At 35.0% G+C, this 72,089-nt stretch overlaps 1 protein-coding gene and 1 pseudogene across 5 annotated transcripts; one reads left to right on the plus strand and one right to left on the minus strand.

Annotated features, from left to right (window-relative positions):
- Positions 1-28,397: 28,397 nt before the first annotated feature.
- Positions 28,398-55,519, plus strand: NMD3 (NMD3 ribosome export adaptor). Of its 4 annotated transcripts, none has more exons than XM_081301030.1 (16): positions 28,398-28,456; positions 29,074-29,129; positions 30,813-30,947; positions 32,209-32,305; positions 38,034-38,114; positions 38,962-39,090; positions 39,377-39,467; positions 42,624-42,702; positions 43,298-43,394; positions 45,740-45,857; positions 46,857-47,002; positions 50,269-50,381; positions 51,162-51,234; positions 52,656-52,762; positions 53,615-53,685; positions 54,088-55,519. In XM_081301030.1, the coding sequence occupies exons 2-16, from the start codon at positions 29,086-29,088 to the stop codon at positions 54,216-54,218; spliced, it is 1,512 nt and encodes a 503-aa protein (XP_081157156.1). In that variant the 5' UTR covers positions 28,398-28,456; positions 29,074-29,085; the 3' UTR covers positions 54,219-55,519. The 4 variants fall into 4 exon arrangements, with proteins under 4 accessions (XP_081157156.1, XP_081157157.1, XP_081157158.1 ...); XM_081301031.1 differs by lacking the exon at positions 28,398-28,456 and adding an exon at positions 28,486-28,672; XM_081301032.1 differs by lacking the exon at positions 28,398-28,456 and adding an exon at positions 28,836-28,903.
- Positions 55,520-58,207: 2,688 nt separating this feature from the next.
- On the minus strand, positions 58,208-58,599 carry LOC308653291 (small ribosomal subunit protein uS10-like; annotated as a pseudogene). The gene has a single exon. The product of its transcript is annotated as a small ribosomal subunit protein uS10-like (transcript).
- Between the last annotated feature and the right edge of the window lie 13,490 nt (positions 58,600-72,089).

Below are 72,089 nucleotides of genomic sequence, written 5' to 3' on the forward strand. Positions count from 1 at the left end.
CACCTAGGTGTGGTGACCAATATCTAAGCTAGAAGCCCTGCAGCTTGGCATGTACCCCCCCTTGTGACATCCTCACTGTTTAAGCCAATCAATTTTGAACTAACCAATAATCCTTTCCAGATTCTTTCCCGCCACTTGACCCACTAATCATGTTTTAGAGTTGTTGTTTGATTTTCCGGCGGTGTGTGATGATTTGCTAAGAGATGCTATGATGTATGTGGGGGTCCCTGCCTTCCCCAAAGAATGTATAAAACTGCTGCAAACCCTGGGCTCGGGGCCTCTCAGCGTCACCAGATGCTGTGTGTGTGCAGAGGACTGAGCTAGCTCGCGATAAACACCTCTTTGCTGCTTACATCAATCTTGGTCTCTGGTGGTCTTTTGGGGGTCCCGAACTCCATAACAAGTCTTCTTGATTTGTGTAAGTGCATTGTATGATATTGCACAATGACGAAATCACCTAAGGATGAATTTCTCAGAAGGTATCCCCATCATTAAGTGGCACATGACTATAGTTGCCTCTGGAGGAGATAAGTTTTATTTTTCCTTCTGTTTTACTCAATTAATTGTTTGAAAGTTCATTCTGCCTTGGCAGTTACTTACAGCTATCTATGAAATAAAGTTTTCATTATCCTCTTCTACTTTCCTGAATTAATTGTGTAAAATTTTATTCTGGCTTCATAGCTACTCTCAAGCTACCTATGTGCAAGCACTTTGTTGTGCTTACTCCGTAATAAATCTGGTTTTTCCATTCCACATAATATGGATAAATCTCCCTGTTTTGGCAGGATTTTTTTCCCCCAACATGTGCAAATAATTTTTTATTCTATGCTTTAGAAGGGTATCAAGAAAAAGGAGATGTGACCTATATCTGGGACCATGCTCTAAAGAAGACAGTCAGCATTCCTAACAGTACATCCTTACAGAAAAATAATTCATGAAAAGTAGAAGTTTATGGTAAAAAAAAACTTACTTGAGTAGTTGGGGGCCTAGAATTAAACTGAGATGTGTTAATAGGAGAAAAGAAAAGGTTAATTCACAACATGGAAGTACAAATAAGGAGTACCTTGGTGATTAGCTAGAAATAAGGGTTTAGATACCAGCTTAACAGAAGGGAAAGGAAGGGAGGGACATTTAGGGTTTCTGTGGGAAAGCAAGGAAAGTTCTCTTGGGCTTTTTCATCCTGACGCTAATGGGCAATCGCCTTCCCAGTTGGAAACTCTCCTAGTGGTGGGATGTATAGCCATTGAATTTGTACCTCCCTAAAGAGCTGGTCTTCTTCCAAAGAGGAAACTCCTTCAGTGGGAGTTAAATAGAAGTTGTAGTTTGGGGAGACTCCCCTTTAGTTGTAGTTTAAAGGTAGTTCAGCATCTATCATAACTCAAATGTTTTAAGTTTGAAGTAATCTTTATATTGGTGGGTTGTGTAGAGGCAAAGGGAACTTTCCTTCTAGCTCCTGAAGATTCAATGTTTTGAGTGTATAAAACAAACTGCCAAAGACAGATTAACAGGAGAAAAAGCAAACAAATTTATTAATTTGCAAGTGCTGGGAATCACAAAATATGAAACTCAGAGAAGGTCCAGATGGTTGAATACCTTCTTCATAGGGGAGAGGGAAGTGAGGACTGTAGACAATTCTTTTCTTTTTTTGTTTTAAATTTATTTTTTTAGGTGTAGATGGACATGACACAATGCCTTTATTTTTTTTATGTGGTGCTGAGGATTGAACCCAGGTCCCACCCATGCTAGATAGACGCTCTACCGCTGAACCACAATCCCAGCCTAACTGTAGACAATTCTAAAGGAAGAGTAAATGATTTTTAGGTGAGATACATGGGTTTGAAGAACAGACAACAGTCTGGGGAAAAGCGTAGTTTTTCTGTGAGCCAATCTTCTAAAGGATCTAGCCTTTAAGTAGATAAGGGAACTTCAGAGAAATCCCCTTCCTTTGGGGAGGGAAATAGTGAAGAGAGGCAAGGGAAGAAGATAAGAGATAACTTGGTTCTCCTTTACTTCAAAGTCTTTGGAATGCCAAAGGCTTTTAGTTTGTGACATCATTTTTCTCAGTTGTTAGTCCCTTCTGCTCCCTCTGTCTATATAAATCTATAGGGAGAAAAAGAATGTACATCTTTTCCTGTTTTTTTCCCCTAATATTTCAGTCTGTATTTATTAGAGTTATACCTCTTATATAAACAAGTGCAGTTATCAGTTTGGGTAAGACAATATTTGTACAATTCTTTATCCTAATCTACCATCCCTTTCCAATTTTGTCAATTAGCTCAATAATGTATTTTATAGTGATTTATTTTTTTCCTCTCTAGCATATGATCCAGTCCAGGTATTATGCTGTACTTAGTTGTCACGTCTTTTTAGTCTCCTCCAACATGGCTTTTCATTGTCTATTATAACATTAACATTTTTGAAAAGTAAATAGGAAACTTCAAAAACAATAGACAATTTCTTATCTGGATTTTCTCCAGTATTTTTCCATGATTAGTTTCAGATTATGCAACCTGGCCAAAATAATACATAAGTGATGCTGTGCCCTCAGGAGAGTATGCCCAGAGGCACACAATCTGTGTGCCATCTGTCCCCCATTTGTGACATTAATTTTGATCTCCTGATCAAGGTGTTGTCTGAATGGTTCACATTATAGTTAGTAGATTTTTATCTTGTTACTAATAAGCAATCTGTGGGAAGACACCATGACCATATGAATATCTTGCTCTTCATCAAAAATTTTCTTTTAGATTTAGCATCTGTTGATGATTTTTGCCTGAATCAATCAATTTTTACTATATTAGTGATACCGATTACCAGTGACGAGTTCTGCTTCCCCACATGTTGAAGTTTGAACCTCAGAGAAGCACGCCAAGGCAAGCATATAAAGCAGGGTTTATTTAAAAAGAGGTAACATAGACTTCTCCCTCCAGGGAGAAGGGGGCCATAGCTGGTTGTCCTGGTATCCCAAGAAGCAAGGTGTTCTGCCCTTTTTATATGATCTAGGCTTCCTTTGTTCTCCTGCTTTTTTCTCCTTATCTTTCTCCTTCCTGGATGCGTGACTAGGCCCAGGAATGCTGATGGGAAGGCCAAAAGGTGGGAAACAGGTGGGCCAAGAGGGAAGAGCAGCACGGAGTAGCCAAGGACACATTAACTACCTTATAGCTCCCTGTAGAGAGGAGCAATTCCTGGTGGAGGAAAGGCTCTGAAGGATTTAACATTTCAATCCCTCAGGGCACAGTCTCCAACTTCCAAGACTAACTCAAAATTGGCCTCCTTGATCCAACCTGTCTCGATTTACCTATCTATACTGACTGCCTAATTCTGGCTACATTAGTTGACAAAGATTTTCTGATTCAAGCCTGATTTTACATTTATAATAAGTCAGCTCTTGGAATTCCTCTGTAAGCAAGAGCTCTTCTTTATGTATTTATCTGCATACTGTCAGCACAGACTCAGGAAATTCGGTGTTTTCAATGGTTAGTGCTCAAATTGTCTCATACTTGACAATAGGGAGTCCCTTCAAGCTGGCTCTTGTTCCTGTGACATGTCCGTATCATTTTTTTTTTTTTTGAGCAGTTCCTTACTTATTGATAAAACAAGATGCTCCAAGTTTACCTTTTATATCCCTTGGTCCATCCATTTTTTTTCCCAAAGAATCCTGGGTCATTCTAGCAGGAAATGGTATTAGAAATAACATTTGAGATTTATGTCCTGAAAATGTTTTAAGGATAGATTCTACATAAGGAGAGATAGTGCATAACAGGGCACTTCTTTCTCTATGCTCACAATTATTATTTTTAACCTAACTTCATAGGTTAAAAAATGTATTGTAATTTTTGTTTCCTAGGTTATTAATAAGGTTAATTAATCTATTACCTTTTCCCATTAAATTATTATTAAATTTCCCATTAAATGATTAGACCTACTTTTTGGGGAGCTTGGTGTTTTTATATCTGCATGAAGTGTTTTAATATTGATAACGATGATTTTTCTACCTTATTATTCATATTTTAATTTTGCCTTTATTTTACATTCAAATATATGATTTTTTAAATTGAGTCAATGCTATATTTTCCTTTGTTTTTTTCCCAATTACTGTTATGTTTAGAGACTATTTTTTATAGAGTATATTATAAATATTTTAGTTTCAATTATATTCATGCTGTTCAACTTGAAAACTGAAAGGGGCTTTCTTTTGAGTAAAAGAGGGAATAAGAAAGAATGTTGATTACTTCCAGAGAAAAATTTGTAATAGGATGTAATAGGAACAATTATTAACTCTGGAATTGTTAATGAAAAAGTGTGTGTGTGTGTGTGTGTGTGTGTGTGTGTGTGTATTTCTGCTAAGAGCTTTCTTAACATCAGGATGATTCCTTGATTTTCTCTTTAGGGTTAGGTATACTTAAAGGCAAAATTACATTAAGCAAAAGAATTTTTATTTTTACAATGGACCAAACGAGGTAAAGATGCCCTCTAGTGGAATGTTATGTTCTCTCTACAATTATAATGAAAGAACAGAAAATCTACAATTTCATAAAAGCTCCACACAATGGAATTGTGATGTGAGCTTTTTCTTTTGTTCTTAATGTCAGAATCAATAGAAGAATTAATAAATTAATTCCCTCATAACTTAGATGTTCTTCTTGAGAGGATTTTCTTTATTTGGATTGCTTCATAATCCTGAAAATAGGAACAACCAAACTGTCATAGTCACCAAAGTCTATTGTTTTCTCTATTTAAAAAAGAAAGTACCCGTCGCTTAATCAAGTCTTTCTGGTAAACTTATAAAAGCAAATACTGACTTGTCTAATAGATAATCTGAATGTATTATCAGAACCTGCTTTAATTTTATGAAAGAAATCACTTTAATATTAGAAAAGAAAATAGTTTGCAAAATCATCAGGAGATCAGATGAGACATATCTAGAAAAGGAAGACATAATTTTTTATGACTTTTAAAGTCAGCTTTCTTGAAAAAGTGATAAAAGGGTAAAGGAATTGACATTTAGAGTTGAATTTTTTTTTTCATATCCTTAGAAACTGGCTCAAGGTCTTATTTACAGTGGGAATCAATAACACTATAGGACTATAGGTAGGAGGTGAGGCAAATTATTTTCCCTAATCATTGAGTGAGGGATCCATAAGCCATAAACACAGGGAAAGGCAAAGAGCAGCTTTCTGCTGGGTTGGAGTTAATTTAACATTATATTCTCAGGTAAAAATATTTTCCAGAAATTATTAATTATTGTAATTCTATACCTAGATCTTGAAATTAATATGAAATTAGTTTTGAAGGGTTTCTCTTTCCATATATAGCACATCCAAATATTACAAACAAAGTGCATTGGAGGCTGTGCCTACACAATGATTTCCCTTTCTGGAAGCTTTACTGCCATATCACATTTCACATTTCATAAATTTTTATGTCTATTTTGACCTAGACTTTCCTTTTTTGTGAGTTCCTTAGCTAAACTTAGTTTAAGAATATGTGGAAATGTCTCAATGAGTAATCATTTTAGACGGATGTGAGAGAAAGAGAGCCCTCCCTGAAGGTTCCTGTGAGCCTTACATTTTGGTCAAGAATGAGAACCATCACGGGGCATCAATTTGGAAAAAAAAAATCTATCCATCTTCTTTGAAAGGAGTCTTTAATCAGCAATTAGTTATGGAATTTTTATAGACATTTGACTCTGCACATCCACCACTTTGACAAATGCATATAATAGGCTCAGATTGACTGAGCAGCCAAAGAAAGCCTTCACTTGGATAAATCAAACAAGGTTTATATATGTAAGGGTTCAGAGAAGCTAGGGTATGTAGTCCACATCAGCTCTTCTTCCTGTTACAGACAAAGGTGCTCACATTTGAAGGTTCCTCAGATCACCACAATAGCTAGTGCACAGTTGATGATGATAAATTGAAACAAGTAAGCCCTTTCAAAGCTTAACTACCAGATCAGTTTTAATGACATTGTCTTGCAAACATGGTGATTAAGCAGTTGAGGATATGGCCTTGCTTGGATATAGGCTGGAGACAACTGTACCATGCCAGGCATATCTCATTCAGACTATATATGCTACACATTATGTTTGCAGGAGCAGAGAACATGGTACTCATATGTGTAAATGAACTTCTTGTTTGTTACTCGAAGCTCTCCAAGCTAAAATAGCTTGGGTCAGATATAATCCTGAATTCTAGGTTGTGAAGCTAGAGCAAGAATCTGTTACTCAGATGGCCCTGGGGGACATAGTAATGTACACGTGGACCAGCTCTAAAGCCTGATCTGCAGGCTAAGACTCACATATTGTTACAGGATAACTCAGTCCCAGGATATAAGAACTGGTTGCAAGGTGCATGAAACTATAGAAAGAGGCAGAAAGATTCAAGACTACAGAATACAATTTATTGAGGGAGATTTATACACAGAGGTGCGCATTGGGTAGCAGTAAGACAGATGGATCCCCACAATTTAAATAATAATGAGGGGCTTCTATAGTAGTTTTATTTCATCCACACCAGTTTACCTGGTTTATCTCAAGCTAATATGAAGAATGTCAGGTGCAATCCTTATTCTGATGGTACCAGGACTTGGGTCATCATTTGGGAGCAACCTTTTATTAGGTGAAATTCCTATTTGCTTTGGATATACCCTTCCTTTCAATCAGGGTTGAATGATAGGTTGCCAAATTGCAATGGCTCAGTGAAATCTAAGCACTTTTGACCTATTATTGGCTTAATTCATAGGATTTGACACTGCATAATAATGCTAGAAGTTAACACATTTCTGCCCAAAGCTTAGTCTGCCTACCTACTGTTTCATGTTAAAACTCTTACTGATCCTGAATTATTCTGCTGAAGCAAGAGCTGGTTTGAATCAGAAGCTGGGCTCCAACTCTGGCTTAACACCTTCTAGTTTTGTGATGTCTGGCATGGCCTATTGATCTTGAGTTTTACTTTCCTTCTTAGTAAAATGGGATTAAATCTAGCTGATGGGTTTGTAGTGACATTAAGGAAAGTGTCTGTAACACCATAAATACAGTTAAGATAATATTTGTAACAACTAACACATTTGTAAACTTGCCTAGAACAGGGCTTGTTTCATAGCCTATGTATTTAAATTGAGTTTAAATCTGACACATTTAGTCTTTTGGAATGTAACAAGTGCAAAAATTTTCTGTTGTCTGTAACTTTTACTGCCATTGATGGTTTTTTACTTTTAAAAACCCCTGCATTTCAGAGATAAATTAATTGCTAGAATTTTAAAGGATGGATTTATTATGTCTTGAATACACATAAAAAACTGCAGTTAAAAGCATTTCCCTATAAGTGAGTTAAGGCTTGTGACTACATGCCAAGCATGAATTCTGGATTGCCTCTTACCCTCTTGGAAGGTTTCTGAGGAAATTAATGAGTTTATCCAAGAATTGGTTGAACTCAAGTACATTTTCACTGAGTTGTTTGATTGCTCACTCTGTTAGGGTGGATTATAGGTTATTGGAGAAGGCCCAGAGTTGGCACTGCAGCTGATGGACCAAGAAACAGTGAGCCTGAAAAATAACACAGGGAAAGAAAATCATTCTACATAGGGATTAAGATTTTAATTGGTTTCTCAAGGCACTTGCAGACACTATTCAGGAACTAATTCTAAATTTTAAAGAAATCCTGGATGAGTGCAGTCATGACCACTAGGGTGTTCTATTTTACATTCATAAATATTAATTGGAGCATTACCTCTGTCTAAAAATGGTCTAATAAATATTTACCAAGAACAGCTAGCTATTAGACTTCTTAACATAGTGCTTCCAACTGTGTTAATTTTGGCAATGAATATGCAGATTACTAGGGCTTCTAAACTTGGAAGAGGCAAAAGTGGAGGTAAAAGGAGGAAGTTATTTGAAAATTAGCAAGAAAGGGACTGGCCAGTGGGAAGTGGTGGCTCAACTCTCCCTCCATCTCTAGTTATTGTACAGTCTCATCAGCTCACAGGATGCAGGGCCTGCTGAGGAGATGAACCTGCCCTGAACTTCTGAGATAATGATGCAGAGAAGCAGGGCTTGTGGGAGAACCATTTGATGGTTGCACAGTCCATCAGGGGCTGCAATGCAAGCAGCAGTAGCTGCGGTCTGCAGTGCAGTAGGTAATGTGTATCCCTCAAGGGTGAGGTCTGTGGTCTTGACTGGATGAGTTGGCTCTGCTTTGTGATTCTGGGAGGTGTTCCTGGCTGCAGGACCCTCAGTCTGGTCCTCTACCTCTTCTTTGGATTCTGGGAGCTATCAAAAGCATAGTCAAAAGTTCTTTTTGGTGAAATAAGCCAGATAATTTCTCTTGCTTGTACTTAAGATCATTATGTGACAGAGCAATTCACTCAGGTTTTAAAAAGCCAATATTAGCCTTAACAATAGTTTCCATGGCATGGAACTGGTTTGTGGTGCACCAACTTGAGATCTCCCTGAGAGATTAAGAGCCCCTTAATAAGTGAAGTGGAAGAAGACAAAATATGAGCAGTTCATTAGGTTTAGCTCTCTTTCTTTTTTTCCTCTCAGTTAACAAGGTAATATGTCATCTTGTCTTTTTGTAATGTCAGTTTAAATGAAGGAATAATGTCAAGTAATTATTTAACAAAGTGTTATGGTTTCAGGGAAAAGGCGCAGGTCGAGGGTAGAATGACTAGTCCAGAGTACAGATCTAGTTTGAGCTCTTGAAAAAACACACACTGGTGCCTGTGATCAGCTGGGTGGAAAATTCGTATTCCATAATACTTAGAATAATAGTGTATCCCAAGGAAAAAGAGGAATGTCTGAAGGAAGAAAAAAGAACCTTTTCTGTTTCCTCCTTTTAACACTCATGCTAATCAGTGAATGTTTCCTTTGAGCAAAACATTGTGCTAACAATCTGGAGAAACTCCAGAGTGTGAGTCAGCTGACTACCCTTAAAGGAAACTCATTCATTTGTTCATTTATTAATTAAAAAAAAAATTTTGTACTGGGGATTGAACCCAGGGGCACTAGATCACTGAGTCACATCCCCAACCCTATTTTGTATTTTATTTAGAAACAGGGTCTCACTGAGTTGCTAAGCACCTCACTATTGCTGAGGCTGGCTTTCAACTCTCAATCCTCCTCTCTCAACCTTGAAAGCTGCTGGGATTACAGGAGAGTGCCAACCCATCCGGCCTCATTTTTCATTTTTTTTTTTACTAGAACTCTTTGATTCAAAGAAGTACTATAAGGTATTGTTCTTATCTTCTGGGACTTATAGTAAACAAGTAAATCATTCCCAATGCATTTGACCAAATACCACTGTGGACTAATGCCACATGGAATACATATTTATTTTTTATTAGGTTATTTATTACTAATTACCATAACCTACGATTTGATCTTGTTTTTTTAATTGGCCTTCACTTTATCTTGAGTCCTCAAATATAAGCAGTATATAACCAGGAAGTTATGAGCTTGATTGTAAACATGTGTTCCTGAAGGTGACATATAAAGGTACATTAAAAATATGCACCTAAAATTGTGTCCAAGCTTTTTAAAATAACGAATGTAAAATTATACCTTTTAAAGTAAAGAGATTATTTATATACTTCAAAAATAAAATGTGATATATCAGAGATGAATGGCCACTATAGGATTATACTTGTTGAAGAGAATGGAAGTTCTAAAAGAAAACCCTGTAATTTAAAATACATTAATTATAGGAATGCAAAAACAGTCTAGCAAGAATTTACAGAAAAATTATGATGTCTAAAGTCAACTACCTTAATATTTTTCTTATTATTTGAAAAATAAGACAAACTACATTTTAATCACCAATCTGGTAATAAGCAAATTCCGCAAAACTGTAATGCAACTGAAAGCATTCAAGCTCCAAATTAAAAACCTATTAGGCTCAGATTAAAATTTGGAAAGCTTCAGATAAAAATAATAAAGATGTAATTGATTTACTGAATGGAGTCAAAAGTCATTTGACATTTCTTGGATGCTTGAAAATTGTGAATTTTGTTTTTCTGAACACTTATTATTTCTTATGGTACAAATTATCTCAAATAACTTATAAAGTTATTGTCTACAAAGCATTTATTTTACTATTTGGATAGAATGAAAACTCTCCTATGTTAATGATGTATGTATTTTTCCTAACATTTAACAAGACAGATATCTTAATTGTTTTTCCACTAAAACAAATCAATGCAATTTTTATTTTCTGAAAGTACTGCATTTTAAAAATATAACAGGGTTGAGGTGCAACTCAGTAGTAGAGTGCTTGCCTAGCATGTCCAGCACTCCCCCTCACATACACACACATACACACACACACACACACACACACACACACACACACAAAGAACGATGGCCTTATTTTACTATTGGATGTATTTTAAATCTCTCATGAGAAAGAGAAAACCTAGGGAAAAAAAAATCCAAAATTTCTTTAACTTTAAAAGTGCAAGAACGCCCTAAACCAAAATCCTTATGATTTAGCTGTGTGCCAGGCCAGACCTCAATATCTAAGACCTGAGTCAGAATCCGTACTTCCCTACTTCTTGTATCTTACCTTTGCTTACCTCAGCTTCTCTGAGCTTCAGGTCTTTCACCTGTCAAGTAGAGATTAATTCCTACTTCTGAGATTGTTATGAAAAATGAAATTAAATCGTATGTGTAAGGTACCTAGCGTGTAGTAGGCAACTCAACAAATGTTTATTCTTTATCTTTTTTTCCACTAGGAGCTTACGATCCAGTTGGGAAGATAAGCTGTACCTAGGAAGAGGTAGAGAAATCCAAGAGTTAAGCCACAATTCGCATGCACTGAGGTACTTGGGAGAAGATGATCTCTAAAGTTCCTTCCAGCTCTAAACATTGATTATTCCATGACAGCTGTATAAGAAGTGTCATGGGCCAGTGCATGATGAATTGGCAATTGGGAGGTGCAGACAGTAAGTGCCAGAGGTCGAAGAGGGAAGCGGCTGCCTTGGGTTGGAATGGTTTATGAAGACCATTAAAAAATTCTGAACTGTTTGAGCTGCAACAAAAGCCCAATTCAATTAGGAGAGTGACTGGCAAGAGTCTGATTATAATACAAATTCAGACCAACCTGAGGAGAATAAGAAATACAAAATGCTGGTGAGAAAGACTAAAGAAAAGGCAGTATCAGCAATTTGGTTTCTGAAACACACAAGGAATATTAAGCAGCTCTCATGCTTTTCATCCTCATGACAGTCTTGTAATGTAGGCAAAGTATATTAGCCCGGCTGAGAATTTCCTGAATGTCAGTCTGTTAGACATGTGTTTGGCAACAAATAATAGAAAATCTGGCCAACAATAGCCTAAAACAAATAAAGGCTCCCCCCCACCCCCTTACATAGAAGGAATCTAAATCTGGATAGTTCAGGACTGGTGCCTCTGCATAATGACCTCTTCAAGATGCAGGCTCTTTCTAGCTTTCTCTCTGTCTGCCTTAGGATGGTGGCATCTGCCCTCATTACTTGTTGCCTTATGGCCTTTTGATGGCTTTGCACCTCTGGGTATCACATTTGTATTCCAGACTCAAAAGAGACGGAAAGGCAAAAGAGCAGAGTGAGGGCAAAATGACATCCTCACAGAATCTGAGCCTTTTTATTGAGAGATCTAAGGCTTTTCTGGAAGTTTGCACAAGACTTTCTCTTGTTCTCTTCTGGTCAAAATTTTGTCTCATTGGCTGTTCCTTGTTGGAGAAGGAGGAGGTGGATGGGATTAGCCTGCCAGTCAAAAGTGAAGACAAAAGTGTCAAAGCCTTGTCAGAATCCCTTGTGTGATCCTGTGTGAGCACATTCGTGCACATGTTAACTATAATACATTTATTAAAAAGACAAAAATAGAAGGGAGATCAGTAGAGTAAGTGGATTGGGGGAGAAAGAGGGTAGGTACTGGGAAAGGGAAGGTACTGGGAATAAGATTGATCAAATTGTGCTATATGCAACTTTGAAAATGGCATAATGAATTCTGCTGTTCTGTTAAATTCTAATGCACCAAGAAAAAAAAAACTCAAAAAGCTAATTACTACAAATGATAAAACCAGGGATTTGTTTTCCTTAATCACAGATTTTCACTTTTAAAATTTTAAGATAATTGTAGAAACTGGGGGGAACTGGCTAAAATGCAGTTGTGGAAATGATACAAAGAGATCTCCTCTACATTTTAGCCAGTTTCCCTCAGTTGGTAACATCTTGTAAAACTATGGTATGTTAGAGTCTGTAAACAAGTCAGGATGGCACCTGGCAATTTGCCAGAGAAATGTTAGACTCTGTAAACAAGTCTGAATGGTGCCTGGCAAAATGCCAGAGGGAGTGGTTTGTGAAGTAAGGCCAGCGGCCATTAAATGTGGAGATTCCTTATTGGTTGACTGATGTATTTAGTTTATGTTAATTAAGATAAGCTGTGTGGAAAGTATAAATACCGTTCCTGTCCTACAATAAAGGGCTTCCACCACCACCACACCCCCCCCCCTCGTTTATTTTGCTGCAGCCAGACTGCGGCAGAGGTGGATAGTAATGCCTCTCCTGTCAATCAATACTGTTGGCAAAATGCCAGGGGCCATACAGACTCGGCCATGGCTCTCAGCAATGGTACAAGTTCACAACCAAATATTGACACTGGTACAGCTAAAATACAGAATATTTCCATCACAATAAGGATTGCTTAATTTGCCCACTTGTAAGTTATAGCTTGTCACTCTCCACTTCTTCTTAATTTCTGTGAACCAATAATCCATTTTCCCTCTTTTATAATTTTGTCATTTCAAAAATGTTTATATAAATGCATTCATATATAACCTTTTGACATTTTGAAAAAACTCATAATTTTCTGGAGTTTCATCTAGTTTTTTGCTTGTATCAACAATTTGTTCATTTTGATTGTTGAATAGTATTCCATGGCAGGGATGTACCACAGTATAACCATTTGCCCACTGAAAGATACCTCAGTTGTTTCCAGGTTTTGACTATTATTAACAAAACTACTTGTAGACATTCATGCACAGATTTTTATGTGTAAGTTTTCATTTTGTTGATCTAGATGCCTAGGGTATAATTGTAGGTCATATGGTAGTTATGTGTTTTGTTTAAGACAATGTCAGATTATTTTCCAGAATGGCTATTGCCTTCTTAAATTTCTTTCACTTCTTTGCATCATTGCCAGCATTTGGCGTTATCATGAGTTTTTATTTTAGATATTCTAATAAATGTGTAGTGACATTTCAATGTGTTTTGTGTGTTTGTGTGTGTGTGTGGGGGGGTGCTGGGGATTAAGCCCAGGGCCTTATGCATGCAAGGCAAGCACTCTACCAACTTGAGTTATACCCCCAGCCCCTCAGTGTGCTTTTAATTTACATATCTCTAATGACTAATGCTGTTAATCATGCTTATTTGACATCTGTATGTATTCTTCAGTGGAATGTCTCTTCATCTATTCTGCTCATTTTCTAAGCAGATTGTTTGATTTCTTACTATTAAGTTTTGAAAGTTCTTAATATATTCTGGATATGAGTCCTATGTTAGATATGGCTTGCATGTATTTTCTCCTGCTCCATAGCTTTTACTTTTTAAATTTATTTTTTATATTTTTAGTACCTGGAATGGAACCCCCGGGGGCACTTAGACTGAGCCATATCTCTAGCTCTTTTATTTTGAGACACAGGATCTTGCTAAGTTACTTAGGGTCTCACTAAGTTGCTGAGGCTGGCTACAAACTTGGGATCCTTCTGTCTCAGCCTCCCAAGCTGCTAGGATTAAGGCATGTGCCACCAGCCTCAGGTTCTGTAGATTTTTAAAAATCTTTTTAACAGCACATATATCAGAGTAAAAAAAAATATTTAATTTATATAGTTCAGTATATCAATTTTCTTTTCATGGTTCATGTTTTTAGAGTCAACTATAAAAATTTCTTGTCTAGTTCTAGATGACAAAGATTTTCTCCTGTTTTATTTGAAAAATTTTAGTTTTCCATTTTACTTTAATCTAGGATACATTGGAGTTTATTATTCTGTGAGGTGTGAGACAATTCTCATTTTGTCTATGAATATCCATTTGTTTCAGTACCAGTTATAGAAAGGACTATCTTTCCTCCATTGAATTGTTTTCACATTTCTGTTTAAAAAATGGAGAAAAAAGACATTTGGACATATTTATACAGGGTCTATTTCTAATTTCTTTATTATCTCCCATTAATCTGCATGCTTAATCTTTTTTTTCCTCAAACATCTCAATATATTAACAAATCTTTTTTTTTGTTCTAAATTATTTTTAATAATCACTGACAACACAAAAGTAAATACAATCTTATTATACAATGAAACAAAAATTACACTTAAGCACAAACATAAAAACAAACAACAAGCTCATTTCTCATCCTCAAACTGCTTCTTAAAGATTGCAGAATCACGTTGGTTACACATCCACAATTTTACATAATGCCCTATTAGAAACTGTTGTATTCTGCTACCTTTCCTATCCTCTACTATCCCCCCTCCCCTCCCCTCCCCTCCCATCTTCTTTCTCTACCCCATCTACTGTAATTCATTTCTCTCCTTGTTTTTTTTTCCCATTCTCCTCACAACCTCTTATATGTAATTTTATATAACATTGAGGGTCTCCTTCCATTTCCATGCAATTTCCCTTTTCTCTCCCTTTCCCTCCCACCTCATGTCTCTGTTTAATGTGAATCTTTTCTTCCTGCTCTTCCTCCCTGCTCTGTTCTTAGTTGTTCTCATTATATCAAATAAGACATTTGGCATTTGTTTTTTAGGGATTGGCTAGCTTCGCTTAGCATAATCTGCTCTAATGCCATCCATTTCCCTGCAAATTCCATGATTTGTCATTTTTTAGTGCTGTGTAGTACTCCATTGTGTATAAATGCCACATTTTTTTATCCATTCATCTATTGAAGGGCATCTGGGTTGGTTCCACAGTCTAGCTATTGTGAATTGTGCTGCTATGAACATTGATGTGGCAGTATCCCTGTAGCATGCTCTTTTAAGGTCTTCAGGGAATAGTCCGAGAAGGGCAATAGCAGGTTCAAATGGTGGTTCCATTCCCATCTTTCCCAGGAATCTCCAAACTGCTTTCCAAATTGGCCGCACCAATTTGCAGTCCCACCAGCAATGTACAAGTGTACCCTTTTCTCCACATCCTCGCCAGCACTTGTTGTTGTTTGACTTCATAGTGGCTGCCAATCTTACTGGAGTGAGATGGTATCTAAGGGTGGTTTTGATTTGCATTTCTCTGACTGCTAGAGATGGTGAGCATTTTTTCATGTACTTGTTGATTGATTGTATATCCTCCTCTGAGAAGTGTCTGTTCAGGTCCTTGGCCCATTTGTTGATTGGGTTATTTGTTATCTTATTGTCTAATTTTTTGAGTTCTTTGTATACTCTGGATATTAGGGCTCTATCTGAAGTGTGAGGAGTAAAAATTTGTTCCCAGGATGTAGGCTCCCTATTTACCTCTCTTATTGTTTCTCTTGCTGAGAAAAAACTTTTTAGTTTAAGTAAGTCCCATTTGTTGATCCTTGTTATTAACTCTTATGCTATGGGTGTCCTATTAAGAAATTTGGAGCCCAACCCCACAACATGTAGATCAGAGCCAACCTTTTCTTCTATCAGACGCATAGTCTCTGATTTGATATCAAGCTCCTTGATCCATTTTGAGTTAACTTTTGTGCATGGCGACAGAAAGGGATTCAGTTTCATTTTGTTGCATATGGATTTCCAGTTTTCCCAACACCATTTGTTGAAGATGCTATCCTTCCTCCATTGCATGCTTTTAGCCCCTTTATCGAATATAAGATAGTTGCAATTTTGTGAATTGGTTTCTGTGTCCTCTATTCTATACCATTGGTCCACCCGCCTGTTTTGGTACCAGTACCATACTGTTTTTGTTACTATTGCTCTGTAGTACAGTTTGAAATCTGGTATTGCTACACCTCCTGATTCACACTTCCTGCTGAATTGCTTTTGCTATTCTGGGTCTTTTATTTTTCCATATGAATTTCATGATTGCTTTATCTATTTCTATAAGAAATGCTGTTGGGATTTTGATTGGCATTGCATTGAACCTATAGAGAACTTTTGGTAATATCGCCATTTTAATGATGTTAGTTCTGCCTATCCATGAACAGGGTATATTTTTCCATCTTCTAAGATCTTCTTCTATTTCTCTCTTTAGGGTTCTGTAGTTTTCATTGTATTAATCTTTCACCTCTTTTGTTAGGTTAATTCCCAAGTATTTTATTTTATTTTTTGAGGATATTGTGAATGGGGTGGTTTTCCTCATTTCCTTGCTGATATACAGGAATGCCTTTGATTTATGCATGTTGATTTTATATCCTGCCACTTTGCTGAATTCATTTATTAGCTCTAGAAGTTTCTTTGTAGACCCTTTTGTGTCTTCTAGGTATAGGATCATATCATCTGCAAATAGTGATAATTTAAGTTCTTCTTTTCCTATCTTAATGCCTTTAATTTCTTTTGTCTGTCTAATTGCTCTGGCCAGTATTTCGAGAACTATATTGAATAGAAGTGGTGAGAGAGGGCATCCCTGTCTTGTTCCAGATTTTAGAGGGAATGCCTTCAGTTTTTCTCCATTTAGAATGATGCTAGCCTGAGGCTTAGCATATATAGCTTTTATAATGTTGAGGTAAGTTCCTGTTATCCCTAGTTTTTCTAATGTTTTGAACATAAAGGGATGCTGTACTTTGTCGAATGCTTTTTCTGCATCTATCGAGATGATCATATGGTTCTTATCTTTAAGTCTATTGATGTGGTGAATAATGATTATTGATTTCCGTATATTGAACCAGCCTTGCATCCCAGGGATGAATCCTACTTGATCATGGTGCATGATCTTTTTGATATGTTTTTGTATACAATTTGCCAGAATTTTATTGAGGATTTTTGCATCTAAATTCATTAGGGATATTGGTCTGTAGTTTCTTTCTTTGAGGTGTTTTTATCTGGTTTGGGGATCAGGGTGATATTGGCCTCATAGAATGAATTTGGAAGTTCTCCCTCTTTTTCTATCTCCTGAAATAGATTGTGGAGTATTGGTATTAGTTCTTCTTTAAAGTTCTTGTAAAACTCTGCTGTATATCCATCCGGTCCTGGGCTTTTCTTGGTTGGTAGTCTTTTGATGGCTTCTTCTATTTCCTCACATGATATTGGTCTGTTTAGGTTGTTTATATCTTCCTGACTCAATCTGGGTAGTTCATATGTCTTAAGGAATTTATCGATGCCTTCACTATCTTCTATTTTATTAGAGTATAGGGTTTCAAAATAATTTCTAATTATCTTCTGTATTTCTGAATTGTCTGTTGTGATGTTGCCTTTTTCATCCCGTAAGCTAGTAATTTGGGTTCTCTCTCTTCTTCTCTTTGTTAGCGTGGCTGGTGGTCTATGAATCTATTTTTTCAAAGAATCAACTTTTAGTTTTGTCAATTTTTTCGATTGTTTCTTTTGTTTAGATTTCATTGATTTCAGCTCTAATTTTAATTATTTCTTGCCTTCTACTGTATTTGCTGCTGATTTGTTCTTCTTTTTCTAAGGCTTCGAGGTGTAGTGTGAGGTCATTTATTTGTTGGCTTTTTCTTCTTTTAAGGAATGAACTCCATGAAATGAATTTTCCTCTTAGTACTGCTTTCATAGTGTCCCAGAGATTTCGATATGTTGTGTCTGAGTTTTCGTTTACCTCTAAGAATTTTTTAATTTCCTCTTTGATGTCTTCTGTAACCCTTCGTTCATTCAGTAGCATATTGTTTAATCTCCATGTGATGTAGGATTTTTCCTTTCTCATTTTATTATTGATTTCCAATTTCATTCCATTATGATCAGATAAAATTCATGGTAGTATCTCAACTCCTTTGTAATTGCTAAGATTTGCCCTGTGACATAATATATGGTCTATTTTTGAGGAGGATCCATGTGCTTCTGAGAAGAAAGTGTATCTGCTTGATGTTGGGTGGTATACTCTGTATATATTAATTAAGTCTAAATTATTAATTGTATTATTGAGCTCTATGGTTTCTTTATTCAACTTTTGTTTGGAAGATCTGTCCAGTGGTGAGAGAGGTGTGTTAAAATCTCCCATGATTATTGTGTTGTGGTCTATTAGACTCTTGAACTTGAGAAGAGTTTGTTTGATGAACGTAGCTGCACCATTGTTTGGGGCGTATATATTAATGATCGTCAAGTCTTGTTGGTGTATGGTTCCCTTGAGCAGTATGTAGTGTCCTTGTTTATCCCTTTTGATTAACTTTGGCTTGAAGTCTATTTTATTTGATACAAGTATGGACACCCCTGCTTGTTTCCGGGGTCTGTATGAGTGATATGATTTTCCCAACCTTTCACCTTCAGCCTGTGTATGTCTTTTCCTATCAGATGAGTCTCCTGTAGGCAGCATATTGTTGGATCTTTTTTTTAATCCATTCTACTAGCCTATGTATTTTGATTGGTGCATTTAAGCCATTAACATTTAGGGTTACTATTGAGATATGTTTTGTATTTCCAGCCATATTTGGTTATGTTTGTTACTTAACATGATTTGTTTTTCCTCTATGCTTAGCTTTTCCTTTACTGTACTACCTCCTGCTGTTGGTTTTCATTGTTATTTTTCATTTCCTCTTCCTCTAATGTTTTGCCAAGGATGTTTTGAAGAGCTGGCTTTCTAGCTGCAAATTCTTTTAACTTTTGTTTGTTGTGGAAGATTTTTATTTCATCTTCAATCCTGAAGCTTAATTTCACTGGATACATGATTCTTGGTTGGAACCCTTTTTCTTTCAGCGTTTGAAATATGTTGTTCCAGGATCTTCTAGCTTTCAGAGTCTGTGTTGAAAGATCAGCAGTTGTCCTGATTGGTTTACCCCTAAATGTAATCTGCTTCCTCTCTCTTGTGGCTTTTAAGATTCTCTCCTTATTCTGTATGTTGGGCATCGTCATTATTATGTGTCTTGGTGTGGATCTCTTATGATTTTGTACATTCGGTGTCCTGTAGGCTTCTAGTATTTGGATTTCTTTTACATTCTTTAAGTCTGGGAAGTTTTCTAGTATTATTTCATTGAATAGATTGCTCATTCCCTTGGTTTGGACCTCTATACCCTCTTGTATCCCAATAACTCTTAGGTTTGGTTTTTTGATGTTATCTCATAATTATTGAATGTTCTGCTCATGATTTCTTAATATTCTCGCTGAGTTGTCTATGTTCTTTTCAAGTTGAAAAACTTTGTCTTCGTTGTCTGAAGTTCTATCTTTTAAGTGTTCTATTCTGCTGGTAATACTCTCATTTGAGTTTTTAATTTGGTTTATTGTTTCCTTCATTTCCAGGATTTCTGTTTGTTTGTTTTTTTATATCCTCTATCTCCCTATAGAGTTGATCTTTTGCTTCTTGGATTTGTTTATGTAATTCATTGTCAAAGTGATTTTTCATTGTCTGAATTTGCTGTATAATGTCTTCCTTGAGACTCCAGATCATCTGAAGCATGTATATCCTGAACTCTTTGTCTGACATTCAATCAGCTGCAGATATTACCTCATCTAATGTTGAATTGACCTGTATTGTTTTTGGACCTTTCTTTCCTTGTCTTTTCATACTGCTCATGATTCTTTCTAGCTTTGTGAAACTGTTGTGCTAATGTTTTTCCCCTTATATATTTGCATTGTTCTTGTATAGCTCCAAAATCCCTCTTTTACAGAGAAAGACAATGTTAACAGTTCCCAATATCAACAGTACATTATCTAAGCACAAGTTTTCATTATTAATACATTTATAGTTAGATTCTAAGACTATAGATATTGGTTTTAATTATTACTTAAGAATATATTCATTAGTTTCATAAAAGGCGTACCATATCTGGTGGCATATAGAAAACTTAATTTCAGATGAAGGATGTTATACTTAGAGGGAAAGGAGTGAGGGTATGAGGTTAAACTAACTTACACCTTTGGAGAACTCTAACCAATAGACTGGTAATTTATGGAAGAATGTATAGACTCAATCTCCTATCTGTATTTAGATAGTTATCCTATGTATAGATAGCAAAGGTTAGGAGATTGAAAGTGGGATAGAGAGAATACGAATAAAAAAAAAGAAAAAAATAACAAGGAAGAAAAGAGAAATAAGAGAAGGAAAAGGAAAGTAAGATAGAAATAAGGAAAAAAATAGGGGGGAAGGTGGGGTATATGCAATTCCTCTATATTATATTACTTTGGTAATTCAGTTGTTCATGCACAGTTCTTGGTTTCACATATGCTGAAGTTGTGGAAGAGAGAGAAGAAAAGAGAGAAAGAAAGAGAAAAAAAAGTCTCTCAGAACACTGTTTTCCTTGCTTCCAGTAGTTGGCGTTGTCTATTCCTAGCTTGAGCCTCTGTATTCAGGGTGGTGGGTATAGCCAGTGTGAAAGAAAATGAGCTTCCACCTGTATCTTCCCTGCTCTAGTCTCTGAGGTAGAAACCAGGTGTCTGTACAGTTGTTGTTTTGCGTTGATAGCTACAACCCACAAAAGCTTGTGGGAAATATTTTGAGTTATCGCAGCTTAGGGTGGGGGAGTTGGAAACCGGGTACCTGGATCAGCCGAAGAACCGTGCTAGTAACCACACCCCTTTTGATGGGTTTTAAGGTTTGCTGGGCTTCCTCTGGACTAGCACTCGGGGTGGGGCCGGTCTTCCTCCTCCAGTCTGGCTTGGCGCGCGCCCTTAACAAATCTTAAGCTTGGAGTTTTGAAGTCCAGGCTGAAGACACTGATTCATGTTGTGTCCTGACCGGCAGGACACATCAACGACGGCGGCGAACCTAGGTGGGGAGGAATGAAGGGACAAGAGACACGAGGGATGACAGCAAGACAGGAGTTCTGATCAAGCTGCCTTAATCTTTTTTTTATTGTTCTAACTAGTTATACATGGCAGAAGAACACATTTTAACACATCATATATAAATGGAGTATAACTTCTCATTCTTCTAGTTGTACACACAGGGTTACACAGGTCATGTAATCATATATGCACATAGAGTAATAATGTCCAATTCATTCTACTAACATTTCTACCCCCATATCCCCTCCCCTTCCTTCTCTCTCCTCTGTCTAATCTGTATGCTTAATCTTGAACCAATGACACAATCTTGATTACTTTTGCTCCATAATAAGTCTTAAAATCAGGTGGACTAATTTTTTTTCCTACTTTATTTTTTGTTTTTCCAAAATTATTTTAGCTATTCTGGTTCCTTTGTTTATACTAATTATACTAATTTAGTTTATACTAAAATATACTAATTTTAGAATAACCTTGTCTGTACTTACAAAAGAAAATCTTTCAGGAATGTTGATAGGAATTGTATTAAATCTCTTTCAACTTTAGAAGAATTAACATGCATACTGTTGTGCCATTCAATCCATGAACAGGGCATGTCTCTCCATTTGCTATGTCTCCTTTAATTTCTTTCATCAGCATTTTGTAATTTTTAGTATAGAAGTCCTATGCATGTTTTGCTAGATTTATCTGAGTGTATCTTTTCTTGAGCAATTGTAAATTGTATTTTAAATTCCAGTGTCTACATGTTTATTACTAGTGTATATAATAGTGTATATAATTGATTTTTGTATGTTTTTCTTTATCTTGTATACTCATTGAGCTCACTTTTTAGTTTTATTTTGTTTTCTTTCTTTTTTCTTTTTTCTGTGTATGTGTGTAGATTGCTTGGGATTTTCCATGTAAACAATAATGTTATCTGCATTATTTAAGGGCAGTTTTGTTTCTTCCTTTCTTATATAGATGCTTTTTATTTCTTCTTCTTGCCTTATACTGGTTAGAACTTCTAGTACTATGTTGGATAAGAGTGGGGAGACCAAACATTTTTGCCTTATTCCCATTCTTACAGGGAAAGTATTCATTCTTTTATCATGAAGTATAATGTTAGGTAAAGTTTTTTTGTAGATATCCTTTATGAATTTGGGAAAGTTTCTATTTTTCTGAGAATTTTTGTTATAAATGAGTTTTAAATTTTGTCATGTTTCTTCTGCATCAATTGGTATGATTACATGAAACTCTAGGCTGTTAAAATAGTTTAATGGAGTTAATACATTGATTCTGTAATACTGATCCAGCCTTGCATATCTGGAATAAATCCCAGTTGGTCATGGTTTGTAATTCTTGATGTTGCTGAACTCTGCCGACTAATATCAAACCTATAGCCTCCTGCATGCTAAGCATGCACTTTACCACTGCATTGTTAAGGATTTTTACATCTAATTTATGAGAGATATTGGCTTATAGTCTTTTTTAAAATATTTTTATCTTTTAGAAGGAGTTGGACACAATACTTTTAGTTTATTTATTTTTATGTGGTGCTGAGGATCAAACCCAGGGCCTCACACTTGCTAGGCGAGTGCTCTACTGCTGAGCCACAACCCCAGCCCCCTCTTTTTTTTTTTAATACTGACTTTGTCTGGTTTTAGTATTAGGATTATAGTAGCTTCCTTGACTGAATTGAGAAATGCTCTTTTTCCCTTCTATTTTCTGGAAGAAATCATATAGAATTAATACTAACTTCTATTTAAATATCTGGTTAAGTTCTCAGTGAAATGATCAGGACCTGGAGGGTTTTGGGGGCGGGGAATGAGAGAATTTTTAAGTTATAAATTTAATATTCTTAACAATTACGGAGCTATTAAAGCTATTTAATATTAAATGAATTTGTAGGTTTTGAAGAATTGGTCTGTTTCATCTAAATTTATATGTGCAGATTTGTTTATGGAATTCCCTGATGAAGTATGAAATTCTGTAAATTGTCTAAATCTCCCTTTTAATATATTCAGAAACATTACAGGTGGTATAAATTTTTATTTCCTTTGTGAGGTCTCTCTTAGGGCCATCTAATTGTTCCAACTGGACTGGAGTCCCCTGAGTGTAGTATATAGCTGTCACCTTGGGATCTTGCTTATTTTCTCTCCTATTTCCTGGAAATTGTTTGTCTTCCTTTACCTTGACTTCTATTCTTCAGTAACTTCCTCAGAACTTCTAGGTTCTTCCTTTTTTCATCAGTTTCTGAAATCTCCACAATAGCAATCACTGGTATTTTCATCCATTTGTTGATAATATGGTGAATCTTTTTGGTCATAAATTCATATCCTTCTATTCCACATATTTCTTGGATTATTTAATATTTTTATAATTTTTTTCTGCCTTTTACATTAAAAACGTGTAGTATTCATAACATAAAAGGAAACTTTTAGATTTTTTTTGCATAATAATTGTTTACTAAATAGTGATTTGATACTCTTAAGCTATCCTTGATATTTATATTGAACATCTTAAGGCCACTCAAAAGTTACCCAGTTTTTCAAAACTTAGCCTAGATTAACATAAAATTTCATGCTACTTTGAAAGATTGTTTTAAATTCTCAGCCTTCAGATAGTTGGCAGTATTGTTTTTATATAATTGCAGGTGACCTTGTCAGTCCTTGAATGGATTCAATGATGATGGGTGTGGCATGCTCTTTATTTGGTTGGGAGATTAACTGGTTCAACGGAAAAGCATCCTAAAATAAATCAGTTACACACCCCGTCATTTTGGAAAGTCAGTCCAGGTTTCCTGCAGAAACGAAGGGCTTATTTCTATACTTCAGGGAGTGCTGCTGGCTGAAAGCCATGTCCATTTCTGAGATTGCCTTGGCTGAAAAGAGAAATGTCACCAAGGTCATGTCCCTTTCCGGGGGCAGTCACATCTAATGACTCATTCATGAACAAAGGCCAGATTCTCCTGAAAACTCTTAATGGTCAAGCAGCTTGAGAGATCTCCATGGGGTTGGCTGAGGCCTCCACCAGACTTCAGGGCAGCAGAACTCCTGACTCTGTCCTATTGTGCTTCTGTTCCTTTCCCTCCACAGATGTTGATTCTTGGGGCATACCACAATTGACCTCCCTTCACTAATCTCCCATGTCAAAATGATATCCTCAAATGTGCTATAATATTTGATGGTGTGAAAAAAAATTACACTATGCATTTAAAAGTTCTGCACAGAATCTCACTTGATTAACTGATATTAATCCCATATATACTACTTGGTAGGTGTTGAGGATACTTAAAATTAATAGAACTCTGCTTTTGGAAAAGGTCATTCAATGTATGTCTAAGAAAGTTATGCTGTAATATAAAACAGGTTTATATTGACCTCAATTAGTTGAGAAAGAGATCATATGGATCCTGTTCTAAAATATCTGTGATGAATTAATGGGTAATGAATATGGAAAATGAACGTAAAACTTGCTAGGAGGACATATTATCTAGTCCTTTGGGGAATTCCATTTTTACACCAAGGTCAAGAACACAGAATCTAAGTTTGTAAAAATATATTAAAGCATAGATTTGAATAAGGTCAGATATCCTGAGTGCAAAGGCTATGGGTCAGGCAACACATTTTTTTTTTTCAGGTGAGTTTTGAAAATTAAACAAAAAAGACAAAGTGAGGTTTTAAGGGGAGATAATTTGCTAACATTATCCCCATTCTGAGACCAATCATAGCAAGTTCAACCTATGCCTATGGCAGAGATAATTAAAATCCAGCACTTAATTCTGACACATGGAGATCTTAGTAGTAGGGATTGGGAGATGGAGAAAAAATATACATGTTTTCTGTTGCATGACATTTTAAAATATATATTTTACAATATTTAACTTACACATAATATTTGTACACATTTGTGGAACTGCATGAATATTTCATTTACCCAAATTCCATGGATAGGAATAGATGTCCTGAGCCTTAAAAGACAGCCTGGAGTGGAGGGGGGGTACGGACATGGAGAACTGCAGGTCAGGTGCCAGTTCTCTCATTTGTTTGCTATAGATCTTTGAGCAATTTATCTACTCTTCTGGAATATTAGCCTCATCTTAAAACATGAGCACAGTGAGGAAGACATCAAATTTGTGTTGTTTACTGTTGTATGCCCACAGCTTAACAAGCCTGGCAATGTGGTACCAAGAGCCAAATCAAATAAACATTGAAGGAATGTGTTAGGAACAGAAGAGCAGCCCTTGACATTCAGAAGCTGGCCTGGCGATCAGAGCTAGGCCACATTTTTCTACTAGATATAAACAATTTTACACAAGATTATTCTGAAACCATGTTGAGACAAAGCAAAACCATTTCATATCTCATTTAAGCACAGATTATAAACAAGTCTGCTATGCTACTCACAAAATACCAAACATTTGCTTTCTTTGTCACAGTGAGTGACTGCTACTTCTTTGCTAATTACAACTTTATCTTTCTGCCTCACTTCCAATAAATAAGATTTATTGAGACACATGGTCAGAAAATTGCCCCTATTTCCTGACAGCATCTAATCTAGAGCAAACCTCTGCTTCCTTAGACCTTCCCCAAATCCCTCAACCGAAGCCCATATCCTAAAATGGGCTTGTTCATATGCCCTGGATTAATCTGTTTTCTGTTGCTACAACATAATTCCTGAGATCAGATAATTTATTAAAAATAATGGTTTATTGTGAGTCATGGTTCTAGAGGCTGGAAGAGTGGTTAGATGTGATAAGGGTTTCATGCTGTGTCATAATGTGGTGTAAAAGCAGAAGTGCAAGCGGATACATGCAAAAGAGACAAAACATAGGGGGTGGCACCATTTTAAAACAACCTGTTCTGCAGTCCAGGAAGAGGACAGAGGCCCATAGAGTTGACTGCACAAAATCTAGCTAAAATGGCATGAGTGAAGAGCCACGGAGAAAGAAGTGGACAGTGAAATGTTCCTAATGGCAGAATTGTGAGGAACAGTGGGAAATTTGATAACTATATTAAATGAAAGTCACCAGCCCCTGGAGGCTATGCTGTATTTCCTTTATACTCTCCTCAACCGCAGTGGACAGACTGTAAGGTGTGCCCCAAATGGTCCTTGCCTCTTGATGTTCATTCCCATAGGTCATGCACTTCCCTGGAGTGACCTATGACTTCCTTCTGGTTAATAGAATATTGCAAAAATCACAGGATGTATCCGATTATGTGTCCATGATTATGAGCCTAAGATTATAGTACCTGCTTTTTCTGGAGTTTTTTTTTTTCTCTCTCTCTAATGGCTTTGAAGAAGGAAGCCCATGTACCAAAGAATTTTGAACAACATCTAGAAACTTATAGTGGCCTCTCGCCAAAAGCCAACAAGAAGCTGATATCTTAAGCCCTACAACTGCAAGGAACTGAATTATTCCAACAACATGAGTGAGACTAGAAGCAAAACTTTTTCATTGGGCCCCAAATAAAACCACATTTGCACCACCAAAAACAAACAAACAAACAAACAAACAAAAACCCAACCTGTTCTGGCAGTAAATAAGTAAGTTCTAAGGACAGTGAGAATTCACTTTATTAAGAATTAACCTAGAAAGCAGCATTAATACCTTTGTGAGGACAGAACCCTCATGATCCAAACTCCTTCCAAAATTCCTACCACCTCTCAACACTCTTACACTGGGAAAAAATTTTCAACATGAGTTTTGGAGGGGACAAACTATATCCAAACCATATCATATTGTCTTGTGGAGACATAATGATTTCTCAAGATATGTGTTTGTATTCACTTCAATAAGGAGGAAACACAACCTATCTAGCTATATTTCTAGTGATGTTTGGTTGAAGGTACAGTCAGTGTGAATAGGAAAACTGGGGAGAATAACAGTCCCTTCAGAGTTGCTATGAGTTTCAAACAGATAACTTAATTTGCCAACAAATATCAATGGTTTGTTTTGTTCCATGAATTCTGCTAGACACAGGGCACATTTAGAAGAACAAGTCACAAAAATTTGCAAAGTAACTTGAAATTGCAGAACATGCAGAGCAGAAAATTTATTATACAATTCAAAGCACTAGCATGTAGGCATACACCTTGCATAAAATGTGTTACAATAGAACCACATGTAAAGGAGCACATAACTCCTCTGGTTCTTAGGAAAAGAGGGAATCAAGAGCAGGGAATGTGTGGCAAACAGAATAATGGTTCACCAAAGATATCATGTCCTAATTTTGGAAATTTGTGGTTGTATTACCTCACATGGCAAAAAGGTCCTTGCAGATATGATTAAATTACATATCTTAATATGGGGTGATTATTCTGGATTATCTGGTTAGGAGACAGGGGGTCAGAGAAAGAGTTGGAAGAGCAAAATGACAAAGCTGGGGCATGTGGGCAGCTTCTAGAAGCCAGAAAAGGAAAGGGAATGGGTTCTTTCCTAGGTCCTCTGGAAGGAATGCAGCTTTGTCAATCCATTTTAGACTTGTGACAAACAGCACCCTGAGATATTAAATATGTGTTTCTTAAGCCAGCTAAATTTATGGTAATCTCTTGAAACAGTCACAGGAACTAGTAATGTTTTAATGTTTAAGGCAGTGTGTTCCATGCATAAGCAAAGGTAGACTATTTCCCACAAGCACCTGCCAGGAGGCTGTGTACTTGGGTATGTGGCATGATATTTAGAGATCAGTTTGTGAAGGGTCTTCTTCTGTGCAAAGAAACTGGAAGTAATCCTGAAGGTGATCAGAGACCTCTGAAGGGTTAAAAAAGCAGGGGATTGTGGCAAAATTAGAATTGCCTTTTAGAAGGGTGGGTCAGAGTCTTCAAGTACGGATAGCAGGTGGGAAATAAACTTAAATACCCTAGACAAGAAATGGTATGTAGCTCTCATTGCTCACTGTCTATAAAGGGACCTTGCTTATTTCTTGAAATCTGGGGTGAGAAAACTTAGGAAAAAAAATGGTTGTGCTCTTTAAATGTTTGAAGTACTGTCATGAGAAAGAGCAACTAGACATGGCCTATGTTGATTAAAGATCAAGGGATAAAGTCATAAGGAAATATTTATACACTATCAGGAAGCACATTCTAACAATTAGTCTAAAAATAGAGTTCACAGATAATTATGCCTTACATTCCGTTCTTTCAACCATTCAACAAATAATCATTTGAACGGTTAGGATGTGGCAGGTATTAGGCATATGATAGTGAATAAAACAAAGGCACTGCCCTAATGGTGTTTTAACTTCCCTGTGTAATGTTGCACTGCTTAAAAATAACGTTCATATAAATCAAGAAGCAAACTCCCAGTAGAGATATTGGAAAAGAGATTGATACACGGGCGAAGCTGACTTGGAATGAACTCTGACCATGGAAATTCAGGAAGAAAGATATCTCAAAAGCAAGAACTATAGACTAAGGAAAAGAAAGAGAGACCTTTCCAAGCAACCCCGCCCCTCTCCCCGCCCACCTGTGCTCTTTCTCCTCCCCCCGCCCACTTGTGCCCTTTCTCCTCCCCTCCGCCCACTAGTGCCCTTTCTCCTCCCCATTGCTCCTTTAGCACATGTCCCTCAGCTCACGGGATTTCGAGCCTTTCTCGCGAGATTTTCGCCCTAGCCGGTCCGACTGTGGTGGCAACTGACAGTGCGGTAGGCGTTGGTTTTGTTGCTGATTTTTCCATAAATTTAGGCTGGTCCGGGAGACGTTAACTAGGTTCCAGGGGCTGAGACGCGGGGTGCAGGCACCAGCACCCTGCCTGAGGAGGGAGCCGGGCCAGGCGCCGGGTTCCGGCCGGCTGAGGCCGCGTGCGTGCAGCGTGTTCGCCGCCGGCTGGGTTCCAGTCCGGGCTTGGAGTTGGGGTCCAGGTGGGTGATCACAGGCGCCGTGATGACTCCTGGGGACTTTGGTAGCGCGGGTCGGAGGTGGGGGCGCTCTGTGAGTGCTGCGGTCCTGTGGAGTTGGGCAGAGCCCTGGTGTCCGCTGACGTGCAGACCTCGGCGTGGGTCCGCCCAGATTGGCGCCTCCCGGGCTAGGCCTGAGGTCCGCGGCAGCTCGGTTGCGGAGCCTGTCTTGCAGATGGGAGACTCCAGAGATGCGTAGGTCTTAAGTCTAGAAAGTTGCTTCTGAAGTTGCCAAGAAGAGTTGGTTTTCTTTCTGTCCTGCTTTGTACGAAGCTCCGTTGCCTATTCAGAGAGGCAGAAGGAAAAATAAAGGAGGGGGGGGGTAGGTGAATGATTTACAGCCTCCATTTATTTTTTAAATTAAGGTATACACAACAATGGAGTATATGACAGAATCCACCGACCGCAGCCCTGGACACATGTGAGTTGTGACACTTTATCCCTTTTCAATTTTAAGATCTTACAGTGAGTTCATGAAACGTATTATCATAACGGGAAAACTTTTGGTGGTAGTGGTGAGAGAGTTTTTTTAAAATCATAAATGGGAAAAATGAAAGTCTTATTTCTGCAGAAAATCGAATTCATGTTTAGTTCTAATATTTGTTCCAGTAAATACATGCTTAGGGTTAAAATAAGGGCCGGGGATATAGCTCAGTTGGAAGAGTGCTTGCCTCGCATGCACAAAGCCTTGGATTCAATCCTCGGCACCACACACACACACACAAAAAAAAAAAAAAAAGAAGGTAAAATATTCCCTATGCATCTTGTAGATATGTAGCCACTAACCATGTGTGTCTATTTAAATTTAATTTGAATAAAGTTGAATGCTCAATTGCTCTGTCATACTAGCTGCATTTCAGATGGTCAGTAGCCAGCATTGGAAGAGTATCAAATTTTCTTTTGGAGAATATTGATCTGTATCAATGATTCTGAAACTTTCTGCTCCCAGTATACTTAGAATTATGATAATCCCATCACATAATGGATCACTATATTGATAAACTTTGTATCCTATTTTAAAAACAAGTTTTCCTCTGGGTAGGAGTGTGTGTGTGTGTGTGTGTGTGTGTGTGTGTGTGTGTTTTGTGAATTGCTTTTGGAGAATATTGCTGTCTAATGGCATATCCATTGTTGGCATATCCATTGTTCCTCAGAACTTTTTAAGATACACATTTCTTTCTTTGTGTGTGTGTGTGTGTGTGTGTGTGTGTGTGTGAGAGAGAGAGAGAGAGAGAGAGAGAGAGAGATACCTCCCCAAAAGCTATGAGATCCTTTGTAGGTCCTACTATTACATTTGCAATTGTGCAATTTATTGTGTTTTTATTGGTAAAAATTAATGTGCATGTTTGTGTTTGTATAGAAAATGTTTGGAAGGATATATGTAAATGGTAAATTATGGGTGGTCTTGGTTGGGTATGATAAGGAGAACTTTAACTTTTTTTTTTGCATTTTTAATATTTAAGTATTTGAAATTGAGATTAGTGCAAATTTTGTATTTTCTATCAATGTGTCTTTATTCACTTTAATGAGGCATAGTAACATTTATTTTTAGTAGAAAAAGTTTATTCATATCTTTCCTGGCTATTTAAATGTGAATTTAAATCAAAAGAATTTAGTTCCTGGTGACTGCACTAGTCATTGCAAGTGACTCACTTGCCATGTGTGGCTTATGGCTATCTTATTGAACTGAACAGAAATAGAATATTTCTGTCTTTATATGAAGTTCTTTTGGACAGTGTTGACTCTCTAGACCCTTAGGACATCTGCTGTAGTTTAAGAATTATAGACATCCTTGATTTTTTTCTTTTTACTCCTTTGTTTCAGTGGCAGTAGGCCATTTATCTAATGTATCTTTTTCTTTTTTATTTATTTATTTTAATTAGGTATAGCAGAATGCATTTTGATTCATAGTATACAATTGCAGTATAACTTTACATTTCTATGGTTGTACTGTCTACCATATCTTTGAAGATTGCTGTTTCTATGTAATGTTTTCATAAAATGGCATTAATATGGCCTAACTTCAAATCTTTTGTTTGGTAGCTTTTTTATAACTAGTATGTTTAAAAATAAATTTGAAAAATGTATCATTTATTTTTTCAAGCTTGTGCTGTGAGTGTGGTGTCCCGATTAGTCCAAATCCTGCCAATATTTGTGTGGCCTGTTTGCGAAGTAAAGTAGACATCAGTCAAGGTATTCCGAAACAGGTCTCAATTTCTTTCTGCAAACAATGTCAAAGGTACAGTGCATTACTATTTTACCTTACTTAAAGTTGGAATTTATATAGAGACACATTGAGATATGCTGAGATTATACCAAAATACACAGAATAAAGCATACACAATTTAGATTTAATTTTTACTTGGTGTTGCCAAAGACTTTAGAATTTGTGTTTTATGGTGTAATTTTGAGTTTGCTCTACTAATCTGGTAAGGTGTAAAGATATTTGAATCTATTCTTTTTCTGTTCAAGAATTTAATAGATTTGATGCATATAGTTGATAGATAAGAGTTGGTGTCTATAAGGGTGAGAATAGATTATTAAAGATATGTTACCTTTATGTCCTGGAGGTTGTTTCTTTAGGAGCTATGTATGATTAAAAAAAGCACTTCGTGTTTTAACTAATGTAGCAATGTGTTTTAATTAAAATGACTATAGTTGTTGGAAAAGCTCAGTAAATCATCTGAAATGGTCTAAAATAAAAACTGAATTTGAAGGCAGAAGGCTTCTGAAAGTTTATGTTTTATTCCCTCTATTTCCTTTATTGGCTTAAATGACTTATATGCAGTAGGCCATTGAGGAACACAAAACTGGCCAGTGATTTCTCAAGGGATTGGAAAAGAGTCTAGCACTCTACTTCTTTTGTGTGTATGAAGAGGAGGTTCAAGGACTTCTGAGAAAATTCAAAAATTCTTCTCAGAAAAGTAGTTCTGTATACATAGCTATATAGACACATGAAATTGTGTGTGCTATTTTAGGGATTTAACAGTGTGCAAACCTGGCAAGTGTGATAATTTATTACAAATATTTGCTATTCTTAAAAGCATGGTGGAGTTTTAAAAGTAGTGGACTAAGATAAGGAGGCCTAATTTGTCTTGGATTTCTTACAAACTAGTTTCTTGAAACTCTTGTTAACTCATCATCTCTGTTTTCTCACCAGAATGAAGGAATTTTATTAGGTGATTTGGGAAACCCTTTTTACCTCCAAAAGTGTGCTTATAAGCAAAGGGGAATCTGTATAATGTTTTTAATAGAACCTTGGAAAGTGAAAATCTAAATTTTCAACTCTTGAAGTAATAAGACCATATTAATAGGCTATTTCAGATTGGCTTTCTCAGTCAGAATTTTGCTTTTTAAATACTAGAGCTGTTTGGGTTAATGCTTCAGAGAAACCTTGGGTGTTATTAATCCTGATTAATAATTATTATTACATCTGAATATTCAGATGAAAATTTTCGTTTTTCCTTGAGATATTGAATTTCAGTGTTTTATCTTCTTAGATATTTTCAGCCACCAGGAACTTGGGTACAGTGTGCTTTAGAATCCAGGGAACTTCTTGCTTTGTGTTTGAAAAAAATCAAAACTCCTCTGAGTAAGGTAGGTCAAACAACTAAAATCAGTGATTATAGATACCACTTGATTAAAACTCAGAAAATCTAGGTACAGTGGGTTTTTCAAAAGTAACTGCTAAATGCCACTATTGTTACCAGTATTACCCCACTATAAATGCTTTCATTTAAAAGTTTTTTATTCTTATATACTTTCTCTCTCTCTCTCTCTCTGTCTCACACACACACACACACACACTTTTTTAAAATGGAAAATGAAATTATCTTTTTGTTTTGAAAGAATCAATTATTATTTATTTAGAACCTCTTCTGTGTAATATTAATTTTTCTGAAAATCTTTTTATAAAACTGTCACTATACATCCATAATTAAGTAGATTGCAGTATTAGGACTGTGCTATTTGGTTACTCTTTATTTCATTTGTTGGTCTGGAAAGAAAGTTGCCTATTTTCAAGTCAATGCATAAATGTCTCCAAAAAAATACAGTTTGTTTCTAGAGTCCTAACTGTTTCTTGACATACACTTTCAATTTTCTTTGTTAAAATTTTAGACTCACTTCTACCATGTATGTTTTTTTTTTTTTTAAACATTACATAGTTCTTTTTTTTTTTTTTAAAGAGAGAGTGAGAGAGTGAGAGAGAATTTTTAATATTTATTTTTTAGTTCTTGGCGGACACAACATCTTTGTTGATATGTGGTGCTGAGGATCGAACCCGGGCCGCACGCATGCTAGGCGAGCGCGCTACCGCTTGAGCCACATCCCCAGCCCCCTACCATGTATGTTTTTAATTGAAATGAAATCTTTCGGTTTAAAGGCTTTTCTGATTCCTTTAAGCTCTGATATAATTTTATGTGCTAGTTCTTTGAAATTCATCCCTTTATTTCCTCGCCACCCTGTAATTTTTGTTGTCAAATGTTGGCCTTCTTGGCTTAAAACTTTGTTTTTTCCTTCATATTTACTTTTCCCCCTATGTTCTTGACAGTTTCCTTTACTTTTTCTTCCATTATTTCTTTCTGTTATTTTCCCCCAGCAGTATTATTTTTAAGTTCTGGAATGTTTCATGTTCTTGATGCATTTTGTCTTTGAATTTTTCTAGGGAGTTTGAACAGGTTGAGTATTCCATATCTGAAATGCTTGGAACAAGAATTGTTTCAGATTTCTGAGTTTAAGATTTTTTAATATTTGCATGAGTTTACTGTGTTATCTTAGGAAAGAGACCTAAGTCTAAACACAAAATTCATTCATGTTTCATATACACCTTGTCCACATAGCCTGGAGGTAATTTGATATAATATTTTAAGTAATCTTATGTTTTATGGTGTGGAATTTTCCATTTGTGGCATTATGCCAGTGCTATGAATGTTTTGGATTTTGAAGCACTTTGGATTTTAGATTTTCAAACTGGAATGCTCAATCTGTGGTAGGATATTTTTAGATGGACACAATATCTTAATGTTTATTTATTTATTTTTATGTGGTGCTGAGGATCGAACCTAGGGCCTCACACATATGAGGCAAGCGCTTTACCACTGAGCTACAACCCCAGCCCTGTGGTATGATATTTTTAAAACTTAACATCTGTTCCCTGATTTTTCTATTTTTTGTGTTTCTTAGTTTTTCAGTTTATACTTCATCTTTTGCCAAGTGTCTCATGAGTCTTACTAATTTGTTAATTCCTTCAGTGGATATTTAATAAGTAACAGGAATGTGCCAAACTGCTTTTGGTATTGGGGACATGGTAGTGATTAAGAGAGAGAATCCCTGTTTTAGCTTCTGTTTTAGTTTGGGGAAGGGAGTGGTATGTAGAATAAGCAATGATTAAAATAAGTATGTTATATAGCATATTAAAAAGTATGAGTTTTGTGCAAAAAAAAAAAACTAGGAAGGAAATAATTATTAATGGAAGAGTTGCAATTTAAAATAGGGTGTCTGGGGAGACCTCACTGAGAAGGTGACCTTTGAATAAACATTAAAGATGGTAAGAAAGGGAGCTGTATAGAAATCTGATGGAAAAGCATTATGGATAAAGCAAAACAAGACCAGAGGTGAGATTACATCTGTGTGGTTAGAGTGGAGTGGTGAGAGGAAAAGTAGTTGAGATGAAGTCAAATAAATTAGGGAATGTCAGAGTATATCTGGCCTTATCGGCCTTTGTGAGGATTGGTTTTTACATCAAATGTAATAGATGTAAAGGGTAGAATAGTGATATGGTTCAGTTTGTTAGTTCTCTAGCTGTTGGTTTAGAATAAAAGTGGGCTGTGTAGTAAAGGTAGAAGCATTGGCCTTAGGAAGTGATTGTAATAATACTGAGAAATGATGGTTTGGGATCAGAAATGGAGATGGTTGGAAGTGGACAGATTCTGGGTCTAATTTAAAGCTAAGCAGTGCATCTACTTATGTAGCTGGATGGGTGTGTAAGAGGTAGAAGAGTTAAAGATAACTTTAACTCTGTTTTCAATTTGAGCAGCCTGCAGGAGGGAGTTGCCATTAGTGAGGTAAGAAAGGTTTTAAGGGAAATAGGTCAGAGTGGGGGAGATAGGAGCTCATCTGTAACTGATACTTTGATGTTCATTAGACATTTAAGTAGCAATACTGAGTGGTCAGCTAGATAAATAAGCAGGATAGTAGTCTACACTAGAGATAAAGAATTTGAGACATAGGTACTATTTAAAGCCATAAATTGGATAAGATTATCTAGGAAGTTTAGATTGTGAAGGGAAGAAACTGGAGTACTGAATTCTGGAGTCCTTTAATGATAAAATTTGGGGAAGGTAAGGACTCAAAGGAACTGCTAGAGAGGCAGGAAAATTAGATGAGTGTGATATTCTAGAAGGCAAGGGGGAGTGTTTTAAGAAAAGGGAGTTGTTGGCTATGTGTTTTGCAGTGGTGAGTTTTATAGAATGTGGAGGTTATTAGTTAACTCTGGAAACAATTTCTGTTTAGTGGTGATGTTAAAGATGTGCTTTAAGTGGAAGTGAAAGAAAGGGAGAAGGAATTGGAGGCAGTAGATATAGATAGTTCTTTTGAGATTTGCTACAGAAGGACTCAAAGAAATGGAGCAGTGATTGGAGAGGGGGATTGAGGAAGAGGAGGGAATTAGGGAAAATAAAAGATGTAAGATGTGAAACAGTATAATTTTAAGCTCTGGAAATGATAATATACAAAGGGAGATTTTTGTTGAGCTGCAAGGAAACAATAATTGGCTGGAGGTGCCCTTTGAGAGTAGAAAGAGAGAAAATATAACAGATAGTGGAAGAATATATTTGTTTGTTCTTTCATTATCCATTACTTACTCTCTTATGGGTACAGTTTTGGGAGCCTGGAACATCTAATGGAACATTCTAGATGTTGATGTTGTTAGTAACATAGGCAGTTCATCTGTGGTAACAGGAAAGATGTTGGTAAGCAGGAGCTTCTGGAAATTTTCTTCTAAGAAAACAGAAGCATGGGCCGTAGCTATGAGGGAAGAGCTATTAGATGTTTGAAGAGAGGAGAAGATTTAAAATAGTCCTAGGAAAGTAGAAGAGGGAATGTATTAGAACAATGTTGTATGGGTGCTGGGCATTATTGACAGTTACTGTTGATGATGCATAGAGCAGGCAAAGCATTTTTCATAAACTAAATTATGATTTAGCCTAGTCACTATAGTGAAATTAAATAGGGACCAAGGGAATTGAGAATGTATGCATGGGAATAATTTTGATGATTGGTTTGGAAATAGGATGGAAATGAGTAGATGAAGACTATGAGAGGTAGTGAAAGAGTGATAGGATGAATGGATTTTCTGGTGTTGGATTGAAAGATTTTTGGTGCCTAGGAATAGAGGTAATGAGCTAGAGAGAAGTGGTAGTCAGTGAATAGAGTATTTGGAATTAAGATCTTAGAGAAGTTGTAGTTATTGGTGATAAAGGGAAATAATATTAGAGATAGGAAGGAAAAAAAGATCCTGGGGGAATAGAACTTAAAGAATGGAGGAGTTAGGGTGTATGGACATAGAAATTGCTAAATATTAATATTGTTGGAAAGACTAACAGTGATCCAGGAGAAATTTCTCAAATCCTTGAGAAATGAGAGCAAGCAGTATAACGATTAATAGATAACTATACCAAAAAGAGTGTTAAGTGGTAGAGTCTGATGACTTTCGATTTAATCTGTATTGAAGGAGAATGCAGGGAGAATGGTCTGGCATTAGCAACGAAGAGCAAAGAATACATCTATCTTGCTTCTGGTCTAATGATAGGAAGAAAATGGAAAAAAAAATCAGTCAATATTTCACTAGCTATAGGGAGCAATATAATTAGGGGATCTAGAAGTTGAAAGGAATGTTCAGGAAAATGGTTGAGGACTTAGGAGGTTTTGTTATTAGCAAGTATTGGGTTCTACAGAATACAGTGAAAGGGTTACAGGATCTGAGAGGAAATGTTAGATGAGGACAGAATAGGATGTATGTGGAACCATATGAAAATCAGAGTATGGGAAATGAGGGGTGACTGAGGTGTCTGGGACTGTGGTACAGAAGGATGAAAAGGCCCAGTAAGATTGATGAGTTGTGGTTGTTTAAGGACAGTTAGTGTGGTGATGCTGGGTTGCGGAATGCTGAGGTGGATAAGAAGGACCCTATCTTCATTCCATAGAGGTAGACTATAGGAATAGGAATCTGCTTATTACTTAGTACCTGGCAGCTTGTTGACTACTAGGTTTTGCTTTAGAGGAGCCAGTTATATAAGGAAGGTTTTACTATGTAGTGCTGCATTTACACTTGCTAGATTTGTTCTCATCAGACAGTACTTGATAAAATTATAAGTCTGCTTTCTCATACCTTTCAGATCTGTTATATACAGCACAGATTTTTCCATAGATCAATATGTATCATAACATTCACTAAACAAATCCACTTGGATATCTCAGATATGCCATGAATTTAAATGTCTGAAGCTAAGTGCAACATTTCTTCCAATTAAATCTGTTATTTGTGTCAGAAAAGTTGTGCTACCTCGTTGCCCAAGTTGGATACTTGATAATCATTCTAAAGCTTGTTTTCTTCCTCTTTGCCAAATTCACTTACTAAATTCTGTGGATTTTATCCCCTGAGTAGCTCTTGCATTTTCTTCTTATTTCCAATTCTTCTCAAGTTAGAGTTATCTACAACTCTTGCTCAAATTATTGCAACATGCTACATTCTTGTTCTCCCACTCACCTTATTCCCAAACCCCACCACCTCTAGTTATATTCAGTTGCTCAAATATAGTGAATTGTTTTTGGCTCCTGAAAGTACTACAGATTTGGCAGTGAGTTAGATTGGGAAGTGAGTTACAGTGGTGGATTCAGTATTTAATGCATGAAACTTCTTTTAATGAATGTCTGTTTAAAAAAAAAAAAAGCTACAGACTTTATGAGAGAATAATTGAAGTGGAAACTTTTATTCATGGATTTTCTCCTAAGTAATGTGGCCACCAATTCTTTGCTTTCTTTTAAAAAGTGTAATTTCCATTAGATCAGTACACTTAAGAGAAAATGATTTTCCCTATGCAGATAACTTTCTTTCTTTGATTGTATCAGTTGCACTAATACAGTCATTAGTTTGTCCTTTTATTTACTGCTATTGTTACCATACCCCGATGATGAAACTTTTTTTTATAGTGATGCTAATCACAGATTCTTTAAAACTTTTTATGAAGTCTGTTTATTAATGAGTTATTATTTTTTTTTTCCTTCAGGTAGGAACTTATGTTTCTTTTTGTATGTTTTGTTGAAGGTACGCCTTGTAGATGCAGGCTTTGTTTGGACCGAGCCCCATTCTAAAAGACTTAAAGTTAAACTGACTATTCAAAAAGAGGTAAGTTATACATTATTTTTTAAACATGGTTAAAGTGCAGGAAATGACAATGAGGGTGTGGCAAGTTATTTTATATCTTAAACAGCATAAAAGGAAAAGTGTACTTTTAGTCCTTTGTTTTACTTTGATCATCTGTACAAATGATTGGTCACTAATAAGAGCAGTTGTTGCTCATTATTAGTGTTTTAAATAATTTGTCAGAAGAACTAAAGTAAAAACATGGGCTAAGGTAATGATTCTCAAACTTGGCTGATCATCATAATGACTCACAGTATCTAAATCACAATCTCTGGATGTGAGGACCTGGAATCTATATATATCTTTCTTTCCTCTTATTTATTTTTCTTTTCTTTGGTGCTGGGATTGGGCCCAGGATTTTGTGCATGCTATCACTGAGCTATACCCTCAACCCTGTCTGTATAGCTAAAAAGCTCAGGTGAGTTTTGATTTGTTATTCTGGGAAACTATTAATTAAAGAATAATTTCCTTTTATGAATTTTCCTTGTCTTATTTTTTCTTCTGTGAATTCTCTGTTTCCATTCAAAGAAAGTACACACTTACATACACACAAGTGCATGTACACACATGTATACACATTCTTTAGAGAATGTCCTTATAGTCATTTCAACTAAAGGTAGATTTAAAATGTTGATCTAATAAATCTTAGGAATTAAAACCTGCATATCTATCTTGAAGTAACTTTTTGTCTTTAAACTTGACATATGGATATCCCCAAAACATACATAAAAAAAGATTTTAAATTAATTATTAAAACATTTTGTAAAAAAGGTATTTATCATGAAACAGTACTGTAAGAATGAGGGAATGTAACTGTTTTTTCCCCCAGGTGATGAATGGTGCTATACTTCAGCAAGTGTTTGTGGTGGATTATGTTGTTCAGTCCCAAATGTGCGGAGATTGCCACAGAGTAGAAGCTAAGGATTTCTGGAAGGCCGTGATTCAAGTCAGGCAAAAGGTAATGAGAAACAGATGAGTAAATTCTACATTGTATTTAATCTTTGTCAATTATAAACAGCTAGTAAAAAACCTCTTTTCCCTTCTTTCCGCACCAGGAATTCTAGATCCCTGGAGCATTCACCTTTAGAAATAGATTATTCTTTTTACCTTTTAGGTAATCTTTAAAGGTTGTTTTTATTTGAAAAATCAATGTGCTATACCTATAGATGGTATATGTGTACTATATTTATAAGTGGCTTATTTTGGTGTTCAGTTTATTGATTAAATAATGCTTTTATATGTAGACTTCACACAAAAAAACATTCTACTATCTGGAACAGTTGATTCTGAAATATGGAATGCATCAGAATACACTTCGTATCAAAGAGATTCATGGTGAGTTAAAATTTAAAAGAACTCTAATTTATATTAATCTACTTATCTTTACTGATAACATCTGGATTAGTACTATCCAAAAAACCTTTGTTAGGAAGAAAACAATCTTAGTTTTCTATCTGTACTCTCCAATATAGAAGTTACTAGCTACATGAGTATTTGAAAGATGGCTGGTGCAACTAAGGAGCTGAGTTTGGAATTTTCTTCTATTTTAATTTAAAATTACATTAAATTTTTTGTTTTAGGGGATGTAGAAAATCAATTTTATTCCACATTTTTTTAATCAGAGCATTTTAATTATATGTAGTATTTGGGTTCATTTTGACAAAATTGTACATACAGGAAATATGATTTCAATCCCCATTCCCCTTATTTCCTCCTCTTCTCCCTCCCCTTTTTTACCCTCCTTTACTGATCTTCCTTTCATTTGTTTGTTTGTTTGTTTATTTATTTTTGGTACTGGGGATTAAACTCCAGGGTGCTTTCCCACTGACCCACATCCCAAACCCTATTTACTTATTTTTGATTGGTACTTTCTATATATACATAAAGATGAAATTCCCTTGAGTACATTTATATATGTATATAACATGGTTTTGTTAAATTCATTTCCATTTCCTTTCTCCTTCTGTTTCTTCTTCTCTCCCCCACCCCCTTTTTCTCCTACTGATTTTCCCTAAATCCTTATATCGGATTCCCTCCCCTCCGCCTCTTTCCCTTATTTTGCTGTAGCTTCCACATATAAGAGAAAACATTCAACTCTTAATTTTCTGAGTCTGGCTTATTAAATTTACATTTTAATATAAGTTTATATTTAATTTATACATGGCTATTGGCTACTGTGTTGGATATCACATATCTAGAAGCATGATTGTTTTTCCTTGATGTTCTCCTTCTGTCCCAGTTCAAGACATTTATTAAGCATTTGAATTGTGATAGATGCCATTCAGGTTTCTTAGGACATAAAGATGAATTAATATTTATTTCTGCCCTCAGTAGATTGCTCAACTTGGCCACTAGAAGAGTAAACCAGTAATATACTTTAATGTAGTGTAGAGTGCTGTGATAGAAAATTATATTATTAAAATGTAAATTTAATAAGCCAGACTCATAGTCTAAATTGGTGAAATGTGGCTTAGTGAATACTTATTGTGGATAAGGTACCTTATTGGCTAGTCATCAGACAAAAATAATACCTTTTTCTATGTGACTTTTTTCTGGTAATTCTTTGGGGGATAGAGAGACTCAAATAGTCTGATGAAGGATGCAAAACCCTGTTATAGTTTATTGCCATGGTAGACATATCCTCACACAGAATTTTTAGTGGCAAAAGAATTGAATACATTTTCTAATTACTTTCTTTTTTGGTGGGGCGGGTACTGGGGATTGAACTCAGGGATACTTGGGCCACTGAGCCACATCCCCAGCCCTATTTTGTATTTTTATTTAGAGACAGGGTCTCACTGAGTTGCTTACTTGCTTAATACCTTGCTTTTGCTGAGCCTGGCTTAAAGAATTAGAATTATTGGACAATATGCAAATGTTAAAATTTTATATACACTAATAGTTTGTCTTCCAAATTAATACCTTTTTTTTTTTTTTTTTTTGGTACCAGGTACTTTTTTTTGAACCCAGAGGCACTTACACTGAGTCATATCCCTAGCCCTTTTTATTTTGAGACAGGGTCTCACTAAGCTGCCTAGGGCCTTGCTAAGTTGTTGAGGCTGGTTTTGAACTTGTGATCCTCCTGCCTCCTGAGTTGCTGGGAATAGTTGTGTGCTGCACCTGACTCATTTTCTTAATGGTGTCCTTTGAATTGTGGAAGTTTTGAATCTTGATGAAGTCCAGTTTATCAAGTTTTTTTTCTATTATACTTTTGGTGTTGTGCTTAAGAACTGTTTGTTTAATTAAGTTCACAGAAATTTTCTCCTATGTTTTCTTTCATTAATTTTAGCTCTTATGTTTAGGCCTTTCCTCTTTTGAGTTCATTTTTGTGCAGGATGTGAAATAAGTGTGTAAATTCGTCTTTTCATGTAGATGTCTCTGTCCCAATTAAAAGACTATTCTTTCCTTTGTCAGAGATCTATTAACTAAATAGATCTCTGGTTTGTTTCTGGGATATTATTTGCTCCATTGATTTATATATTTGTCCTTATGCCAGTACCACACTGTCTTGATTACTTAGCGTGAGTCCTATGAATTTGTTCATTTTCTTCAATCTTGTTTTAGCAGTTATGGATAATTTTATTTTCCTACTTTGTTATTTACAAGAATGTCTCTTAATATTTCTTATTGGATTTGCTTTTAGCTTTCCCTTTGCTGACAGTTTTTAATGTTATTGCATTATTAACAGATTAATGTTATTTTAGCTGTCTGGGATTTATTGAAGCTTTTTTAAAAAAATATACTTTCTTTTTTGCATCTCAAGTCTCAGGATTCCAGTTATCTTCTTGGTAGATTTTGTTATATAAATGTTTGTTAAATTTGTTACATAAAATAGTTCTCTTTTTTTTGTTGTTGTTGTTCTAGGGATTGAAAACAAGGTCTTACAAAAGTTAGGAAAGCACTATACCACTGAGTTATATCCCCAATATTTTTTCTTTTCTTTTCGGTTACTGGGGTTGAACTCAGAGGTGCTTTACCACTGAGCTACATTCCCAGCTATTTTTATTTTATATTTTGAGACAGGGTCTTGCTAAGTTGCTTTAAGGCTGTACTCAAACTTGCAACCCTCCTGCCTCTGCCCCGCAAATCACTGGGATTTCCCAGTGTGTGCCACTATACTCAGCTTTTTGTTATTTTTTAATTTTTGGATAGGGTCTCATTAAGTTGCTCAGGTTGGCTTCAGACTTGCTGTCCTCCTGCCTTAGCCTCCCAAGTATCTGGGATTAATTGCATGCACTATCACACTGAGCTACTCTTTGTCCCTGCCCCCAAAACCAGCCTTTTTTCCCTCTAGAATTAAAATTATCCATCTTGTTTTCATTTGTCTCTCCTTTTGCCAAATAAATCTTAAGTGACATTCCTAATATTTTAAATATTTTCTAATAATTTGATTTTGTGTATTATGGATTTGTGATACAGTCACATTAACAGGAAAATCTGTTTTGCAGAAATATTTTCATAAAGCTTTTTTTTTTTTTTTTTTTTTTTAAGATGGTCTGGATTTCTATTATTCCTCAAAACAACATGCTCAGAAGATGGTAGAATTTCTTCAGTGTACAGTTCCCTGTAGGTATGTTGTGAACCTAAATGTGACTAAGTTCAAGGACTTGGAAATGATTATAGGTTAAATCTATTCTTCAAGAGATACATTTGCTAATGTGTATGTAAGAATTTCCTTTGGAGGGTTAGACCTAACTCTGTAGTGCTGAACCATTGATCAACTGTATTTAAATGATAAGAGAAAGGAAAGATGGGTTAAGAGGGCTTTTAGTACACAATTCATAGAGGAGGTAGTAATTACTCTCCAAAGATGGGGAAATTTTTCATAGTTGGAATTTATATCAAAAGGTGAGTTTACGATGAACAAAGACATGGTGATGGGCATTAGAATGGATTTTAACAGATCTTATATAGAGTAGATGATCTGAGCCATTGACATATTGTGGAGGTTTTAAGTAGAGATGGTTGAAAGTTGGTTATAAGTAGAGAAGGTTGAAAGTCATCAGTATATAGTCATAGGTTTTGAAATACAAGTAGATGAAATTAGGCTTTACCATAGCAGGCATCAGGAAGCTGTTTAAGAACTTAGTGATAATTGATTCAATGAAATTTGATACTCCTGAGTCTATGTAAGACCTTTGCCTATTAACTTTTTTTCTTAATAGATACAAAGCATCACAAAGACTGATCTCTCAGGATATTCATAGTAACACATATAATTACAAAAGCACTTTTTCTGTGGAAATTGTTCCAATATGCAAGGTACATTTTTTCATTTAATTGATATCTTTAATAGTACAAGTAATTAATTGGTTGATATGTGATTCATAGTTCCTGGTTTCTTTCAGAGATGGTCAAAAATTTAGACTTTCTTAAATGACTTCTGACACATTCAGCCTTGTTAAAAAAGATAAGGGTAAACATGCTTTTAATTCTGAATTGACATGTCTTTCATTTTGGTGTATTAAGATGAAAGATCCGGTTGTGATTTTATAAGTTCCTATTCCTGAAAAATTGTGACCTTAGAGTATATATGGACAGCTCTATGAAACTTTGAATTAAAATAAATGACATTTTTAAACAAACAAGTGAGCCATTTTGTGGGACCTGTGCAAACAATTGGTAAGATTAAATAATATTGTGGAAATGAGGTCATAGAATTATTTTTATTTGAAAAGATAATCTGAATAAAACATTTGGATTGTAGATTGTTATTTCATTTAGTTATAAGAAAATAAAACCTTTAAGAATATCAATGAATTAAAATTCAACAGTTATTGATCATCTTAGGCTATATACTAAGGATAATGTAGCTAGAGGTTTCTACCATGTACGAACTTACATATCAGTATTAAATCATGTGTAATGGTTAACTGCTGTGATTTTTTTGTAACCGTTCTACATAAAGCTATTATTTAGATACTGTGGTATTTTTCATTTTATTCATGTCTCATAATAAATGAAGTAAGCCCTGTCATATTTGAAAATGAGGAAACAAGTGTGGTGAGCTTAGATGACTTTCCCAAAATTTTATAACCACAAAATGATAAAACCAGGATTTATACCCAGGTCTGTGACTTTATAACTTTTACCAGGAATGAAATGATATCCTAATATAGCATTGTCAGACTTTCTGTAAAAACCATTTAGTAAATATTTTCCATTTTTAGGTCATATAATCTCTTGTAACTAGTCAGTTCTGCTATTGTTGCATATCAGTATCCATGAATAACATCAAAGTGAATGGTCAGGGATATGTCCTAGCAAGGCTTTCCAAAAAACAAGCATGGGCCAAATTTATCCTGAGTGCCATTTTTTACTAACCTCTGGTTTAAAACTGAACCCAAAGCCAGGAAAATAGGAATTTAGTTAGGAAAATATATTTACACCTGGGTATTAACTGCTTTGAGTGACTCATACAAGTATCTAGGGGAATGTGCAGTGTGAAGTACTGCTGTATTTTGTATCTATGGGGAATTGGTTCTGAATAAAACATTTGGGCCCCTGTAGTTCCTTATATAAAATGGTATAGTATTTAGAATATAATCTATTCATATCCTCCTTTATACTTAAAACCACTTCTAGATTGCTTATACCTAATATAATGTAAACACTGTGTAAACATTTGTCGTACTGTATTGTTTAGGAAATGATGACAAGAAAAAAAGTACATACACGTTTATTACAAGTGCAGTTTTTTAAAAAAATATTTTTGATTCTGCATTGGGTTGAATCTTCAGATGTGGAACATGTGATATGGAGGGCTAACTGTATCATTTCATTTCATTTTTGGAAAACCAAGGTTTGAGAGGAACTTGTATGTGCCTAGTGTTCCTTCAGAGGAGGAATCTATGGGTGTGAATAAATCCTTTATACACACACACACACTCACTTTTTTGGTACCAGGGATTGGACTCAGGGGCACTCAACCACTGTGCCACATCCTAGCCCTTTTTTATGTATTATTTAGAGACAGGGTCTCACTGAGTTGCTTAATGCCTCACTAAGTTGCTGAAGCTGGGTTTGAACTCATAGTCCTCCAGATCTTCCTGTCTCAGCCTCCTGAGCCACTGGGATAATAGGCATGTGCCCTTGTTAAATGTTAATGTTGTTTAAAAACATAATTATATTACTAGTTACTATAATATATCCCAGTATATATCTGGTTCGGAAGATAGAGCAATTAAATCTTTGATTAACACATTGGTACATGTAACCATTTAAGACAAACATTGTTCCTTAGAAGTTTTTATGGATATTAAAAGAATTCACAAGTCGATTTAGAAAATTGTTCTGCTCCTGATGTTACACTTTACTTAGGAAGTACACTATAACCAACATTTAGAGTGGTAAGCAAACTGCAATAAAATTGAAGTAATCTTAACAGTTTGGAAGTTAGGTCCTAAAAGACTTTTTTTTTTTTTTTAAGTATTTTAATTAAGGCAAACATGCCTGTCTTAAGATATAGCTTATTTTTAATTTAAGGTAAGGTTTGATTCTTTTCTAACATTTTGGTTGGGCAAGTACAGTTGGATTGAGTTTACATTAATGTGTTTTTGGTGACTTATTTGGACTTATATCATTTAAAATGTTATTCTGTTGCCTAGGATAATGTTGTCTGTCTGTCTCCAAAACTGGCACAAAGTCTGGGAAATATGAACCAGATCTGTGTATGTATTCGAGTAACTAGTGCCATCCATCTTATAGATCCAAACACCCTACAAGGTAAGTATAGAAACTAAATTTGCCTTGACAGTTTTGTCCTGCATGGTGGGCAATAATAATTTATATTATTAATTTTGTCCTCAATAATTTTATGTTGAAGAGCCAGTTAAAATTTGTACTGTTTAATATTTATGAAACACTGTGGAATTATAAACTATTTTACTAGTTACCCTTGTATTTTTTATTTAAGGAAACGATTCTAAGAGTTTTAATAGATTTCCTATTGCATGTCATGGATTTTTACTAAAATTGACTTATTTGCCTCTTTTAGTTTTTGTGACTATTACTACTACTACTAATAAATAATAATAAAAAATAATAAATTTATTGCTATATTTCAGTATATGACAAGTATTTTAAATTTTGGAATATGTGACCTTTTGTGACCTGTTGGAACATTTAGTTTGCATGTGGAGTTTTAATAATTTACTAACATTATCATAGATCATTTATTTACTTTCTCTTTGTAAAAAAGAATACATACATTTTTTAAAAAAGACCTCATCAGTAGGTGTCTCAGTATTTGACTATATCTCGTACTTAATTTTTTTTCATAAGTTTCCTGTAATAAAACTTGAGTATATTTTGATATTTACTAAAAGTCATTCATATCCTTATCAATTACAGTTCATCAGTTAAAGATCTGTAGTACTAGAGTAGACATTGTTTATCTGTCAGTAGAACTAGGCCTTAGTTCCCATAAACTAAGCAACTAAAATGTTGATGTGTTTCTAAAATAAAATGCCAGCACATGAAACAAGTATACAACTGGTTGAATCTGATTTTATTTAAAAGCCACTTAGCCCTTTAGCATTCTGATTTATAACTACTTAAGCTGTGTTTGACACCTATTAGTTCTTTTCGAGTTTGAGACTGAGTTGGCATTGTCGTTCCTGTTTATCAGTTAGTATATACTATCTCCTCCCTAGTTAACAAATTTAATGACTTTTTGAAATACGTCAGTTCTTTTGTCTTTTAGTTTTCTGTGTTTATTTTTAGTTGCAGATATTGATGGGAGCACTTTCTGGAGTCATCCTTTCAATAGTTTATGCCATCCCAAACAGCTGGAGGAGTTTATTGTGATGGAATGCAGCATCGTTCGAGATGTAAAACGCAGTGCAGGTGCTGGAATGATATCAAAAAAGGTAAGCTATATCCTACCCCTCCTCCTTTTTGTTTTTCCAGCTTACTTTTGTTTCAGTCCTTCTTTCTTTTATCTTTTTTAACTTATTGATAATTCCAAAATGTGGAGTCCAAATAAAAGTAGCACCACATTAGGTTAAAGTGCATTTTTATAATTTTTCTCTTTTGTGTTGAAAAAAAAGTTTTAAAATATTTATTCCATTTTTATAAGAAAGAATTTTCTTTATTTTTGTAGAGGAAGATCAAATGACTAATCTTTTTGACTTTTTAAAAATCATTACTGAATACCAATAGGTAATAGTTTCTATCTTGAAAATATAGGAATATTTTCTTACACAATCAGTATATCATGATCATACCTATAATTGTTTAGTCTATATGCAGATTTCATTATATTCCCCAAAGTATCTTTTATGGTTTACTTAAACTAGTATCCAATTTGGGACCACATATTAAATTATGTGAATATTATAATAAAATAGTCTTCTTTCCCCCAACCCCCATTTTTTGTTGTGGTTGTTTCTTATGGTCATAATACTAACTTGTTTAGACAATACAGCATTTATTTTGTAGAGTACTCTGTCCTTCTCAGTCTTTCTTTCTTTTTTCTCATGGTGACATTTAACTTGCTCTTAATCTCTTGTATTTCCTCTAACCTGAAAACTGGATATAAAGAATTGGCTGAGGGGCTGAGGTTGTGGCTCAGTGGTAGTGTGCTAGCCTTACATGCGTGGGGTGCTGGGTTCGATCCTCAGCACCACATAAATAAGTAAAATAATAAAGGCATTATGTCCATCTACAACTAAAAAAATAAGTAAATAAAAAAAGAAAATAATTGGCTGAGTTTAGGTTAAATATTTTTGCCAGACTCTTTGAAAGGTGATGCTGTATACTTTTTATGGTATTATATTGAGACAAGTCATGTCTATTTTATTGGCTAAAATGGTGATAGCAGATCCCTTCATTATAGTAGGATGTTTTTCCCCCTTGTAACTAGCAAGTATTCTGTTGAATGATACTGTCACAATATGCACATATCAAGTTCTTATTATTATCTGTGTGTGTTTAGTCTTTAGCATTCTTGCCCAAATTAATTATTTTATTTAGAATACAGTGGTAACATTTCTATTATTTCTTCTACATTTATTAGCCAACATTCTTTATTTATTTATTTATTTATTTTTTTAGAGAGAGAGAATTTTTTTTTAATATTTATTTTTAGTTTTTGGCAGACACAACATCTTTGTTTGTATGTGGTGCTGAGGATCGAACCCGGGCCACACACATGCCAGGCGAGCGCTCTACCGCTTGAGCCACATCCCCAGCCCCAACATTCTTTATTAAGGAAGAGCTCTCCATTATCTCAAGGCTATTTGGTTTCCTGAAATGTTTTTCTTCTGCACTAATTTTTAATTCTTTCTCTTGACATTTTCAGAATAAGGAGATAGTCTGGTTCTCTTTCAGTGGTGAAAATATGTTTAAACTTATTTCTTTATTTGAAAGTGTCTCTTTCTCTGGGCTGGGGATGTGGCTCAAGCGGTAGCACGCTTGCCTGAAAGTGTCTCTTTCTCTATGATTATCATGATCTTATGAAGTTATATGTATTTACTATATTTTTTTCTCCTCCACCCCTCACAGGTCTATTTTTTCTTTTAAAATATTTAGATTGCCCTAAATTTAGGCAGTGAGAGCCCCTTCAGAATGGTTCCTATGTTTTTTTGAGATGGCTTTCTTAGTCTGAATGCATTGCTTTCTGTGAAAGCACAAAACAACATCCAGGTGTTCTAAAATCACATTGTATGATACTTAACCTATATCTGAAATAAGTTTTTCAAGGATAAAAGTCAGATTTCTTTTAGTGTGTATATAGTATTTAGATACCTCTAATCTGTATTCTTTTTTTGCAGGGGTGGGGAGGGGGTACCAGGGATTGAACTCAGGGGCACTCGGCCATTGAGCTACATCCCCAGCCTCTGTTTTATATTTTATTTAGAGACAGGGTCTCACTGCATTGCTTAGTGCCTTGCTTTTGCTGAGGTTGGCTTTGAAGTTGCTCTCCTCCTGCCTCAGCCTCCCTGCCTCAGCCTCCCGAGCTGCTAGAGTGACCGTACATACGCTACCACACCCAGCTTCCAATCTAGTTTCCAAGGATGCTCATTTCCTTTGAGTTAATACTGCTTTTTGAGATAAAAATAATTTCTGATTATTTGGGGAAAAAAATCACTGAAAATAGAAGACAGAATACTTTCTATATATTTATTTAAAAAATAATATAGTTAAGAGCTACCTTTTCATATATAATATAGAAAACCCAGATAGTAGAGCTAACTTTTCATATATAATATAGAAAAACCAGATAGTATGTTTTCTTGGTTTTCAAAAAATGCATTTAAGTAGAACAGTTCTTAAGTCTGTTATAATTAGGAGCAATATAAGAACTAGAAAGTGAATTCTGTTAAATAGAGCTTAGTCTCTCTGGTAATGCCCTTTTTTTGTCAGTTCTTTCCATACCTGAGACCTGTATTTTATTTCAGTTTCTTCCTTCTACAGCATCCTCTTTTCATCTCTTTAAGTTTCTTTAATTTTACTATTGAATTTTAGTTGCCTTTTTTTTTTTTTTTTTTGTTAATGATCCACTTTACTTGGTTTATCTGTGTTAGTAAATGGTTGGCATGGACTATGTTTAATTCAGTCTTGAAGTTTAAAATGTCAGTTAAAAGTGCTTGTAAAGTCTTATGTTGGAAAGTGAAAGTGAATTAACAGTTTTCTACTTTAAACTTTCAAATTTAAGCAGGATGTTGTTTCTGCAACAAATAGTCTTTTAAAAATTATACTGTGAACTAGTGTAATACCCCAAAATTAATGTGAAGGTCTGGATTCTGTAGGGATACAGTACTGGGATTTCATTCAAGATTGTTTTGTTTGAACACTGTTTTTCTTTTTGAAGCTTTGTGTAAAAGAAGTGTTTGCTTAGAATATTTTCTTGTTTTAAGATTCTCCTACCTTTATTTTATTTTCCCAGTCTGTGTGCCCAATCTCCCTGTGAGAAACATTTCTTTCAAAAAGTCTTTGTATTTTTCAGAGAAGATTGTTAATGTTTTATAAGAGCCTTAAACTTGTAACAAAAATCAATTATTTGTTCTTATGATTGCCTTCTGAGTCTTTTTTGATACTCATTATTCAGTAATTTATTAATTATTGACAGTGTTTGAGATACTTCTTGAGTTACGTTCAGATTATTGAAAAATACGTTTTCTTTCCTGTTAAGCATACCCTTGGTGAAGTCTGGGTACAGAAAACATCTGAAATGAATACAGATAAGCAGTATTTTTGTCGTACTCATTTGGGACACCTTCTAAATCCTGGAGACCTGGTTTTGGGGTTTGTATTATTTTATAATATTTTAAACTGCCAATTAGCATTAGAGATTTTCTTTGGTTGCCAGTAGAGCTACCTAAAACACTAAAGTTGCTCATTCCAAAAAGATTTTTTAAGAGGTTTTTTTTGGAGCCTTAATAGCTTTTTTTTTTTTTTTTTTATATTTATCTAAATTAAACTCTGGAATTGGATAGAAGCTTGTAGTTGTTGTATTTGGCTATCATCTAAAAGAGTCATTTGTTCTAAGATTTTGGTAATTGACTCCTGAATGTATATAGTTCAATCCATATTTGCAGCTTTTTGGGGGAGTGGGTAGTTTTTTATTGTGCACATGCTCTCCTCAATATTTTACTTTTAAGAAATGGTAGCCATATCTGCAAGTGTTTATAAAGACATGGAACAATCCTTTCTCAATCAAAGCTAATCAGTGTGCTTTAAACATTGCTTTTACTCTGAGGGTTTCATTTCCTTTCACTGGAGAATGGGGGATATTTTTATTTTGTTTTTTTCATTTCTACCGAATCCTAAAGTTAGATGGATATATGTCTGTGTTTTGTCTTTAACAAAAGCATACAGTAAGGTACACAATAATGGATAATATGTGAAAGTCAGGTATTTCTTTTCTGGAATGTGAAGAAATGTGTTCACTGTTAGTAAGTCGCAAAGCTTTAAAGTGAAAAACATTAAATGTTTGACTTCAGAGAAAGTTTTAAGTGATATCCCCAAAATAAAAAATTTTACATACAAAGGGAAATAGCAAGTTTTTCCTTGTTTGGATTTCAGGTTTGATTTGGCCAACTGTAACTTAAATGATGAGCATGTCAACAAAATGAACTCAGAGAGAGTTCCAGATGTGGTAAGGCTTTAGATATTTTTTCCTTTTTTTCCTGTGTTAAACTCTTGTAATTCTTTTTTTTTTTTTTTTTAAAGAGAGAGTGAGAGAGGAGAGAGAGAGAGAGTTTTTAATATTTATTTATTTATTTATTTATTTAGTTCTCGGCGGACACAACATTTTTGTTGGTATGTGGTGCTGAGGATCGAACCCGGGCCGCACGCATGCCAGGCGAGCGCGCTACCACTTGAGCCACATCCCCAGCCCGACTCTTGTAATTCTTATGAAAGAGCTGCATGAGTTCACACTTTTGAAAATAACAAATCAACTTAGAGATTTCTTTTAAAGTATAGTTAAGGCATAATAGAAATATTCATTTTAAATCATTTTTCTTGGGGTAAATTCAAGATTTGATTTTTTTGTTGTTAACTGTTTAAAATTAAAATAAAATTTTATTCTCTGTCAAAATACTTGGTACTTATCTATACAGCAAAAATAAGTTTGTAGCTAGAAATGATGATCTTTAGAATTTACTCATGTTTTCTCTTACCCAAGTTTAGCATATTTCATGTATATTGTCCAGGTAAGAAGACATTTAGAGTTAGAGTTCAGGTTTGATTTGGCCAACTGTAAAATGTAATTGCAGTTGAAAATAATCATATTATCAAGTCTCAGATAAAAACTATTGTGAAAGTCTGTTAAGTTCAAACATGATTAAGAATAATGAACAATAGTTGATGAAATTGGTGTGAAAGACCCTATCTCCTAGTTGCTTATCTTTTGAAAAATAAACATTGATTTCTTTAGCTATGACCAAAATAAAGTCATAGTAAAAGAAAGATACCCTCCTTCCTGCATCTACCACCATCACCCAGTTGTATTTTAAGTAACTAATGAAATTAGGAAATAGAAGGATGATTTGGATGTAACACAGTAGATATTTCTAACAAGGTCATAAGAGGAAATCATGAAGGTATTAGAAGATTGGTATTTTATAAAATTATTTCACCTATTAATTCCGCAACATTAATGTTTTCTAAGATATCCTTTTGTGTAAGTTCTGTAAGTAGGAATAGAAAAAAGAAAAAGTGCCTATGATATTTCAAGACGATTCATATGAATCGTAGCTGAAAATTGAAGTTCAAGTTAAAAAAAAACTATAGATTTTTGGTGATAAAAATTTTATATTCAGTCTCTAGAAAATTTCACTTAGTAATTTTAAGTTATACAAATAGTACGCAGATGTATTTTCACATAAATACATGGAGAAAAGTTATAAAAGTCCCCCTGACAATGCCTCTTGGTCCCTACCTTTCTCTTAACCACTGTCTAGTTTGAAGGCTTCCCTGGCATTCCTATAAACTTTCATATTTTAACTTTATTGGATTTTTGTTGTCTGACTGTAGTTCTTATGGTTTATAACTTTGCAGATATTTCTGTTATAGGTATTAATCAAGAAAAGCTATGACCGTACCAAACGTCAGCGTCGCAGAAACTGGAAACTGAAAGAACTTGCAAGAGATAGAGAAAACATGGATACAGATGATGAAAGGTCCCACTTTTCTTTTAACCTTAAATGTTGTCTCAGAGAAAATCCTTAGAATAAATTGATTTTATATTGTAAAGAAATAGGCATCACACAGTTAGTTGATCCTTGCACTCAGTATTAAGATTTCTATTGGATTTCTATCAAGGTATTGATGGAATAAATTTAAGAGAATGTAACACAGATTAGTAATTATTTCCTGAGTTATTACCTTGTAATTACAGTGTTGATGTAAATAATTGAGTTCAAAAACCAAAATATAATAAATAACAAGGATATCACAAATAGCAGATGAGTACTTACGATTTGAGATAAAAAGAAAACAGCTTTTTGAGATCAAATGTTATTTCCAAAACAACCAGAAGCAAGATAATGTATTCTAAAAAAGATTTTTGTATGACTCAAAGTGGTCTTAATGATGGTAAAATGAAGAATTTATATAAAACTTTCGAAATGTGAATTAGGAAATAGCAGTATTTCTGAAATATAATCTCACAGTTATAATATGCATAAATGTACAAAATGTCAGTTAGATTTTGTAAGTATGGTTTCACTGCTCCATCTGTAAAGTGAAAGTGTATCTCAACTTGGCCATAAAACTTTTGGGGGGAGGGATATCTTCTTATTGTCTTATATTTAACGTCACCTTTATATTCAGCTGTTTTTTTTTTTTTTTAATCATGTAATTTTGAAAGAAATGTTTTCAGCTATTAGTATTGAATTGGCATCCATATTTGACTTTTTTTTTTTTTAAAGATGGTAATATGTAGAGCACATTACCTTCCAGTGCTGAAAATGAAGAGAACTTCATACTTTTCTTGGTGAAAGTGAAATATTTAATTTTTTTTTATCCTATAGGCAATACCAAGATTTCCTTGAAGATCTTGAAGAAGATGAGGCAATTAGAAAAAATGTCAACATCTATAGAGGTTGGTGTTTTAGGAGTGTTGAAGTCATATATTTTACCAGGGAGAGTATTTTGAGATCTTAAACTTTGATCCTTATACATTAGTTTTATTGTAAATTTTTTAAACTACTGTAGTCAAACTTTTACGAAGAAATTACTTATAGAATAGTAAAACTTACTACATTGTTTGCTATACTACATTTAATATCATTTTTTTTTCCTAGCATGATAGTTCTTTACTGGTAGAAATTTATTTATACATTTATTCAGTCCATTCATTCAGTGAATATTTGAATGCCAACCCTAGGTAAAATACAAGAACTTCTAATACCATATAGTTAGATAATAATATAAATGGTAGGGGCAGAAATTTATCTAATTTCGTATTTGTATTTATTTGAAATCCTTTTTATTTTTTTCTTAGATTCAACTATACCTGTGGAGAGTGACACAGATGATGAAGGAGCACCTCGAATTAGTTTGGCTGAGATGCTTGAAGATCTTCATATTTCCCAAGATGCCACTGGTGAAGAAGGTGCATCAATGATGACATAATGAGATCATATTATAGACTGTACATCTGTGGGCTCAGGAAGTTGGAACAAAATGACCTTTTCTATGTATTGCTTCTGTGCTTCCATATGGAGAAATTTAGTTTTAAATCTGAATAAATATTACTATTTTGATTGTTTACTCTAAACACTAAATAAAAAGGATTGATAATTTTGAAGTTCTAGATAATAAAAGATTCAGAAGGATATAATTGTTGCCAATTTATGTGTGCAGTTTTATCACTTTGCTTTTTTAAAATATAAGCTACTATACTATTTTTATATATAATAGTGCTAGATTTAAAAGCTCAAATGTTGCGATTCCTTAGATGTTAACTAAATATTCAAGTATAAAACAGCTTTCACGTTCTTTTTATGTTGATGGTTTTATGAGCATGTGGAAGGTCATTTTAAAAAATTTAAATATATATATATATATATATATATATATATATATATATATATATATGTATATTTAGTTGTAGATGGACACTATATCTTTATTTTGTTTATTTTTATGTGGTGCTGAGGATGCCTCACATGTGCAAGGCAAGCCACAACCCAGTCCTGGAAGGTCATTTTTAACATGAACTTCTTAAGCACTTTGATTCACTTCAGATCATTTTTATGTCCTTGGTGAAGGGAAATTGGGATTCAGTTTGTCACTGGACACTCAAAAGGGAAGTTAATCTTTTTTTTTATTTCTTCATAAAATTAACATTTTCAAAAGCTTTTTTTGTGTGGCGCTGGGGATCAAACCTGGAACTTGGCACTTGTTTGCTAAGCAGGCACTCAGCCCCTGAGTTATATTCGCAGTCTTGCAGAAGTTTTTAAACATTAACTTTTACTGTAATATAAAGAAATATATAGAAAATGTTTACATCTTTGTAGCACATATGGAGTGGTTATTTAAAGAACAATTTGTTCTTTTCTTTTTTTTTGCTTGGGCCATAAAATGTCTTTCTGTTATTTCAAAGAGTTTGCTTTTAAAATTTTGGTTTACAGATTGAGAAAAAAGGAATTTTCTCTATAAATTTCTATCATTGAACACATCACTATCAAAAAGAATATTAGATTCCAGCATGTAGATAGTAAAATAATACAAATGAAGTACATGCTTTAAAAACTGTGTATCATATTTGAATGTAGAATGCATTACACATGCTGAAGAAAGAGACTTGGCTTGAATTTTAGTATTACAATTCTATTTCTGTAGCAGCAAGATCTTACTAACTATACCAAACTAAGTGCTACTTCATTAATTATATGAATTCCATTAAATAAAGAGATTGAGCAAGTGCTGAATGGAATCTTTCCTTTTTTAAGATCGAATTCCCAATTTTGAAGTTATGAATGAAAGCCTGAACTTTCTAATTGGTTCCTTTTCTGTCTGCGTATTCAGTTGTACATGTAAAAGGCATATGCTATTCTTGGTAGTAGACTAGTAGGGATGGCTTGTCTTTAGTTCTTTATAGTTGAGCATGGCCTCAACAATTTCTTTCTTCTGTCAAGATGTTAAAAAGCATGAAAATAAAAATAGCCCTCCCTATTTTGTGCCCTTGAAATGGTTATTGTCATATTTACATGACAGATTATCATGTAGTTTTCCAAAATGGAATTGTTATGTTATTCAAGTACTTGTCATATTTTCCCAGTGAAAAATTTAGTATCTAACTTTATTTAATCTTATTTATTTATTTGCAGTACTGAAGAATTAACCCAGGTCCTCAAACATGTTAGGCAAGTGCTCTACCACTGAGCTATAGCCTTCCCCACTTTTTAAAAAATTTTATTCTGTAACAAGATCTTCCTAAGTTGCCCAGACTGGCTTTGAACTTGTGATCCTTCTCCCTTAACCTTCTGAGTAGCTAGAATTATAGGTATGTGCCATGCCAAGTAGTCTTATTTATTTATTTTGGTACTGAGGTTGAACTCAGGGGTGCTCTACCACTGAGCTATACCTTAGCCCTTTTTTATTTTTATTTTGAAATAGAACCTCACTAACTTGCCCAGGCTGGCTTCAAAGTTGTAATCCTCATGCCTCAGCTACCCGAGTCACTGAAATTATAGGTGTGTATTTTTTTATAAATACCTTTTGTCCCAATAAGGTATTCATAGAAAAACAAATTTGAGTTTGTACATTATATTAGATTCACATACCTCTTTTGTCTACTTTAATCTGAAATTATAAGTTATCATTCAAGACCTTACCCAGAGTTAAGCAACCTTGATAAATTTACCATTTTAGAATATGGTTCTCATACTCAAGATATTTAGAAATATCCCAGAATTAATATGGGTTAAGAAGGCTATTAATCAAATGCACAAGAGGCTAACTTGTAATTTATAAATATGACTAATTTACAAGTCAGTATGATCATTATCTTAGTGTAGCCAGTGTACTTGAAGCTCCTGTGTTATAGCCAAAAGTCACTGATGAGCAAGGAAAGAGATTGAAGCCAAGAGTTGCCTATGTAATTGAGACTTGTAACAGTGTCAAGCTGATTCCTTGCCACAACAGAACACAGGAACTCAGGAAATCCAGAGTGATGGGACATGCCTCCCTGATTAGTACTGTGTCAGTGCCAGAAGTTATCACTAGAGTCTTAATGTTAGTAAATATGTTGATTCCATATTTAGATTATTTGCTGTATTATTTCTAGCTTGCTTGGCCTGTTACTTCTAGCCCAATGAACATTTACTTTTTAAAATAATTTTTCCATAACTTCATACTTAGAAATAAGTTACAAAAATACTACAATGGGGCTGGGGATATGGCTCAGTGGTAAAGCGCTTGCTTTGCATGTTCAAGTCTCTGGGTTCTATCCTCAGCACCACATATAAATAAAGTTATTGTGTCCAACTGTGACTACAAAAAAATAAATATTTTTTTAAAAAATAGTATTTTTAAAAATACTACAAAGAATTCTTAAATACTTTTTATCCAGATGTGCTAAATTTTACCTCATTTACTTTCTTTTCCCTTCTTACTAATTATTTTTTACTTAACCATTTAAGAGTAAGATACAGGTTGGGAGGTTGGGTGTAGCTCAGAGTTAGAACCCTACCTGGCATGTACAAGGCCCTGTGTTCAGTTCCCTGCATCACAAAAATCAAAAGGTAACATACAGACACAATGCTTCTTTACCTTCTTAAGTATTTCAGTGCTTACCTTCTCTAAAAACAAGGAATCCTGTAATCACAATGTAATGTTCAGAATCAGAAAATTAACATTGACTCAATACTGTTATCTAATCAGGAAACTATTTGGAGGTTTTGTCCCAATAAGGTATTTATAAAAAAAAACAAATTTGAGATTGTACATTATATTAGATTCACATACCTCTTTTGTCTATTTTAATCTGGACCAGTTCCTAAGTATATGTTTTATGGAAATGACATTTTTAAAGAGTTCATGCCAGTTATTTTATAGAATGGCCTCAATTTGGCTTTGTCTCGTGTTTTCTCATGATTAGATTCAGGTTATGCCCTTTGGCAGGACTACTCCAGAAGTCATGCCAAATTCTCAATTCATTATATTAGGGGACATGTGCTTTTAATTAGTCCAGATGTTCCCAAATCTCCTTGGGTTATTAGCTGGATTTCTTTCATAAGGAAGAGCTTCATAGGAGTGTGGATGCTAGGATTTTTTTTTTTTTAATGTTTATTTTTTAGAAGTAGTTGGACACAATACCTTTATTTTATTTATTTATTTTTATGTGGTGCTGAGGATTGAACCCAGGGCTTTGCACGTGCTAGACGAGCGCTCTACCGCTAAGCCACAACCCTAGCCCCAAGGATTTTTAATCTCATAAGATTTGTTAATTTTCATTGATTTAAAAAAAATTCATTTCAATTTACAGATACTGAAGTTTGCTCTTTGATGTGCAGGTCTGAATTTTAAAATATATTATGTAATCAAAATGGAGAACAATTCTAACATCACCCCCTCCCTTCCCCCCACAAAATTTACTACTCCCCTTTTCTTTTTTTTTAACAATTGATAATCAATTTATTAAAACAGTTGACTTGGGCATCTGCAATGGTGATTTCGACCTTCACTCCTGGCTCAATACTGATGAAAGTAATCTGTTTAACAATCTCAGAAGGACTGTGCAAGTCAATGAGTCCTTGTGGATTCTCATCTGGAAAGGATCCCAGGTCTTGGAACCTTCACCACAAGATGTTTTTCTTTTAGTGATCCTCAAAATCTTAGTAGGCATGCAAACAGGTCCTTTCACTTTGAGATTCTTTTCCTTTATGCCTCTGATCAAGTCAGCATATACTTTGTCAAGCAATTTCACATTTCGGCTGCTAAGGATAATTCTAATATAATGAATCACTATCTGTTCCATGGGTGCCTTTCTGGTGTCTTTAAATGACATGACTGTGGTGCAGCTTCCTGACCTACTTGTTACTCGGCGAGAGAGAACAGCAGTGAGTCAGGAGCAGAAGCTGGCAGCATGGTGCTCTGCTGCACTCAAAACCGTGTTGCTTTCAAAAAGGCTACCCCCTTTTTAAGCCTTTTCCCTGAGTTTCCTTGGCAATTTCTAATCTTATTTCTTCCAAAATAATATGGCTTTCTGAATTTTTTTTTAAATTTAACCTTGAGATTCACCCAAAGTGTTGTATATATCAAGAGTGGCTCCTGTTTATTTCTGAATCATATTGAATTGTACAGATGTATCACAATTTATTCTTCTGTTGAGGCATATTTGAATTGTTTCTAGTTTTTGATTATTAGTAGTAATTGCTAAGAACATTTCTATACAGATTTTTTTGGGGGGTGGTACCAAGATTGAACTCGGAGGCAGTTGGCCACTGAGTCACATCATATCCCTACTTTTTGTATTTTATCTAGAGATGGTCTCACTGAGTTAGTTGCTTAGCGCCTCGATTTTGCTGAGGCCGGCTTAAAACTTGCGATCCTCCTCCTGTCTCAACTTCCCGAGCTGCTGGGATTACACGTGTTCGCCATCACACCCAGCTAGGAATGTGATTGTTGTATTTTATAGTAAGAATGTTTTAAAAAGTATGTTTATAGTAAGTACAGTAAGTATGTTTTTAAAAGTCAGCCCAACTGTTTTCCAAAGTGTATTGTGTCATTATGCTTTCCCACCAGCAATGTATGAGAACTTTGGTGACTACATTCTCACCAGCGCTTTGTATTGTCAAGTTTTTTTTTTTTTAAAGACTGACTTAACAGGTATCTTTTTATGATTTTAATATGCATTTTCCTAATGACCAATAATACTGGGTATCTTTTTATATACTTCTTTTGTTACCTGTATATTTTTGGTAAAATGACTGTTCAAATCTTTTGTCTATTTTAAAAAATTGGTTTGTGTCTTAGTTTGAGCTACTATAATTACCTTGGGTGGGTGGTTTAAACAACAGAAACTTAACTTTTCACAGCTTTAGAGGCTAGAAAGTCCAAGATAAGGGTATCAGCATAGTCAGGTTCTGAATGAGGCCTCTTCCTTCTGGGTTTTCATATAGCAGAGAACCAAGTGCACTAATTCCTTCATGAGACTCCACCTTTTTCTTTGAAACCTCCCAAATGGTTACTTACTATCACTTTAGCATTAAGGTTTCAAATATGAATTTAGTAGGAACATAAACAGTTCATAGCAGGTTTTTATTTTCTTGTGATGTTTATTTATTCATTTATTTGGTGCTGGGATTTGAACCCAGGAGCAGTCTTTATTTTGAGACAAGAGCCTTGCCAAATTGTCCAGGCTGGCCTTGAACTTAAATTCCTCCTGCCTCAACTTCCTGAATAGCTAGGGTTTTAGGTGAGCACCATTGCACCCAGCCATGACTTGTTTTTTATTCTTAAATTCACATCCCAGAATTTACCAGTGAATAAGTACCCCTTCAAACTAGGTCTTGTGTCTTTTGGAAGGGTGCTTCAAAGTATTTCATCTTGTTCATGGATGCTGATACAAGGTAACTCTTCGGGTAGGTTTTGTATTTCTCTACTCAGGCCCTACCTGCAATCAGCTTGGCTTATTTTGCTTCATAAGGACCAATGTACTTTAGAAATAGGGCTGCCTCAGTTCAGTCATATGTGCTTTAGAAATTCTGAAATGGTTCATGAAAAGCAACAGGTGTAAAAGCTATTAATTCTCAGCTTATTCATTCTGTTGCATGTTGAAGTAACTTGACCAGTGGGGTGGTGAACTGTGTTGAGGAAAAGAAATCAGTCTAGATCCCTCTTTAAAGTAGTGTGATGAGAATATTCAATTTAGTTCTTAACTTCATATATGTTGAAAGAATTACCTTATTGCCTAAGGGAAAAATGATTCCAGATATCTTTGGACAAGACAAGATCTGTAGTTATTAGAAGTGTTTGAGCAGTCACTATTTTTCTTGTGTAGCTTTCAGTGCTGCTTGTATTGTTTCATCTGATGGAAGTTTTTTGTTGTTGTATTTGTTTTTTTCTCTAAGTTAACAGTATAGTGGTGCTTGTCATGCATTGTCTTCCTGACAATTTCCATAAATACAGGTCTTTTAACCTATACTGACAATATTGTGAATTACTTTAAGATGATATATGTATTAATAATTTTATGAAGTGCTAACCAAGTAATTTTGTATGATAAGGACATAAAAATATGTTTTGGAGTCTTGTTTCCTGCCACTTACTAACCATGTAACTTAAATAACACTTGTTTCCTCAATACTATCCCCTGTCCCCCCAGGGTTAGACAGACATTTATTTGTCAGGCTGACAGAAAACAGTTTACCTATAGACTAAAAGCAAATATGGCTTGGGATAAAATAATTGCAGGTAATGCATGCTTCCATCACAATCCTTCCTGTTAAAGATTGAAGTGGGAATTTCAGTTTTCAGAGAGGATATTTTCAGATATCCCTTCCTTGCCACTGGTTACATTGGGCCCATCTCAGAAAAAGCAAGTGGTGTATATTACAAGTTAACAAACAAATACTTCATTTTAAAAAAGAGTAGTGTTCACTACACAGTATTGCTAAAAATTTTAGCATAGTCAGTATGTGATCAAGTATAATTATTCAACAAATAGTATCGTCTTTTGAAGTTTATTATGATAGCTGTAGTAATAGATTGAGAAGAAAATCTTATGTTCTAGAAAATGTATGTGGTACAGAGGACTACAAAGACAAAAATTATCCATAATGCCACCACAGGAGATAATCACTGTTTAACATTTTGACATATTTCTTTTTCAATAGACCTTATTTTTTTTAACAGTTTTAGGTTTATAGGAAAATCAAGATGGTGTAAGTGTTCTCATATGCTTTATTCAGTTTCCCCTATTAACATCAGTATAATACTTTTGTTGTAATTTATCAGCCAATATTGATAAGTTATTATTAACTGAAGTCCATAATTTAATTAGAGTTCTATAGTTCTCACCTAATGGTTAGAACTTTTTTTTCTTTTCCAGAGTCTTATCCAGGGTACTATATTGAATTCTACTGTCGTATTTTCTTATGTTTCTCTTGATGATGGCAGTTTTTCCTTGTGATAACCTTGTGATTTTGAGGAGTACTGGTCAGATATTTTATTCCCCACTGTTGGAATATGCCTAATGCATTTCTCATGATAACACTGGGAGTACATGTTATTAGGAAGAGGCCTACAGAGGCAGAGTGTCATTTTCATGGTGTAATCAAGGGAACATATATAATCAAGATTTTTCATAGTTGATGTTGACCTTGATCAGTTGACTGAGGTAGTATTTGTCAGGCTTTTCCATTGAAGAGTTGCTCTTGTTTCCCACTTTCTTTTCTGTACACTTTGGAAGGAAGTCACTGTGTGTAGCCCATATACCTAAGAGGTAGTGAGTTATGTTAATCCCACTTTAACAGTAGGAAATCTTCATAAATTTTATTTGAAATTCTTCTTGGAAGATTAACTTATTCAATCATTTATAGCAGTATGGACTCATGGATACTTACTTTGTATTTTGAGTTATAATCTGATACTATTTGAATCATTCTAGTTTTGGCCATTGGGAACTCTTTATAAGTTCTATTCTGTGCTCTTATGACATTCTCCAACTGGAGAATGTTGTTAATGTATGTGTGTACATATGTGTGTGTGTGTGTGTGTGTGTGTGTGTGTGTGTGTGTGAGCTGAACATTTCCTTACATTCTGTTGCTACAAATTGCTGCAGACTCATCTTGTATATTTATTTCCCTATCCATTTTTCCAAGGTCTGGTTTCACTTACTGGAGAATGGTTTTAGAGACCATTATCTAGGTACTAGGTATGCTTGCTGCTACTGAGTATCATTTATTTCCTCTCAACTGACAGAGCAAAATTATGCTTTTTCACTAACCTGTGTATTTAAGTATATTTATAAATGCATCTATATGTAACCATTAGTATCTACATGAAAAATCTGAGTCCTTACTGATGTCTCCAAGTCAAAGTAATTACCAGATGGGTCAGTCTAGCTTTCTCCCTGTGTTTATCTGTAAAATCCCACTTCAATAGTAAAAAACCTGGTTCCTGTCTGTCATCCTTTTACTTACTTGCTCAATTTCACAGTACAAGTATAACAGTATAAGAATTGTTAACATATATCCTGTGGAAAAAAACTTTATTAACTTTATTAAGTAAAGTTTATGTGCTGGTTCTTTTTGCCTTTAGCCTCATAGACTGTATTCATTTCCAGAGTTTTTTAGGTCATCATCTTTCTCCGTCCCCTTCAGCAAGGTTGTTTGATACATTTATAATACAATTAGTCATGCCATTCTGAATTCTTTCCTGGATTCACCTGATGTTTTTATTTTATTTTGATACAAGGTCTCATACATTCAGTATGATCTCACCTCTGTGAGTTATGTGTAAGTAAATTGCAAATATATTGCATATATTGCAAATAAGTATATGAAAAAGATGCTCATGGTTTGTCATAAGAGAACTGCAAATTAAAACAACATCAGATTCAACCACATACCTTTCAGATTCATTAAAATTAAAAAACCGACAAAACCAAATGCTGATAAGAATACAGCAACAGGAACTATTGCAATGGAAATTCATAGTGGCATTAGCCACTTGGAAGACAGTTTGGCAATCTCTTCCAAAGTTAGACATAGTCTTACCATAAGACCCAGAAATCATGTTTTAGATATTTACCCAACTGATTTAAAAACTTATGTTCACAAAATAACTTACCCATGAATGTTTATAGCAACTTTATTCATAATCACCCAAAGCTGGAAGTAACCAAATGTTTTTGGTTGAATGGATAAACATAAATGGATAAACCATGGGATTTATTTAGAAGAATTCCATAAAAGGATTCATTTAAAAAGTTGTTATTGTTAAGATAGCAAAAGGGAAGAGGAAGATATTAAGTATGGGAAAAGAGAGTCCTTATCTTCCATGAGGTTATGAGATGGCAGCAAAGAACTAGCATTTTTCAGTTTTGGTAATCTAGAGGACTTTGGTGTTGGAAAATAAAGTTTTTTTAAAAATTTTATTTATTAGGAGTGTTCAGAGCTGTGAATATTCACAATAATATTCTTTGTCACTATATACTTGGGAATAAGTTGAAACATAATATGAATTAAGTGCAGACTTAGCAGTTTGAAGAATAAAACCATCCAATAGCCTCTAATTTTCGACTCTAATCACCAATGGCCTATACTTTTCCCCATGGTTCTATGATTTGAGAATTTCCAGTTTTAGCAAGAATAAGAGAAATATATTTTTTATTTTTATTTTTTAAAGAAATTTTAAGTAGGTGATATGGCTTGTCTTATTAGTTCTTTTAGTATTTCAAAATGCTTTATGATGAGAGACTGTCAAACATGGACAATAATAGGTCAGGTAATATCTTCACCTGACTTGGCATTCCCCTCTAATTAAACCATGGAAGTTTAGCAGCACATCTGTAGTGTGACATAGGACAACTTATTTAATTTTATCCTGTGTAAACGAATGAATTTGTCAAGAAAGAAAGGAAACTGGTCATGTCACTTGATTTTATAACAAGTTTTCACATTTTTCTTTTCCTAAGAAATGAAGATATAAATAAACAAATTTTCTTAAAAATCGAAAGCCCAAGCCAGGTGTAGTGGTGCTTGTGTGTAATCCCAGTGGCTCGGGAGGCTGAAGCTGAGGCAGGAGGATCTCGAGTTCAAAGCCAGCCTTAGCAATTTAGCAAGGTCCTAAATAACTCAGTGAGAGCTTGTCTCTAAATAAAATATAAAAAAGGAGCTGGGATGTGGCTTAATGTTTAAGTGCCCCAGGGTTCAATCCTCAGTACCAATAAATAAATAAATTAAATAAACAAACAAACAAATAAATAAAAGCAAAAGCCTACAAACATTATTTAGCTGTCTTTCCCATATTGTAACATTTCTTCAACATGGCACAATGTAGAAGTGTAATTTTACTCACATTATGTGTGAAAGGAAGTTTAAAATACTGTTAAATACATAGACTCAGGAACCAGAAGTCTTGGGTTCAAATCCTAATTCCTACTTGATAGCTGTTTCCCTTTGGAAAGTGTTTCCTTTCTATGTGACTCAATCACACTTGCAAAGTAGAAATTCCATTGTTTAAAATTGTGAAGTCCAATTATTGTGAAATTAATAACACAGCTTTATTTTTCAGATGGTCTGACAAAAAGGGGCCAGAAATACAAAAAGGAAGATCAGAGGGACTGGAGCAATTATAAAATAAGATGTAGCAGTGCTCCTCACATATCAGAAGCTGCATATCCCTTGAATCAACTTACTACTGTGATATTAACAGCACTGTTAGAATCGGGCCTAGACTTGCTGAGGGGGTGTCATTTAGTCAAAGAGTGCTGCCTCTATCCCAGCTCCTCCATTCCCATATCAATTCACACATTGGGAGTTAGGAACCTTTCTCTTTTAGCCTTCTCAATCCCTTCAGCATCTAATAGGAAGCTACTTGCCAAAAGACCCTGAAAATGTAGTTTGATGTCTTCCAGCTCCAGATGTTCAGAAGAGTATATAGCAGGGTAGGCAGGCTGAAAAGCCACAGATAAATAACCTGTGCAAAGACTTCGTACATATGCACATAATCTTATTTTTTTGTAATTTGCAGCTATCTCTAGGAAGAAGAACTTGGGCTGGTGTACAGCAGTGGGGGGATATATTTTTTATTCTTTGCCATTTGGGGTTTGTTTTTAAGGTATTTAGATCACAAAATTGTACTCATTTCACAGTACACATTTTGGTTCATGCAAATTATGCCCCTTTCTTTCTTCCATCGTCACCCATGCCATGGGTGTCTTGCTCCCATATTTTATCTGCATTGAAATTCTTAAAAGATATATAATGTCATTCATAAGTTATATTTAATGCTGTTATACTAAAACTTTTTTTTTCACTTAACATTAGTGTTTGAGATGGATCTATGATACTATTTATAAATTTAGGTCTGTATATTTTGCTGCCTGGTATTCTGCCATATGCATATAACTACATTTTCTCTATTTTCCTATTGTTGGTATCTGAGTTGCCTGTACCTGTCTTGCATGTAAGCTGCAACAAACAGTCTAATCCCTGTTTTCTTGTGGATCTGTCCAGAGTCTTTGGGATGTATATACCCACTATGGTAGACAGCCTCTGAAACAGCTCTCTCGGTTCCCATTTCCTAATATTCATGCTCTTGTTTAATTTTTATTTTATTTTAGGCTAGATCTAGTGATTCTTCTCTAACAAATTGAATGTGGCAAACGTGGTGATATGTCACTTACAAAATTAGTTTACAGGAACATTATGACTTCTGTCTTGCTTCCTATTTCTCATTCTCTGTTTTGAGAGCCCTTACTCTAGAGGAAACAAGCTGCCCTGTTGTGAACTGCCCTATGAAGGGATCCATGTGGCAAGTAACTGATATCTGTAGCTGATATTCAGCAAGGCCCTAAGACCTGCCAGCAGCCAAGTAAGCAAGCTTGGAAATGGATCTTCTGAGGACTTTGAAAAGGTTCACTGACCCTTGAGATGACTACAGCCCCAGCTGACCCTCGATTGCAGTCTTCTGATGCACAGATAGTAAGGTAAGTCACATCGGGATGACTGACCCACAGAAACTTTGCATTTGTTGTTTTTACACACTAAATCTTAGGGTACTCTGTTACATAGAAATAGATAATTAGTATACTGATGAATGTGATTGCTATTTGTAAGATATGTGTATATTGAACCAAGAACTACCAGATACCTTTCCTGCCATCAGTTCATGAGGATTTCTATTTTCTTACTCTTTTCATTAATGCCAAAACTCCCCCGCCCCTAATTTTTGCCAACTTGGTATATGTAAAGCAATATATAAAGCATACTTTGTTTATTTGGTTACATGCTGAGTATCCTTTCATATCACTTGCTAGTTATTTGGGATTTTCTTTCTGATACATATTTATTATTTAATCTTTCTTGAATTTTCCTGTCTTTCTTGTTAATTTGAAGAAATTTCTTATATAAATAGTCCTTATTGAATTAAGACATTGAAAATATCCCATCTAATAAATATGCATATAATAGCTTCTGTTAAACAGAAATATTTCATTGTGATGGTTTTAACCATAAATTCTTTTCCCTAAGGTTTGTGCTTCTCTAAGCCTTGTTAGGCAGAACCACCAAACTTTTCAAATAAAGTTCTTTGCATTAAAAACTTTTGAATGAATTGAGATGTATTTAAAAAATATAGACAAACTGATTATCTACTATTGCCTATATCACTTGAATTTTCTTTGCAATACCAATGTCAATTATTATTATTTTTTATTGCAAATAATGTGGTAACTGTTAACACATTCATAAATCCAGATAAAAGGTATGGAATCAGAAGAACCTAATAAGGGTGAATTGATGCTTCAGTCTCAAAATTACAGAAATGGTAATAATAACAAAGCATGTTGCAAAATAATTTTTAAAAAATGTGGTTTTCTACCTTCCCTAGGGTGAAGGGGAAAAGCCCCAAATCCTTTTAATAATTTTAATTAAAATGGCCACCAGATGGCACCAATGCCTGGTAAGTACTTATAAAAAACAGAAGCATTATTCTCACATTTATCTTAAAATCTGGTAAAGTATAAATGTATTGACAATGTAATTAAGGAGATAATACTTGCCCCTCCATGGTAAATTAGCCTTGAAGAAATCCCCTATGAGGCTTTAGGTTGGGTGAAATGTATATCCTTTGTGGTTCTGTAGTGAATAGTACTTACTGATTCCTCTGTAATTATTACTTGTGATTATTTTTTTCATCTGAGGTAGAGATCAGGACATTTTCACTTGTACTAAACTATGAATAGTGTGGCTTTTACGTATTTTTCTAGTGATCTCTGGGTTATGACTTAAAGTAAATCTAAAATGTAGACTTGCCAATTTAAACAGGCCTTTCAATGTTTATAACACCTATATATTGGGGGAAATAATGGAAATGAACATTTTAGTGCTTTAATTTCATGTATTGAATTGATAATCAAAAAAATAGCCAATATTGTCTATTTCATTTACTGGACTGAACTACAAAACTCATTTCTTTTTGGAAAGGGCCACAGAGACACTTAGGGATCTTAAAAAGTACATTTATTTATGAATTAATATGTCCAAGGACCATAAAACTGAATTCAAAGCAACCACCTGAACTCCAAATATGAGGTTTTTAAAAAACCATGTATCCTGAATGGCACTAATGGGGCACAGGCTCTGACTGTGATATTTGATTATCCTCCAAAGGTTTCTATTGGCTCTTTTTCTCTCATCTTCTTAGAAGTGGCATTTTCCCTGTGTTATTGGAACAATGAGAGGCACAGCCCAGTATTAGGCTTTCCCTCCTTGGAAAACATATCTCTAGAAACTGCTGTTCACTTGCAGCTGTAACTAGCAAGATTTTACTATTGAATATATATATATATATATATATATATATATATATATATATATATATATCTCCTCACCCCCAGTACTGAGGTTTGAACCCAGGGGCCCTCTACTACTAAGCTACATTCCTAGCCCTTTTTAAAATTTTTTTTATTATTTTAAAAAAATTATTTATTCATTTATTTAGTACTTGGAATTAAACCCAGGGACCCTTAACTACTGAACCACACCTGTAGCCCTTTTTATATTTTATTTAGAGACAGGGTCTTGCTAAATTGCTCAAGGCCTTGCTAAATTGCTGAGGCTGGCTTTGAACTAACAATCCTCCTGCCTCAGCCTCCCTAAATCTCTGGGATTACAGGGTTGTGCCACCAAGCTTGGCCCCCTTTTATTTATTTAGTTTTTTATTTTGAAATTGCTCAGGCCCCAGGCTGCCCTCAAACTGGGAGCTTCCTGTCTCTGCCTTTCAAGATGCTACGAAGGCAGGCATGTACCACCACACTTGGTTTATTAAATACGATTTTAAAAATAATCAATACCCACATTTCCTTGAATGTGATTAGTGAAGCCATAGCCCTTCAAGAAAGTACTTGGAGAAAAAAAGTGTTCTGTCCTTGTTTTTAATTCCCAGCTTACTTTATCATATTAAAGACTCTCTTGAAGCCCTGCAGTAGTGGTTTCCAATGAATGGTACTACTCCCGGGGGATGATTTGTGAATTGATAGGAGTGTTTTTGTTATCTCATTGATTGGCCCTGGAACTGTGGGTGGACACTACAGTCCCATGAAATTAAGAGTTATCCTTCACCCTCTGGGACTTTTGCTTGTCCTGATAGTCTTATGGCTGTATATAATTAAGATTATTACCTAACTTTGTTTACATATAAACACAGAGTAGTTGAGATTTTATAACAGACACTGAATGTTTATGAATGTAATGATTATATAAACCAAGAGAAGACTGTATTTTGTTTTACTTTGAACTTTACCAAGAATTATTCACTATTTTCAAAGGGTATAGCACCAGCAATTTCACCAGTTGTACTTGAGTTGCTGACAGAGCATAACCAGGTAGCCTGTGTTTGTAGATGTCAAGTTGGAGATGATTCTTCTTTTTTAAAATTTTTATTTCTTACATACATGACAATAGTGGAATGCATTGCAATCATAATTATCCATTCACAGCACAATTTTTCATAACTCCATATATAAAGTATGGTCATGCCAAATTATGCCATTATACATGAGCTCTCTTATTTTTTTTTGCATTACAATTCTTAATACACCTTTATACCACAATTTATCATATTTCTGTTTGTACATACCGTATGTTGACTCCAAATTCACATCTTCATACATGTATTTTGTATAATGATGATGGTCTCCTTCCACCATCCATGCTATTCCCCTTCTCCCTTCTTTTCCCTCCCACCCCTATTTCCATTACCTCCTGGAGACGATTCTTCATATAGAAAGAAACACCTGACCACTTTTCTATTTTGGTTTAGTTATACTCACACATTTATATATTGTTTTGGGATTTTTGGAGATTATGTTTATGTAGGACATACTTATGAATTTTGTTTCAGGATGATAAAGGAGATGTTAGAAAGATACATGTTTACTGAAAGGATTCTTTGGGTCTGTTAGGTCTGTGAACTATTATCCTAAGTAAAGAAATCTGGAAGAATTTTCTTATTCCAGCTAAATTTATTTGATAATAGAACATTTTTGTTTGATGCCTCTTGCCAAGCTTCCTTAAGTGATTTGCTGAGGTTTTCATTTGTCCTTCTAATTTGAGTGTACATTTATAACTTATCCATCATGTGTATTTTCAAGCTTGTATTAGTAAACAGAGATCAGAGCTGGAACTCAGACAAGACAGAACTACAAGAGGAGCTCAGAGTGGGGAAAGGTGACCCATATCTTATCTTAAGGCAGTGGTGAGCATGTGGGGGAACAGAAGTGAAGTGCAGTGAGACCAGCCTGTAAATGGAGGTAAGATCCTACCAGAGGTGGCATTGTGTTCTCATATCTTGTGCTTGCAAGAGAGGATTTCAAGCAAGACTGGAGACTTAGTAAAAGCATAGCAATGTTTATTAGAAGGAGAAGAAGGGGGAAAAGATACTGTCAAAATAGGGAGAGACAACTCACTTTTTTGTGAGCTCATTTTTATTGGGGTAGGAGGGAACTTTTAACAATAGGATTACATAAGATTTCAGTCATTTTGGTTTGTGTAAAGGTCACAAAGGCCCTCTTTCATCTGGGTCCTGCCTGGATCAGGGTAACCTGTGTTTTTTCTGTTTATATTTTGGACATGTATTCCTCAACTTTGGGTGGGAAGAATAACCTTGGAAATAGTAAGGATTGTAACACATTATTATCTTTTTAGACCAAAACTGGGTCACAATGGCCATTTGTGAGCTGCTTCAAAGAAAGACATGCTGAAGGTTAACAGGTGGGTTCAGTCTGTAGAATCAAGCCTTTAACTCCATGTTCCCACCACTATGACTCCCTGCTTGCTCATGGTTGAGCCCTGTGTACTCTCCATACAAACAGATTAAGGACTTCACTTCCATGTTTCCTGATTCTTTAAAGGAATATCTGGATTTTTAAAAAAAAGTTTCTGTTGTGATGAATTATTCCTCAGTTGCGATGAATTATTCCTATGGTCATCCATATTGTGATTTTGGACACTTATAAGCCTGATAGAAAGATAGTTTACTTTATATTCCTCTTACCACATGCCAAAGATAAAAGCATCATAAAGAAAAAAGAAAGATAGGATGATTTGTTTTGAACATTCCACCAAACATTTTCATAAAGGATATAGTAGGTATTAAGAGGTTAGATGTTTTGAGGGTTAAACAGTCCACTACAGGAATTTGTCACCAAAGAAACTCAGAGAGAAGCACTTGACAAATTATATGTGGAGATGGCTAAACAAAATCAGTGTATTATAAAACTTTTCCTGTTGGCAACACTTGACCAAGATTAGGAAATCACAAAGTTGGGAATCAGCCTTCTTGTGCTCCTGCTTTGCTGTGAAACCTGGGAATGTAGTTAACCTCTGTTGATGTCTTACGTACCTCATCAGATTTAATAAACATCGTGACAAAAGGGGGTGGGTATCTTAAAGATGGAAATTTATTCACCATCTATGTCACAGCCCTATCCCATGCTTGAAACCATGGGTAAGTCTGTGCTCAGGCCACAAATGAATAAAAGTAACAGGTCTATAGAATACCAAGAGGAACTAAAATTCAGCCTTCTGAATGCCTAATTTAAAAATCCTTGGACTGAGGTGTAGCTCAGTGGTAGACCACTTGCCTAGCATGTATGAGGCCTGGGTTTTATCCCTGGTATTGAGGGAAAGCACTCACTTATCATGGAAATATTCCTGGTTTCTCATATTTGAACATGGGAAAGCCCCAAACTCCTCAAACCCTATTGTTTGGCAAAGAAGTAGATACAGAAACATCTGTTGTAGACACAAGGGGGGCATTTCATCACATCTGTAATGATGCAGGTAGACTGGCCGTGAGACTGGGTGAATTTCCCAGCTCCACCTGGGGCTTGACTCACCCAGTCTGCCTGCGACAACCTGTCTGTGGCATGTTTTGTTTTGCTAGATGGCCTCTCACTGGTTGAAAAGATGACTCCTCACTACTGAGACCTGTGTAGGCCTGCATATTGGCTTACTAAATGGAAGCTTTGCCTACTCTGGGGTCTTTCCTCACAATATGCATATTCTGAGTTAAATGCATTTCACACTGATGCTTGTGTTAGGAAGCATGAAGTAAGTCAATAACTGGCTTTCTTGTCTTTGTTTTACTACAGGAGAGAGCTATTTTATTTGGACTGTATTAAAAATTGACAGTACCTCATTAATATGCATAATTGTTATGTTTTTACCTGTTTAATTTTTTTTAAAAAGAGGTAATAGTAATGATTGATTCCAGAAATGCTTTATTCTGCATTTTGGCTGTTTCTTCTAGCTGTGCCCCTGCAGT

Source organism: Spermophilus citellus, assembly GCF_964194105.1.
Source record: "Spermophilus citellus genome assembly, chromosome: 7".
NCBI classification, from domain to species: Eukaryota; Metazoa; Chordata; class Mammalia; order Rodentia; family Sciuridae; genus Spermophilus; species Spermophilus citellus.

Excerpts from the sequence above, each read along its gene's own strand:
- NMD3 (XM_081301030.1), top strand. The coding sequence starts at position 29,086 with ATGGAGTATATGACAGAATCCACCGACCGCAGCCCTGGACACAT. Across the intron at positions 29,130-30,812 it reads GACCGCAGCCCTGGACACAT|CTTGTGCTGTGAGTGTGGTG; the intron begins GTGAGTTGTGAC and ends TATTTTTTCAAG. Across the intron at positions 39,091-39,376 it reads TGATTCAAGTCAGGCAAAAG|ACTTCACACAAAAAAACATT; the intron begins GTAATGAGAAAC and ends TTTTATATGTAG.